Raw genomic sequence first — 72,089 nt, 5'->3', positions numbered from 1 at the left:
CTAGGTAAGGATCTTATCTTCTTATTGATGCTATTGAACTAGTTCTTGCATGGTTCATGCTTCATTGTAGAACTAAGTCATGATTTGGTTCATTAATGATGGATTGAAGATCATTTCTTGCATGCATGTTAGTATTGTTGCATTTTGAGGTTGATTACATGGACATTAGTGCATGCATGCTCATATTGTTGTTATAGACCATGTTTTCATCTTGTTTTGAAAAGAATGAGCTCATTTGATCAAGCTTTGAAGCTTTGATTTGGTTTAAATCCTTGCATGTTGCATGTTCCTCATATTCTTGAAAATGGGTTTGAATGTGGTTTTAATTGACTCACCTTTGGGGCTTGAATTCACAAATTGAGCTTTGAAACTTGTTATACATTGAATTTAATGATGTTTTCCAGAATTTGGGCCCAAGAGGTCGAGTTTGGAGTGGTTGAATGCTTGGTTTGAGCTTGGAAGGCAGATCTGGAAATTCCAGATTTGGCTTCCTCGCTCGAGCGAAGGATTCCCCGCTCGAGCGAGCACCTTTGTCCAGGGCTCCGCTCGAGCGACCATCGAGCGACGATCGCGCGTAAAATCACAGCATCCAGTATTTTTACTGTTTTTGCAGACCGCTCGAGCGAAGGATTCCTCGCTCGAGCGAAGCCTTTGATTTTGGACTTACGCTCGAGCGGAGAAAGTCTCGCTCGAGCGAGGCTCCTATTTTCAGCAAACTTTGCGAAATATTTTCTAAGTGTATTTTTGCATCCTCATCCCATCCTAGGCATTCTTAGGCCTAGTTTAAGGCATCTTGATGAGGATATCATTGTAGAACACACCAAGGCAAATTAGGGATTAAGTTATGAGATTTCCCAACTGTGTAGCTTAGTGTGTTCAATCTGTTAACTGTGTAGGGTTGGCAACTGGGGAGTCACGCTCTAGCTTACTGTAGCCCGAACTCTGTGAGTAACAATTGTGTAAAGATATGTTCAACTGATTATCTTTCGAATACTGAACTGAACTGTTTACTGAACTGGTATTATTTACTGAATGAATGTATGTCCTTTATTTCTGAACTGTACTGTGGCATCCTTAGTACTTACTGTTTACTGTTACTGTTACTGCGACAGAATTCTCTGTCGGTTCCCTCGTGGAACCACTACTGTTTACTGACTGATGGCCATCATTACTGTTCGGTCTTTCAAGACCTACTGTTACTGTTAGGCTAATGGATGTACCACATATGACTGTTTACTGTACTGAACGACTGAAATACTGATTGAATTGAACTGTTTTCACTACTGTAAGGACATTCATTCTAAACCCCTTTACGCTTTATGTTATTCACTGGGCTTTAGCTCACTGCTCATATATATATGTAGGTGTACAGGCACCAGATCGGAGCTAGGAGCGTCAGGGTAACTCCAGTTTTGTCAAGCCAGCCTTTGCGCCTCACTGTGAGGTTCCGAGTTGCCATGCTATGGCTTTGGGGTGTTTTGTTTGTTTTCCCCCGTCTGTCTCCATACTGTTTGGACTACTGTACTGTTATAAAGAGATTAGGTCCCTGTACTGTGTGACTGTAAATTTTGTATAGACCGTACTGTTTTGTACAGACGGAATGTTTTCTGTACTGTTATGTAGGGTTGAGTCCCTAGTTTGAATGGATGTGAATATTGTTCATACTGTTCTGCACTGTTTATGTATGAATGCATGAAAAATCTTTTGCATACAGACTGTCACAGCTCGTTGGGCATTGTTTAATTACTGTATTGGCTTCCGCCAGGCCCTGTACTCTGTTTTACTGTATTACTGTTAAGCAGGCCTTCGGTAATCTCGGATTACTGGCCAGTTACGGTGCTAAACCCATAGGGCCGGGTTTGGGTCGTGACACAATATTACAATGAGTCATAACAAAAAAATTACAAAGCTCATAACTAAAGCATATAGTATACACCTTTTTTTAGGTGGTTATTATAGAATTTTCTCTAATTAAAATTAATATGTACGTGAATAAATATAAGCAAATTAAATGTGTAGACATCAATCTAATAAATATTAAGGATCCTTTTTCCCTAAATCTTTCTGTTTTAAAACGGTTGCAATCATTAATAATCTTGAAACATGACACAATGGATGCGAGCGCTATAAAATAAAGAGATACAGGGATACAAAGATTTGGAGACAGATGATTCCATATCAATAATCTTATATAACAAATTATAGACATCAATACTGTACGGACCCTGAATTTCTCCATACGTGAACATCTCGTGATCGAACTCAGATCTTTGTGAACAACACCATTTAATCTACAAAACGGAGATCAAATGACTACCGGCGGGTGTGTGTCAAAAAAACCCCTTTGATGCCTAAGTTAGCTTTAAGATCAATATCAAGGAAAGCGCTAAGAGTTTGAGTGTTTAAAGTTTCATTACCCTATTGTTGATGAACTCTGTGACTTTTATATGTTTCCAACTTAGTAGAGTCCTAGTAGGTTTGTAATTTCCATTCATAACACAAACCATTAGGAGCCTACCTCGTAAGGATAAATCATATCCTTAAGCACCCTAACCTTGTAGGTCTACACAGATGAAGCCTATCCAATTCTCAAACCACAACTGGGCCAAGCTAACCCATTCATCCCGGTTGTCCCTGGAAAAATGCTTGGAAGCACTAAAAGGGGATCACTAAAGGGAGCACTAATGATGTGGCAGTGAGCCCTGCCCACTTTCTATGCCTTGTTTTTATTTTTTTATTATTTTTTTTGTCATTTCCAATATATTAGTGCTATTAGTGATGTATTTTTAAGTGGTCTAAATCATTGTTGGTTGCCCCTGTATTCGTTTACACTCAGCCATTCCTTACTTATCTCAAGCCAAAGGCAACCGAGTTATGGACTAAGCATCTGAGCTAAGCTAGATGCTTTCTAGCCTTGTAAACTTCCTTCCCAACCCAAAGTCCTCACCGATCACGCATTGCCCTGCTCGACCCATCACTTGTGCTTTGGTCCAAGTGCGTGAGATTCCCTCACATTACTAGGTCCTAAGCTTTGGGCCTTATTGGGCTCTGGCCGGCCCACTATTCCGATGGAAATCTCCCTCTCAAATCCTTAAGCTTCCACAAACAAACTCTTTAAACCAATCCTTTCTTGAGAAAGATCCGTGAGGGATATCAACCAAACAAACTGAGAAGGACCTAGAGAGCCCATCAAGCTCATCGACCCTTGATCAAAATTCTGTGCATAAGTGTTCTCATCATAAGAGACTTGCATATGCACTGTACAGTCAAACATTTTCCTCTTGTCCTTCAAGAACCGATCTCCACAACAGCTTCCACATCGACCTCCACATTCGTATTTAGTTACACTTTATATGATATTTAATTATTATTATTTTTTAAAATTATGATTGAAAAAAAAAATTAATTATGGCATTTGTATTAATCAACACTATAAATAATATAACTTATATATGCTACACCCTACTAAAAAAAAAAATTTGTGTAATAAGATGACCCTAAAGTTTTAAACTTTTTATGTACACCCTTTTGTACTATACTGATTTACAATGATTGTTATTTATCTCTAAGAGCATCTCCAACGGTTCATCAAAATTTTCATGAAATCTGAGTAAAAAAGTGACTTTTTTCTCATTCTGATACGGAGGGCTCCAATGGTTCATCAAATCTGCGCCGGGACAACCGGTTGGTTGACCGGTGAAGGCAAATTTTTTTTTTTTTGAATTGTTTGAACCTTTTTAGTGAACTGTCTGAACCTTTTTCCGAGACGACCGGTTGGTCGACCGGTAAGGCAAAAAAAAATATGTTTTTTTTAACTGTTTGAACTTTTTTTTTGAACTATTTGAACCCTTTAGTGGTCGACCGGTTGGTCAACCGGCTGGTCGACCGGTTGGTTTCCCCCAACGGTCAGGAACAGTGATTTGGTGAAATGTTGCGCCTGTTCTCATTTTGGTGAAAAGTTTGGTGAATTCTCGGTTTGATATCGATTTGGTGAAACCGTTGGAGCTCAAAAAAGTGATTTTTTTACCAAATTTTAAATTTAATGCCAGGTTTAGTGAAGCGTTGCAGATGGTCTAAGGGTGATTATACTTTGGATTGGTTCAGTTTAGCCATAAATCAAAACCAATCCATTATTTATGGTTTTATCAAATTCAGAACCTAACCAATCCATAAAACCAATCCGAGCTGAACCAATAAACCACGGTTCAGTTCCATTTGGAATCATGAATTTTAAAAATATTATCATTATTCACAAAATTTTATTCCCAACTTAAAAATTGTTTGCATGATTATTTAATATTAGTTCTACCACTATACAAAAATATACTTATAACAGCAGAGAGTTATAATTTATATATATATTTGATACTAATAAAATATTTTAGTATTTACATTCGACAACAAATTATATATAGTCTAAACGGTCTGGTTTGGTTCTAACTGAATTCGTCACTATAAAACTATAGACTGAACCGTGAAGTACAGTTCGCCTAATTTAAAAATTAGAACTAAATCATATATTAAGAAAACCAAATCAAACTGTCCGATTTAATCTAAAACGAATCAATTTACGATTTTTTCTATTTTTATGCTTAGCCCTATTTGTCTCATATTTCTCCTAAAATTTTCGATGCTTAAATTATTTTTAGCATTGCTTTTGGACAGAAATTCGGTCCATTACTGTGGTAGCATTACATGACGCAATGATTTGCTCAACTTTTTCACAATCCAACAACCATCCAAAAGGTTGTCACTTTGGGCCTAACATTCAGCCCATTAACAACTTTCTTCTTCTGCCCTTAAAGATTCATTTTAGGGGAATTTTTTTAACGTCCTGATATTAAGATTTTATAGTATATAAAAAATATCTAATATTTTTATAATAATTAGAGTCTCCCAACATTTTTTTAGAGAAATTTTGATCTAGAAAAAATTCAACCTAAAGAAATTTCAAAACACAAACAAATTTCAAACAAATTTTTCTGTGTTTTGAAATTTCTCTATGATTTGCTCATAATTTTCTCTGTGTTTTGACTAATTTTCTCTAATTTGCTCATAATTTTCTCTGTATTTTAATCAAACCAGGGAAAATTGTCTCTTTTCACAGAGCAATTTCAAGCACCTTCAACAACACATACACAAAAACAGATTGAGAATTGAAAATGCTCCAACTCAAATGTATGCTTGAATTTGAGTTAGTCCATTTAGTCAAATGGAGGCCTTGTTTAGGAACAAACTTTTTTAGTAATTTTGTGATTTTTTAGTTAAAATATAATGTAAAAAAAAAACTAATATATTTGGGATAACTTTTTGATTTTTTACTGCGCCAATCGTCATGCCAAAAATCCTGATCGACATCGGCAAAGCCGAGCATAGGATCGTGTTCTTTGATCGAGCGTCTAGCAATGAGAGCTGAGTGATGAGTGATACCAACTTAGCGTCGTTTGAAGGGCCGGTTCGATGCCTGATGTGTCGCATCTAAGGTGGGACCAGTAGTACACACGTTGAGAGAGCTTGAGGCGACTACCAATGGTAGTAGAGAAAGAGAGAGAAATTACTGTTGTGGAGAGATCTGGAACCCTAGAGAGAGAAAGGAGAGAAATGAGAGAATGAGAGTGTAGGTGTGATATAAAGGTATGGAGGTGAAGGACCTTAGGCTACAATATATATATATATATATATTGTGGACTTCTCCCATTACTAAAAATTAGAGAAGGATGGTAGACTAATTTTTCTTTCATTTTAAAATATAAATACGATTAGTTAGATAATTTTGATAATATAATTTAATACTTAAAACTGAATGTATTAAGTGAAAATTAATTAAACCTGTTTAATAACCATAAATAACATCACTTAAAATTTTAAGTAACTCTTAAAATGCAAACTAAAACTTAAGAATATTTTAAGTGATTGAAAACTTACTGAATGCTAACTGAATTTATAAATATTTATGCGTAAGTGTTGACATACATCGTTATAACTTCATTACCACCGTTACCACCACCACTATCACTGCCACTGCCACTACCACTGCCACTACTACCACCATCATCATGCCACCACTGCAATTACTACCGCCTCCATCACTACTACAGCTACCATCACTTCTATCATTATTGCTATTGTCGTAATAAGCACCAACATCGCCACAATCGCCATTACTACTACCCCACCTTTTACCACGGCTTCAACAATTATAACAACCCTTCTTTTCCACAACTGTTGCTATAACCATCACCATCATTCCATCACCATCATCACTATCACCTCCTCATTTTACCTCCACTACATTAACTTTCCACCATTACTAACCACTATTCTTCTACCTCCACCACCGTTGCCATTAGCGTCATAGCCACCACTGTCGTTGCCATCGCCACCTCCGCGCAGGGCCGACCCTGGGTTAAGGCTGGTGAGGCTTGTGCCTAGGGTCCCAAAAATTAGATCAAAAAAAAGGCCCCCAAATTTATTCATGCACTATATTAAAATTTTAAAATGGCCTATTCTGTTTAATTAATTTAGGCCATTTTAAATGGGGCCTCAAAAAATTTATTTGGCCAAATTGATAAAAGGCCCAATTATAAAATATTTATAGTTTTTAGTTGTTAGTCCAATTAAAAAAATAAAATATAAAATATATGCACATATATTAGTCGTTAGCTTAATTTTGTGTGGCCTATTTTTTTTCTCTTTATGGCCCAATTATGTGTTTTTTTAGTATTTTTTTTAAAATATTTTACACAATATTTATTTATTTATTTTGTAGATGCATCTAATTTAGGTACGCTTAAAAACTATAATATTTATATTTTTTTTTTTAAAAATGTTACCAAATACAAATATATAAAAAAATACGAATTACAAACTTAGACAATTATTTTTGAAAACTTTGAACCAAACAAAGTGATTTTAATTTTAATTTTTTTATAAATATCTAAAAAGGCCTCGAAAAATTAGTTCGCCGTAGGCCTCCGGAAACTCAAGGCCGGCCCTGCCTCCGCAACCTATACTACCACCACCACCATCACTATCTCACCGTTGTAATATAGAAATTGAAAGATATAGTTTAAAAATGATAAATTTTAAATTTGATCTTGCGTATATCAAATAATTTGTTTTAGTTCAACACTAAAAAATTTATCAAACAACTTTTCAGCTTAAAAAAATTTAATATTTAGTTTTCAGTACTTAATTTTAAACTTTCAATTTTTAATTTTTAGTTTTATCAAACACTATCTTAATATGTCTATCATTGTCTAATTAAATCATTTTTTTATATATTTTTTTTCTCTTCGAGACTTAAAAATAAACGATTTAGATCACTTTTGTGGGTTTTTTGAACCCATAAAATAAAGGGATTCGGCGATCCTGCCGTGACTAAAGTCACAACAAGGATATGTGGTGTTTCGGTGGGGAGTTTTTCTGAGTTTTTTTTATAATCTAAACCGTCATATTGTAAGGTTTTTTGGGTATATTATTTATACAAAAAATTAAGTTAATCAGAAATCCTCAACCCTATGATCCAATTCAAATTGTTTTACAAAAATTATCAAGATCATGTTAACAGTTTATTTTTTAAAAAATAAATGTGTTCTTGTTATAAAGTTATAGATTTCCAATCAATTTAATTTTTTTCATGAAAGATTTATTTAACAAATCTTATAATATGAACAGTTTAGATTATCGAAAAAGACTTAATAAAAGCCTCCACTGAAACACCACAAATCATTGTTGTGACTTAATTACAGCAGGATCCCTTAGTCCAAAATAAAGTATTGAAAAAAATATAAAAATGATGTAATTGAACTGCTTCCATAGAAAACGGTTCAAATTTGGCTTATGGTAGTGCTTACTTTTTGAGGTTCAATCAAATCCACATGCTAATTTTAGCAATTGCCTTATATAAAATTAGCATATTGCCCGTGCTATGTACGAATTGTGTTTATAATTATCTATACATATAAATTATGATTTTTAATTTTTTTTTTAATGTCTTCTTTTTTTATATTATATTAAAGTTTAATATTTTGATAATAATCATATGTATTGGATTTTTCACGAAATTTTTTTTTTTATATTTGTTCTTAATGCATTAAAGTGTTATTATGAGGGATAATAATCATATGTGTTGGGACTTTTCAAGGAATTCATGTATTGGATTTCAAAGAATTCTTTTTATGCTTGTTCTTAATGCATTAAAGTGTTATTATGAAGAATAATAATCATATGTGTTGGGACTTTTCAAGGAATTCATGTATTGGATTTCAAAGAATTCTTTTTATGCTTGTTCTTAATGCATTAAAGTGTTATTATGAGGGTAAGACTAGGGAGTTGAGAGAAGTTAATAAATATTAAGATTTTTTTAAAAAAAAAAATCAAAAAATCAGAAAATTTAGATTGAAAGATTAGAGCTCTCACAAGGTTTGGGATTAAAAAACTCCTCTTACTTAATATATAATATAGATGACAAAGTTGACATAATTTGGCAGTCGAGGAAATGCAAATCACTTGATGAAAGTATAGGGACAATGGTTGGATGACACTCCTTTTCTTTATTAATGTTTGGACACTTTTCCTGGAAAAGTCAAGGCGAAACAACAATCTAGCGTAAATTTGAAAGGGAAAAAAAAGGAAAATGCCTTGGACCAGTGGGGTGATTCCCACCACCCCACTAATTTTTGATTGTCTGAAAAAAAAAAATTTCACCTTACTCTCACAGCCCCCCACATGGAGGTGGGGGTGCTGGGGTTCCCAACAGTGCTCGAAAAAAAAATTCAAATCAATGATAAAATTTATGATATTTAATTATTAAAGTATTAAAGTATTAAATTTTTCTATCACCTTGTAATAATAATAATAACAACAATACTTTGTTTAGTTTGAAATTTTAAAAAATGAAAATTTCAATTTCCAATTCGTATTTTTGTATTTTTAATAATTTTTTCAATTTTTTAATTAATTTTTTATTTTTACTTTTTAGATCCACTTAATCGTGATATATTGAAAAGTATAAATTTTGTACAAAAATCTTTAAAAAATTCATTGAATACAACAAATTACGAAAATGTACTAATTTTTTCTATTATTTTATATATTTTTTGTATTTGTTGAATTTTTTTTTTTAAAAATCACAAATATTATAGATTATGTATATTTAAAAAATAAAAAAAATTATGTAAAATATTTAAAGATTTCATTAAAAAAACTCAATTTTTAGAGAAACTGTGTAAACCAAACAAGGTGAATTAGAAAATTCTCTAAAACTTTGCATATATGTATTCTTTTGTATTTATTAAATTTTTAAAATAATTTTTATAAATATTTTATTTTTTAAATACATCTAAAAAGTATAAAATTTATTAAAATAAACAAAAAAATAAAAAATAAAAAACTTGTAATGATCAAAAAAACTACTCTAAACCAAATAATCTATATGTCTTAAGTGATGAATCTTCTGACTGCTCAACCACCCGTACAATATTGACTGGCTTGCTAGATTTGAAGTACGATTACACAAATTAAGAAAAAGATTTACTTATTGAAAAAAATTACAAAAATTATAAATTTATAGTAATATTTTTCATTGAAAAAAATGTATTTAATACAGTTCCCAATTGATGTAGCTATCGAAAATTCTTAGGTGGGTTGTCATTTGTCTAGGTCTACGTAACATTAAATATTGCTCTCCCCATATTGTTTTAGTATTAAATTAGCAAAATTATTGATGCGTCCAAAGAATTATTAAATATTTTATCAAATATTTATGTGTGGAGAGACTTATATGGGTCTATGTGAATATTGTGTACAACAATTGTAATTCATTTAAAATTTTAGCATTGCTCTTCAATTAGACATGACAGAAGAAATATTAGATTTATCAATACTGCTACATCAACCGAATTTATGCCCATCCAAATTGCCTGAATGAGGTAGAAAGTCTTACTCTTTTGTTTGCCCCAACTGCCTAAAAAACGTGTGGGCTTCACGTGCTAAGAAAAGAAAAGACATTGAATCAGAAAATCAAATCTGTTTCTCTCTCACGGACGACCACCATCCACCACCGACGACGACCACCTACCACCTCCAGGGCTGATCCTGAGATTTAGGAAGCCCAATTGCAACTTCAAAAATGGAGTCCTCTTACATTAAAAAAAAAAAAAAAATCATACATAAAACGATAAGTTACAACTTTTTTACTTGTTTGTAGCCACAAAAAAATTTTCTTACACATATAATCATTAAAATTATAAATAAAAATTTACTTTCATATATTAAGTTAGGAAGCAATCATTACAAATACTTAAAAAAATAAAAATCTAATCTTGTTGCTTTTTTTGGAGCCCCATGTTCAATTGGGCCTATAGGCCCCGTTTGTTTGGGGTTATAGGGAGGGGATTGGGTTTAATAGTGAGGAGGGGATTGAGAATGTGGTGTTTGTTTTGAGAGATAGGGAGGGGACTAGTAATCCCTTGGGACTAGTAAGGAGGAGAAAAGGGGATTGGTAAGGAAGAGGTAGAGATGGAATTAGTAAAATAGTGAGAGGATAAGAAATTTTTTTATTTTTTTATTTTTTATATATTGTGAATTTTTTTAAAAATATTAATGTTTAATTTTTATATTTTTTATTTGTTTTATTATTTTATATAAAAATAATTTAACGAGCAAGGATCTTCTAGAGTTTTTTTTTTCTAAAGTTTCCTAAAGTGGTGTGTTGTATGGTTGAGATTTAATGACAAGTCACATCAATTTTTTAGCATTAAATCTCACCCATACAACACACCACTTTAGGAAACTTTAGGAAAAAAAAAACTCTAGAGGATCCTTGGTGATAGTATTTAGGCCTTTTTTTTATATCTAAAACACAAAATTATATTTGAGGCCCCTATTTTCAGTCCAAATTTGGGGGCCAAGACGCATGCCTCTCTTGCTTGCCCCTCAAGACCGGCCCTGACCACCTCTCTCTCTCTCTCTCTCTCTCTCTCTACACAAATCGCTCTTCTTCAAGAATTTCTTTGAGGATCTCTTGTCTCTCAATCCCCTTTACCTCCATTTTCCTTTGATCTCAATGTGAGCAAGAGCCAAGAGATTAATAAAAGAACTAGAAAATAGAGAGGTGTGGATCAAACCATCAAAATTTTGGATAGAAATATTTCTTTAAATTTAAATTAATTTAAATTGTAAAATTCTTATTTTATAGGCAACACAACCCATCCATGTTTTCTTGCTAACACTCCTTTTGTTTTGGCAGAAAATATTTTTTAATAAAAATTATTTTTTACAAAAAAATAAAAAATAAAAAATATTATTTATCGTGCTTTTTTCGATCTGGAACCCACATAATGGGTTTCTTATCCAAAGATTTGAAACACAAAGTGAAAAAATATTAAAATAATGAAATGAAAAATTCAACATATTAGATGAAGTGTTTGTTTTTAAAGATGTTAAATTGACACTTCTGTCCAAAAATAAAAAAATAAAAATAAATAAATAACATCTTCAAATTTAAAGATTTAATTAGAAATGCTCCAAAGCGGTGCGGATGGTTATCAAAATTTCCATCTGGGGGTTCTACAGCGCCAGTTGGGTAACGATGTAAATTGCACTAAAATTTTGTAAGATTTTAAAGTCACTACATCCTAATCATAAAATTGTTTACGCACAAGAATCCTCATTCTACTCAATCGCAGTCCTATCAACTCTTTTTTTTTTCTTATTATTTATTTTTTATATATCTACATATATGTGTATCTATATAAAATAATTTGACTATAAACTTCTCCGAACGTCTCCTTTAATATATGTTAACATACAAAATGTATTGCACTAAATTTATTTGAGAAAATTGTTGAAAAGTTTAATTTAAGGAGGGTATAAGGTATTAGATTTAATAAATATTTTTTATTAATAAGAGGTTCACCATTTGTGAAATAGTTTAGTAAGAAATCTTTTTATTTATTTTAAAGGATATTTTGTTTCCAATTTTACCTCTTAATTTATCTACTGACTTTTTTTTATCTGTTTAATTTTTTTGACTATCTATTCAAATTTATATCTCTCCATTTAAATTTATATCAATCCGTTTAAATTTATATTTGTCTATGCAAATTTTTTGACTATCTATCCAATTTTTATTCTTATCTGTTCAAATTTCATTATCTATTTAATTTTTTTAACTATCTATTAATTTTTTCTTTTATGTATTCAAATATTTGTTCAAATGTATTATCTGTTTAAATCTATCTGCCCAAGTTTTATTATCTGTTCAATTTTATTATATGTTAAAATACACCAAACCATTATCTATTGCAATCTTTCTCTCTTCCTCTCTCTTATTTTTATACCTATCTATTGAAATTAATAGAGTACATACACATAGATAAGTATATTTGTTCATTTTTTTATTTTTATCTGTTCATTCACCACTACCTGTTGCAATATGTTTCTTCATTATCATCATCATCATCATCATCAACAACAACAACAACAATTAACAACTAAAAAAAAAAAAAAAAGAGTTGAATCTATGTTGCTCAGAAACTTGAAGAAGAAGAAAATCGATCTGTCTCTTACTCTAACAGATATATTTCACAGCCACACATACCCGCAAAGAGATTGAACCGAAAATCTTCAAAAGCCTGAAAGATTGTGAATTAGAAATGAAAGGTGGTGTTGTTATTGAAGATGGATTCATATACGAAGAAAAAACCCATCTCACCGTTTTCAAAACCTTTGTTTTCTTTGCCGACGATGGCTTCGTAGTCTACGATTGCAAATGAGAGCTCGTCTTCCAAGTCAACTTGTACCGATCTGATATTTGCGAAATGGGCGTACTCGTTCTCATGGACGTTTCTCGCAGGTTCTGACATTCGTCTCTAGAGTCCCAACTGCGAGAAGCATTGAAATATGGCAGATCCATCGCATATCAGACCTCTCGGTGGTGTTTAGGAGAGAAAGAGAGAGAGAGAGGCGGCGGCGATCTAAGGCGATGACCTCATATCTGAGGTTATGATCTCATATCTAAAGCGATCTGATGAGCTGCGATGAACATGCCTATGATATGTATGGCATCGCTCAGATCTGAAATTGTCTACTACGAAAGACCAAAACGACGACAAGAGATCATCACCGGAACTGCCCCCGATCCATACTAGGAGTGTAAAAGAGAGAAAGAGAAACAGATAGATAGGTATGGGGGGTAGACGGCGACGATCGGCAGCAAGGGAAAGCAGAGAGAGAAAGAGAGAGAGAAGGGGGGACGATTTGTAATAGAGGATGTTAGGGTTTGGTTTAGGTATGGAGCATATATATACATGGGGGTATTTTAGTCATTTTATCTAAACTTGTATATATGGACAAAATATTTGAGCACCTAGACATCTGGCAAACAAAATTCAAAATTAAATTTATGAACCCAATGCCCAATATATTATTATTTTTAAAGATTTTAAAATTATTTAACATACATTATTATTAATAATTTTGCATTAAAAGTAAATCTTGCCATTTTCAATCAATCGGATTCTATGATTCAATTCTCTGATTCAATTCACAAGTCTCTCTCAATAATTCCATATAAAATCCCGATTTTAACAGTCTTCTTGTTGAAGCATCTCAACTTTGCGGTCAATAAAGTAAAAAAAACTGAGAACAATTGGATCACTCACATCTCATCATAGAATTTCTCACATATGGCTGCAATTTTTCTAGATTTAGTTTTTCATATTGGTCAAAATACTTATTTCTCTTGTCAAATTCTACAAACAACAACAATTGTAATGAGGTACTCAAAGAAAAGAAAAGAAAAGAAAGGGTACATTCCAGTGAATGTAGGCCTACCAATGATTCGACAAACTTAGCTTGGCTCGATTCATTAAGTAAATAAATAAATTCAAATTAAATTGTTAGACTTATTTAATAAAAGGAGCCGAATTTAAACTCGAATAAGAGTTCATTTATGTTTTTATTTAAATAATGTAAAATTGTGTGTACATAATATTTTAAATATATAATTTATATATTAAATAACATAAATAAAAATAATAAAAATAAAAATTCATTTTCTAGCTTCAAACTGAGCTCAAACTTGATTAGTAACCAAAGCTAGATTAATTTTTGAGCCGAGCTCGAGTTAAATTTTCAAGCACAGCAAAACAAACAGCCCAAGCTCGAGTCCTACAAAGCTCGGCTCAACTGTGTGCTGCTCTAGGTGAATGGAGCTGCTTTAGGTGAATGGGGTGTTTCTTTACCAGACATTATGGGGGTATTCCTCCTCCCTCCCTCCCTCTACACAAACCACCCAACTCTTCATTGCAACCATCATAGAGAATGAGGAAGAGGAACCAGTTCAAGAGAGTTGAATACTAAACCAAAGAAAAAGAAGAAACATGAGGAAGAAAGAGAGAAGAACATGGGACCATTGACAAGAAAAAAAAATATATATATATATATATAATATTTTAGCTAAAGTTATCTAATTAAAACTAATTTGTACATGAACTATAAGCAAACGAAATGGATGGACATCAATCTAACAAATGCTAAGGATTTTCTGTCCCCACATCTCTCTATTTCTAAACACTCACTATTTCTAAACACTCACAATTATTAGATCATAAAAAATAAAAGATAAAAAATTGAGGTGCAAAAATCTCAAAGACATGATCCAATGAATATGGATGTTTCAGAACGGAAAGACAAAGAGATTTATGTTATGTTTAGTTGAGGAATTTGGAAAGGAAAACGGAAACGGAAATGAAAAAGGTAGGTAAAATATGAATAAAACATATCTATATTTCATTTAATTTCATACACCTTTTTCTTTTCCCTTTTCAATTCCTTTCAAACCCTCTAACCAAACACAGCGTTAGTGATAGAGAATCCTATACACCTAATCATATATCAAAATTTATGGAAATCAAAACTAAGCTTCCACAAACAAACATCAAAACAAACTCTTTACACCATTCTTTTCTTGAGAAGGATCCTAGAGGGATCAGCAAAACGAGCAGAGAAGGACCTAGAGAGCCCATCAGTCTCATCCCATATCAACCCTTGATCAAAATTCTGTGCATAAGTGTCTTCATCATAAGGGACTTGCATATGCACTGAACAGTCAAACATCTTCCTCTTCTCCTTCAAGAACCTTCTCCACAGCACCTTCCACATCGGCCTCCGTGATCTTACAGGGACCGACAAGTTTGCCGGCTCAAGCTCGGCATAGCGCCGTCCTAGCCGGATGCTTCTGGTGCCTGAGTTGCACCAGTGTCTGATGTCCATTTACTTTGCGACGACAAAAAGTCGACGCAAAAAACCCTTTCTCTACTAGTGAAGCTTAGAACAAAGGTTTTTCCTTCTGGAGAGAATATGTGATATGCAACTCAAGAACTTTAGGTATGTATGTGTTATGTACACATAAGTAAATATGAGCATGTGGTCCAATGCAAGTGGTTGGGCAGCTTTAGAGGACTAAAATAGTCATAAGTAAAATGGTCCACATTGGCTAGCTGGGTATATGGTTGATCATTGGTATGGTTATGTTTGGCACGTTTATTTGAGTTAAAATAGTCATATAATATTAGATTGGCTATTTTATTTTATTTGTTTGAGTCGATTGGCTATTTTATTTAAATAGAATAAAATGTTACATTTAAATTATAATTATTTTATTTTTTTTTGACAAAAATTAAAAATATTTATTTCAAATAAGATATTTTAATCTTAAATTAAAATAATTAAAAAATCAACTCACATTCCAAATGAAAGTTAAATAGACTCGTTAAGTGCAGATATGTCAAAATGTTAGATTTTTCTAAATGGGATATGATAACTTGTGGGATATTTTGATATAAAAATCCTAAATTATTACTAATGTACTTGAAATTAAATAAAATTAAGTGAAAGAGATTTTGACTCTTGTCCACATCACAATTTTTTTACTGCTTTTTGTTCTTCAAAAATTATATTAAAAAAAATAGAGAATTTAAGCATCTAATTTAGAAATTCTTTGAAATGATTTAAATAAATGTACTTTTTTATTTTTTACAAAAAAAATGTGTAAAAAAATAATAAAAAAAATTATATAACCTAAAAAAAATAAAAAGATAAATAAATAAACTTTTTTTAATTCATGCCAAACAACTCTTAGATACAAATACGTCACATCTTTACAAATATTCAATTGAGACAGGTACAACTGGAAAAATAGAACAATCAATGTACCACTGGTTGATCAAGGATTAGGGTTGGCTTGGCACAGTTTTGACCCAGTAAATGATGCACCTAAATCGTTGACAACTTTATACAAATTTGGATTTTTTATAAACAAATATACATATATATATATATATGTATGTGTGTGAGACAGAGGTACCCATGTTATAATTATGGGCAAATTACACTTACACCCTTAAGATTTGAGTTTAATATATATCACCCACTCATGTTTGACTTTAATACATATTACTCCCTAATGTTTGAAAAATTACACTGACTCCCTGTCATTGTAATTATTTAAACGAAATTAACGTTAGTATAAAAAAGACATTGAATTTATACGCTCTCTCTTTTATTGCTTTGTTTTTCTTCTTATGCTTTTTTTTTCTTTTGCTTTACTTTTTTTTTTTTTAATATAATTTCTTCTATTTTTCTACCAAAAAGAGTGAGAATGTAATTTCTCAAGCGTCAAAAAATGATATGTAAATCCAAATTTAGGGAGTGTCTGTAATTTACCCTATAATTATTATATGTATCTCATGGCATTCCATATTCTAATAGGAGCATATGACGCGGATTACATTCCAAGTGGGTATATATCTAAAGGCGTCGACTGGATGAGACTAGAAGGATCTTGTATGAACAATTCCAGTTGTCTGTAGTTCCACCCAAGAAAGAGTAGTCTGTCAAAAAAATGGCATTTAGCAATGCTATTTGTGCCAAGAGAGTTTTTATTCAATCATTTGGATGTGAACCATTAAATAGATAGAAATATGCAATGTTTTGGATCTGTCAAGATGACATTTGCACCATTAAAACAATATTGTTAAAACATCTATGCTAGGGAACCTTTCATTGGCCAGTTTTTTTTTTTTTTTACAGTCGCCCACCCCACATGGGGCTGGGGGTCACTGGGAGTGGGGAAGTACAAGCGGTCTGGGGCATTCATCATTGTTAAAATATGATTTTGACACTGTAACAAACCAAATTTGTTAGTATTCGGCAAGTTGAAGCAATTTCAGTGGTCATTGTCAAAAAGGTAATGCCAAAATTATAAGTGTAGGCTCATATTAAGCGAGTACTCTAGATATTTTCCCAGGCAATCGGTCCCCCCACAGAGAGAGAGAGGTTGTCTGAGCAGGAAGCAATCACCAACACAACAGAGAAACAGAACATTTGCTTCAGTATATCAATCCTGCTTGAACAGTTTTAGCACTTCAAATTTCTCTCATGTCCTCCCCAAGTTATATTTTGGTTGAATCCAAGGCTAAATCTACGCTACAAAAATCCCAGACCGCAATCGAGCTGTTTATACGAGTCAGTTTAATGACAACCCATACTGTTTTTAAGATGCAAATAATGTTAAATAGTTAGAATCCCAATACACTTTCTCACATATTACGCAGTTACAGCATTTCCTTTTGTAAATGAAGTGTAAATTACACGAACTTCTTCCAACCAAGTAATGAATAAATCACAGGTAACTATAATTTTGACATAATTATTACATCATGCTCTTTTGAAGTATAAATTCCATAACAATTTGGCCCATACCTATTTTACGCTTGATTGTTCTTATATCCAAACATCGCATGCATCCAAACACTCATATTTCATGTTTGAATAACACACCTTGTGGAGAGGGTAATTAGATAAATTCATCAAGCAAAAGAGAGAATAGTTCTATCATTTGACTTCTGTATATATCTAACTACTAAATATCTGAGGATAATATAGTAATTGCATCACATCCATGAACATCGTTAAAATCAATATTGTAGATGAGGACTGATAAGTAAATTTTTCATTACTTGGGGAGGTCAATGTAATTTACCCATAAATAAATTGCTATGACAATTGATGTTTGGTGCTTAGAAAGGCCACATAACATTATCTTGGGGTGAAATTTTAGTGCAGCACCCACTCAGATTTATATATATATATATATATACTTGTATATATGTTGGTAATTGCACAAACAAAACATTTTTGTAATTTGACATGGCTCTATGGGGCTCTTTCTTCTGAGTTATAAACCAAACCCAAAAGAACACAAAATAAAAATAAAAAAGATCACTTTCCTTACATCTAGGGGAAAGTCCATAGACGTGTTGGCTTTTGAACTGCATCTTAGAGACCATTCTTCAAACTGGAGGCAAACAGGAAGAAGTAGGCCATTACACCGGGCACATTTTGAGCTCCTGTATATGTTCAACGTTTGAGCGACTCTACACTTCTGTAATCAGCTTTAGTAATCTATGCCCTCAAAATGGCAGTGATGGGTTTTTCCAGAAGCAGCCAACCTATGCATATTAAAATGGTCTATAAAAATCACAAGAATAATTTAAATGAAATTACAAAAAATATATAAGCCATTTTTCATTTGAAGTAAGATTGGTATAGATGCAGCACTTCAAGGTTGCAATCAAATATTGTCAACTCTGTTCTATGGAAACAGTAAATGCCAGTTTAGACGGGATGCCATGGGCTGTGCAAATCTGAGGTAACAGGTACAGCGAGACAAGATTTATTTGAAAGTCCAAAAATTCAAAAGGATGCACACTTCATGAATTTAATTCAGGCATATTCACTGTAATTGGTAATATACCAAATTTTTTAATGGTACAAAATATACATATGCTTAGATGGATGTGTGGTAGGAAAGATAAGATAAAAATGAGTATATTTGCAAAATAGGACGTAACACTAACTGAAGATAAGTTGATAGAGAGCCGGCTAAAATGTTTTGTTCATACACAATGAAAATCTGTAGATGCAACAGTTAATAAAAGTGATGTGATCAAAGGATATGAATTTATTGCCAACTCTGTTCTATGGAAACAGTAAATGCCAGTATAGACGGGATGCCATGGGCTGTGCAAATCTGAGGTAATGGGTATAGTGAGACAAGATTTATTTGAAAGTCCAAAAATTCAAAAGGATGCATACTTTGTGAATTTAATTCAGGCATATTCACTATAATTGGCAATATACCAAATTTTTTCATGGTACAAAATATACATAAGCTTAGATGGATGCGTGGTAGGAAAGATAAGACAAAAATGAGTATTTGCGAAATAGGAGGTAGCACTAATTGAAGATAAGTTGATAGAGAGCCAGCTAAAATGTTTTGTTCATGTACAGCGTAAATCTGTAGATGCGACAGTTAATAAAACTGATGTGATCAAAGGATATGAATTTATTTAGTTAAACAGCGCATATAACAGATATGGAACAAAAAGGAATTGGATGAAGATCAGAAATTATTTTTGAAGTTATTTTCTCATCAATAATTTAATACGTTTTATTTGATTATCTTATTTAGTCTTTAATTACTGTAATTTTTATTTTGGAAAATTTTAGTTATGGTTTTCTTGGATGCCTATAAATAGGTCATAATGTATTAGGCATAAATATTGAATTGAAAATATTGATATTTAGGATTTCTTTTTTCTTTTTTCTTTTTTTTTTCCTTGGGTGTGGTTTTCTGTTCTTTTTCTTTACATTTATTTTCTGGCTGTCCTCATCAATAACCTTTGATAGAGCAGAATGGCAAAAAATAATCCATGTACCAACCCCATCTGATTAGAATACAAGGCTTGCTTTGGTTTAGTTTTAAAAAAAATACAAATGGATCGCAAGCATGAAACTAGAATAAAAAGAAGTTGAGATTGCTTTAAACATGAAACAAACTTAGCATCAACCATTTATTTGACGTTGATAAAATTGTGATATAATGTAAGGTTTGATAAATAATAAATAATACATAAAACATTGGAATGAAGGGTAACATACCAGTTTCTTCAGTTCCTACACTTCAAGATACCGTTCTCCCATAGCAGATGGATGCAATATACAAATTCTTTGACCATTTATCCTGCCAAAGACAAAAGCAAGTGTCACTGCATGCTACAAATTTATTTTTTATTTTTCATTTTTATTTTTAAATTATTTTAAATAAGTGCCATGGAAATAAAACAAATCAATAAAATTATTATAAACTACACTAAAGAGCTATATGAAGCACTGACACCTCTCTGGAGATCACATACTGGCAGCACATTTCAGACATACTGGAGAAAGTTTCCTCCTTTTTTTTCCAGTTAGACAAGCTAGGGGTGTTAGATGGACACATTGGGGACACGCTTTCCTATTTTATTTTTCTATTTTTTATTTTTTATTTTTTCACTAGCGTAAAATATATATATAAGGTAAATTACATTGACGCCCCTTGAGGTTTGGTCCAATTACTACCCACCCCCTGACCATTTCGAAATTACATTTCCACTCCTGTGGTTAATAGTCTCATTTTACAAACTCTCTTGCTTATATGAAAGGTAACAACTCGTAGTAGAAAAACAGAAGAAATTACATTAAAAAAAAAAAGGAAAGGAAAGGAAAGAAAAAAAAAGAGAGAAAGTAAAGTAAAGCAAAAAAAGAGAATGTATGAGTTCAATGTCTTCATTCCGTCTAAATAATTACAATGACAGGGGGTTAATGTAATTTTCCAAACATCAGGGGTGATATGCATTAAACCCAAACCTCAGGGAGTGAAAGTGTAATTTACCCATATATATATATAATTAAATATTTTGCACGTGTGATACTCTTTTTTTTTGGTGAAAATGTCACACATCTTTGTATGTGCTTCATATAGAGAATTCTACCAAAACATTTGACTGCCCAACATAAATATCTATGCATGCACAGGTACAATTGTCAAAACGCTTGAATGCTTTTTTTTCTATTACAACATTACAGTCAATTCCCAACAAATTTTCACTTAGGCTGTGTTTGGATCATCGATCTAGGTAGGGATTTGGACAAAAGAAAGGCCCAAATTGATGATCCAAACACAACCTTAACGAACTACATAATGGATCTTCAGCCCATGTGATGCAACTGGTCCTCACTTTTAATTATTGAGAGGTATTTATGTAACCACCACATCTAGTTTTATTGAGGATCTATTCAGTTGAGTTTATGTCCGGTTTAGTAAAGCATATTTTTCAGAAGATTGGTAAACTGCCTTGGTCCTCTACCAACAGCAGCCCATGAACACCGAAACAATAAATGTTGCTCTTCGAAAATCACATATTATGCCTCTTTTCGCAAATCAAAATAATGGTGGAAAGATCCTTAACATGGGTGCTAGCTGTGTTAAATGGACTATTCTACTTCCCCTAGTGTACCCATATCCACTGGATATGACAAGTGTAAGGGTCTAGGATATATGTCTGACACATGTACCCAATTTAAAAAACTTGGATCATCTAATTTTATATGATGTTTGAAGAAGAAGGAGAAGAAGAAGAAGAAGATAATCACATTTGCTAGTAAAGAAACATTTCTAGCTTCTAAAACAAATGGGATATATAAATTCTACCATTTTTTTATGACCGAGAGCCCATCCTAGGCAGAGCCCTTTGGACCCATCTTCGAAAGGAACTCGAGGTTTAGAGACTACCCTCTAAATCTCATTTAATTTGATTTACATTTTTAATAATTTACATCTTATCTAAAACTATCATACAATATACAATGTATATGTGTTCAACATGTATCACCTTAGCCTATTTGTCAAAAAAAAAAAATGTATCACCTTACCCATACCCAACTTTTGAATGAATACGCAATATCTTAAGGTTTTAAGTTTAAGAAGATCTGATGCTTGGACATGCACCCGCACCGGATAATCACACCCAAGTCCATGTAACATAGGGTGCTAGAAGAATGAAACCATTTATATCCACAGTTCTAACTGCAAGGAGAATAAAATCATAAGAATTCAAAGGTACCTTAACATGGGTGCTAGGAAAGGCTGATGTCCGCAGAGTTTCTTGCGTTACATCTTCCAATTTCTTCTTGGATGTACTCAGTATGAATGCAGCTTGATCCGGAGTGGCAGCAGTTGATGTAATTCGATATCCATTTTCCCACCTTCTGTGAATTCCTTCACTTGGATAAAGGAAATCAAGTTCAACAACCTATAAAGAAAGTACAAACTATGTAAGTGTTTTTGACGCTAGGTGTAACAGAAAACAAAAATGGAGTACCTGATTAGAATAACCAGCAGCTCGGGACATTACGACACCCCATCTGCTACCCGCAGTGGACATGGAGGTAACAGAGAAGCCTTCTTTCCACTTCTTATTGATCCATTTGAAAGGAAATATATCACTAACTTTGTATGACTGTTGAGTATAACTTGTCCCTTCAACAAGAAAAAGAAAGCAATATCAGTGGGTTAATCATTTAAATCTTTCGACCTGAGGTTGAAGACAAACTTGCAATTTGATCATGGATTAAGAGAATGAATTGTGCAACTGTAACTACACTGAAATTTTTGTCTTTTACTTGTGACAAGCCATATTGTAAAGTTGAATTTATTTCCTGTCAGAAGCTTTACCTTTTATATACATGACTGAAACATTTAGGTTAAACCCATTCACCAATTTGTAGAATCAGATCATGATAATCCCAAAAATGCAATTTCAACACTGTTCCTACCATCCCATTGATCACATTCAAACACAATTCATCAAAAAATATTACCCAAAACGCAGACTATTTTGTGTGAACAGCAAATGGAACACAATATACAACATACATGCGAACAATATGGGTCTTGGTACTGGTACAAGGAATGGGAACTAGAAAAGGAACGCCGTATGTCACATGCTCTAAAATATGATATGATAGAGGTAAACTTCGTAATTTAACATCCAATATATTTAGTGTATCTTTTTCAAATTAATTGTTTTAACAACACATTTTTATGAGTATTATGATCTATTATTTTGCATTTTGTCAATCCAAAACTCCACTCCGTCTAGATTTAGTTCATTATATTTGACTTTGTCCCTATTAAGGAAAACTTTTAATAAAAAACTTAGAAAACATATAGGATCACCAGGCCAACCCCTTGGGATTTTCACAAGATCAAACTTTATCATCTTTGCAAGGTATAGTGATAACAAAGCCTGAAACAATAAAGACAAATTCTCTTTTACTCACCCTTAGACATTACCACCACGGCACTGCCATTGGACACACCAGCAAGGGATGTGATGTAATAATTCTTGTCCCAATGCTCCATTATCCATTCCTAATGACAAATTTAGAACGAATAGATTTTATGGGCCAATGGATATTTGATTAATTAAATCATCCAAAGTAACAAAAAGGACCGTAACACCTACCTTGTGCATGAAAATGGTTGAGAGTTCATAGACTTGGGATGTAAAACCTGTCCCTGCATCCATAATGACCGCCCACAAATTTCCTGAAGAAGCAACACAGCTAATGTACAAACCATCTTCCTTTCCTTTCTCCACGTGCTGGTAAAGTCTCGAATCTATTACATTGTAGTGATATCTGTTATCAAGAGTTCACATTACTTGTTGATTAAGACAGCATTAGTCCCACATATAGTAAATGTCAATAGAACATCTATACCCCATTTTGTTCCAATTATTTGTAGTTTATCTAGCTTAAGTTTTGAAATCACATGCTTAAGCAGTTGTACTTCAAAAAGGTAAGATGTTTTGTTCCTCTTTTCAGGTTTTCAGCTTGAAAAGCTAAAAATAAGCTCAAACAGGAAGAGGATACAATCTACGGGAATCCATACATGACAAAGCCAGAGCTTAATTTGAGCTTTTTAAGCTCCAAACAAAGCCTAAGGAAATTCATACATGACCAAGCGAGAGCTTCTTCAAACAGAGAGAGAATCGTGGTTCCCACCACAATGACCCTAGAAGCCCAGGTGTTCACATGGCGTAAATGTTCGAGTAACTTCAAAGTTCTTAACAGAAGAAGAAAATTAAGACAGCAAAAGTTAAATATTTATAATAAAAAACAAGGGTTGTGTTTGGTACAGCTTTCCAATTATAATTCTACCTCTTCACGTGAACAAAGTGTTTGGATGGGGTTTACAAAAATTAGTTCCACCACACATTTCAAAATACATTTCTATTTCACGTTTGGCAGAGCTCATTTCAAAACAAACGTCCAATGCAAAACTCTCACCTTCTCATACAGTTTTTGAATTTTTTGTGTCTACGAGACATCCCCCCAGACATCCCCCCGGATGTCCGGCCGGTTGAGCACTACAGTGTGCCTTTTTTCTTTTTTTTTTCTTTTTTTTTGGTAACTCTTTCATACATACGTATGTGCTATTGTAGACTAATTTTCTATTGAAAGTGAATAAAAAAATTTGAATAAAATTGAATTGTGTGTGGTAAACTGTGTAGATACTAACAAAATAATATTCTAATTTTTATTTGACTCCCACATAGATAATACCTGATAAATTTTTTAGCAATTTATTTGAAAATAACAATACAATAAATAGCAAATAATTTGTGACAGTAATTATTAAAAATATAAAAATATTTTAACTGAAAAACATTTAAAAAAATTCGAACCAAATATATAATCAAAAGTTATTTTAAATCAGTAATTGAATATTTATTTTGAAAAAAAAAAAAATTGCCTTTGTAATATTTTCAATTAAAAAAATTGATTAATGTTATTTTCTGTTAATAATTAATTTTTTTAATTGAATTTTAAAAAGAGTTTGCTTATTGAACAGAATTTTCAATAGAGTTTTGAGTAGTGTTTTTGGTTATGAGTTATAACAATTTGAATTAAGTTTTGAAAACTCTTTCCAAAACTCATAACCAAACAAATTTTCTTATTTCACATGTCACATCAAACATTAAAAACTCAATTCAACACTCAATTCAAAACTCTTTTCAAAATTCATAACCAAACAAATTTTCTACACTCAAATCATAATTCCAAAACTTACAAACTCAAAATACAACTCTATTCTCAAATCATATTTAGAAAATTCTACCAAACGCTACCAAGAATTTTCGAGATGTTTTTCCTAGAATAAATTTTCCTTTCCTTTTTTATTTTTTTATTTTGGAGGGGAGGTAAGAAACTTAGGTAGTCCATGATGCTTAATCCCAGTAATTACCTCTGTTTCATTGATGATCTGGAATTATAGACTGAGATCCACTGAGTAGCTGGAGCACCCAGTCGAGCTCTCTTGCAAGGTTGCCCACAATCTTCCAAATCCACAAGCAAGCTCCCCCTTTTTTGACCGACCTATAACACATGACAAGTTTAATCACAAACAATAGAAACAACTCATTTAACTTTAGATGATTGCTAAACAACAACCTTTAAGGCTCCATCTATTCTGATGGGTCGCAAGGATGCATTGGAATCTATGCCATCTTCAAAAAGTGAAATAAGCTTTGAGTAATTGGGTTCTTCATCGAATTTCATGTTGGTCACCATCTCAAGAAATTGTCGAAAAGGGGGAGGACATAGGAAACAAAGCATCTCAGAAGGAGTCCCCATCTTCTTTTTACAAACAAGGAATCCTTTATTGTCACCCTGCATACCAAGAATCCACCATTGATTGTAATCAAGCAGAAAAGAAAAAAAAACAAAGGTAGCATTTGGTTCATTGGAATGAAGGTGGAGTGAAATGGAATGATCATTCCTAGCCTCCTTATGAAATAATGACCATTCACTTACAATGGTGAATTCCAATTGCAACATGAGAATGGACATTCTAATGGAATGGTCATTCCATTCTACCTTCATTCCAACAAACCAAACACTACCTAAAGGAACAAAGTTGCAAATGGCAGTGCATGATAAAACTAAAAATGAACTTACAATGAAACCTTGCCAGGGAAGCTTCCCTCTAAGGAGGAATATTAAAGTATAAGCTAGTGACTCGAGGTCATCCCTTCTGCTTCCTGTCCTGCCCAAATGAGCATGTACGCTTGCATAACGCACTGTCCCCCTGTCAACATATAGAGTTCAGGGCCCACTTAATAGACAATATAGAGTTCAGGAAAATAAGAAAATGCCATTCTCAGACACGTGATTATATGGTACGAACCACTTTCTTGCTAACAGACTAAGTATAGCTTAACATGAACCTATGAGGCATTGTATGCAAGTCAATTCTGAAACTAATTGCCCACCAAAGCTGTCTAGAAAGTGGAATATATCTTTCATTTCTGAGAATTACTTGAATGAATCAATGTTTTTCTTGGGGGTTTCCAATGCCATTAAAAACGGGGGTACCAGTTTTGTGGAAGTGGAACCATCTCTAAAGCATGACTTTCCACGAAGAGAGAGAGAGAGAGAGAGAGAGAGAGAGAGAGAGAGTTACCTGAAAACATCAGGCTTTTGGTCATAATCAATATGGCAACCAGAAGATGAACTCCTCCATCTTGAAGCTGAGGTAGTAAGACCACTTAGATCTCCAGCTCCAAATTAGAAAACACAAAAACCATAAAAGCACGTGAAGAATTGAGCCTATCCAAACTTATTTCCCAGAAAGAAGACATACCCAAACCAAGATCTACTAAGTACAACTTTTTCTCATTAGGAGTTCTAGGCTGACCAAGCAAAAAGTTCTCTGGCTTTACATCTCCATGCACAAAACTGAAGAAAAAATTAACTATGAGCATGCTCAGAATACATGTGCATATATACATATGAGAGAGAGAGAGAGAGTGAGGTACCCCTTAAAGTGAAGCTGCTGTAAGATTGATATTGCCTCCACTGCTATACAAGAAACCATCTCTTCAGACAGCCTGTGCAAAAAGCTAACACAATAAGAAACGGAAACAAATATTAACATATGAACAATTAAAACGAAGGATACTATCTTCTTACATCTGGTTATTAGTATTCCAAACATCCCACAAACTTGGGCCTAGCATATCCATAACCTGGCTTTCACAAAACCCAATATAATGAGCACAATGATAGTAGGAATGATTTTCACAATGTCAGCAATGAAAATTAAAATAAAAAAGAACAAGAAACATTTTCAAAATGAAATCATACACTTGCGAAAGAAAATGAAGGAAAACTCACAAGAATATAATAGTTTCCTAGGCGACCTTTGTGATGGACCAAAGGAATTCCATAACAACCATTAAGAGTGCTTCATGAAGAAACCAGCAATAAAGAATAAGACTTCGAAACCAGTGATTTATAATTAGTAAGGGAAGCGAAATGGAGTTCAATCAACCTTTCCAATGAATTCTTGCATACCTGTAAACTTGCCACTCATAAGGCGGGTTATAACTGCATCCTTTATTATTTCGATGCTCAAATTTCAAAGCAACCTATTGACACCCCCCCCCCCCACCCCCAAAAAATAAATAAATAAATAAATAAGGGACACATTCATAACCATCGGAATAAATTTCAAAGAAATTTTACAGAGATCTAGTGGAGCCATGAGAACAAATTCACAAACTATATACCTCAACAGCATCAGGGCCAGTGTGCCCTGATCCACCGGTCACCCGTCTTCCAACATAAACTTGCCCAAAGCCCCCTTTGCCCAGCTTTCTATCTAACTTGTAAACAGGGGAACTGCCAAGCTGTACCTGAATGAAATTGAAACAATCAAAACAAAATAAGATAGTGAACCCTCTAAAATTTGATTACCAAAAGGCAACAGAAGTTGATGAAAACTAGTAAGTGACTGAACCCACTGGTTTAATCAGTTTTCTAAATCTTGTCTAAGTCATTTTTCAAAGAAGAAAAAATCATAATTAGTTAGATCTGTCATTGATGCAACCTAACCTCATGAGAATTTTATTGAAGAAACAGCAGGCAAATAGATATGCTGATCTCTTTCCATATAATATGAGGGAGAGGACTAAGAGAGAAAATAATCTTGAGGGCATACTTGGAGTGTTGAGAATCCTCAAAACAAATAAGAAATCCCATACTTTATATGATATCAGATTCCACCATCTTTGCTCTCAATAGCTCAATGAACCTAAATATACCCATGTCTTAAAAAATTTGTTGGGTAGGCTTCAACTTCAAGACTCTCAAGACAATTCTATTGAGTTCATCTGAACAATATTAATTAGACCTATCTTCATTGTTCTCATCTTCTCCACACATTTAGACAGATATTGCAATGTCCTACTAATTAAATTTTCACGAATTTTTGTCTAAAGAAACTGATTCTTTCATTCAAAACCAAGAACTGTTGCTTCAAATTTGATCATGGGGATAGAACAATTAAAATTATTCTTACTAACAGCATGCTATCAACGTAAAAAGGTCATTTCCTTGGTGCTGATCCCCATCAAATGAGGGCGTCAGGAGGGGTGAACTGAATCCCTAATCTTTGGCAATAGTTGTAAAAGATGACTTCACTCAGTCACCAACAGTGTTCTCATACTTGGTAGCCCAAGCTTTCACCTTTTATTGTCCCCTATGCCGTCAACATAAAATTAGAAAGAAATAATAAATAAATAAATTGTCACTTGGTAAAGCCAGTAGATAGTTTTTTCATGGTTTATTTGTTACACATCTTGCGTTGCTTATAAGCTCGTAAATTTTAATAAGTATAGAATTGATAAAAAAAGGGAAAAGAAAAACTAATGTTAGTTAGAAACGAAAAGAAATTTAACACCATAAAAAGTGTTGATGATAGCAAAGGCTGACTAAATCATACCCTTTGAGGAAGTGGACTTGTGCTTCCTTCCTCCTCAACAGCTGCCAATTTCTCTGCTGCCAATTCATTAGGAATAGCGGCCACTGCTCTCGCCTCCCCATTCAAATCAGTGGGCCTCTCATCACCACCACCAGTATCAAAAAGCTCAGCATTCTTATTTTGATTCATTGCTCTACGACCTCTGCCTCTACCAGCCAGCCTTGGCCTGGTATATGTATTCAGGACTGCGGCTTTGGAGCCATTACCTCTTCCAATGCCATGCCGAGTAGTTGGAACTAAAACAGCAGGATTCTCCTGGACATTGTTGACCCTCTTAGATCTACGAACTCCACCTCTTAAATCTGGCATCCTTTTCCCATACAAAAAGAGACCTTTTCTAACTTTCTCCTCCAATTATAAAGGAAAATGAATAATATAAACCTAGAATTTTCGACCTAAATAACAGGTAAGAAGATTGAGAATAAAAAATAAACAGACAATATCAAGCAAACCAACTAAATTAAAAAGTGTCCAAAACTGATATACCAATCAATGAGACCAGGATTTCCAAAAATTTTCCAATAATATATCTTCTATTGCTCCTAAAGATTAACATCATGATGATATAATTTTTTTGAGGCATCTCATCATTCATGAAGAAGAAAAGAAAAAGAAAAAGGATAAAATAGTGTTGGATTGCTGGACTACTATGGTCACCCACGGGCTGCTCCAGCTCCCAACTCATCTAGAGAGTGAATTAGGCCTCTTTGTTCATAGTCTCTACTAGTTGATTCAAGATCAGGGTAATTAACCCTATTTAGTGCCAATGTCGGTTGAATCCCAAATGACATATAATACAACTTCAAGAATAAATTTCACAAAGCAGTCACACAAAATTAATTTATACTTGCAAATCTTTCTGTGATTTTTTGTACTTCAAATAGGATAGATGAAGATATGCCAAAGAGCCATCAACTCATGGAACTTTGGATGAGCTATTTCAGGATGAAACAGCACCTCATGTTCAATCATGAATTCATTACCTGATTAAAATCCCATAAAAGGGAAAATACAAATAGATATATGATATGCATTAAAACAGCAGCATATTAATGAAAGCTTCCCTTCTTTGGGCCTCGAAATTTTTTAAAATTAGTAGTATCGTACCCTCATTCATTCTTTCCATCCCAATAAAAATTCATCCAAAAAAAAAAAAAAGAACGCAATAACATATATATGCAAATATAATAATGATGCAGACAAGTGGATATAGGATAGGACAAGCAATAATGGCAATTGATATATTTGAGTTGTTAAGAAATATAAGGTGTCTTTGAAATAATCTTGTTATTTTTTCATTTATTATGAGTTTTAGATGCTTAAGTGATAGAATTTTTGTAATATTAGGTATATGACTAGTTTTCGTGGATATTTATGTATTTTTAAGGTTTTATGAAAACTGTATATAGGCCTTATTGTCGTAAAACAAAAGCAAATTCAGAGAATGAATAGAAGTTGAAAATTCGAAATAGCTTTGGCTATCTTTGTTATATATCTTTTCTCTCTAATCTCTTATTTTTATCTATTTGCTCTTTTTGTCTTTCATTACTTCACATCTTTGATCTCCCTCTCCTACCTTCTTTCTTTATTTATTTCACCATTCTCCTTTCTAACAACATTGTCTTTCTACTAGCTTCTCGCAAGTTCAACTGTATCCCTATATTCTAATCAGATGATCGTAGAACACATAAAGACAATTTCATTCCCTATAGTTGCTACGCAAAATAGACCAAACCAAACTAAGCATTGTGTCCCAATCAAGTGGTGTCGGCTACATGGAAAAAATTCGCCATTCTGCACTATCAGGGCTATATGCTCAGTTAAATAAAATCATATTTTAATGCGTCATCTCATATCAGTTTAGGTCTTCCCCTTCCCTCAACATGTCTATCAAAGACAAAAAAAAAGATCATGTGAACCAAAAAGTAAAACAAGCATTATCTCGTTGTATCCAGTCTAAACAACATATAAAATTCTATGCACAATTTTCATCCAGCAATCATAAGCAAAAAAAACCATCATTGACCTTCAATCCGCTAAATAACCAAACAAGCACTACTTCAAAGCCATCAGGAAATGTAGCTCAAGAAAAAAGATAATAATCTAACCTTGAAAAATATCTTCTTTAATCCAAATACCACCAATGATGCATAAATTTATCATTCACGATATTAATAGGGAAAAAATAAGACAAACAAAAACATTAAGTTCAAAACTTTTGCCTGAGAAAATCACTTTCTAATCATAATCTGCAACTAAAATAAATCGGAACAACATCATCTGGGCCGCACGGCACTAAGATGATCAGATGATCATCAAAAAAAAAAAAACTCATCAGACACATAAAAGACCAATACCCATTAGCAGATTCACACAAATCAACGTGTACCAACACAAACAATTAAACAACACATATAGATATTGACAGATAAAGATTGAAGGAGTGATGAAGAAGATACCTTTAGAGAAGAAATGTAAAATGAGGGGATTGATATGGATAAGATAGCATTTAGTACTAAAATTGAAGAGGATTGAATAGTGACCAAAAATGGATGGTCTGTGTTGTGGAGGAGACAAAGACTCTATAGATTGGAGAAATGGCGGTGCGTGGCTCGATTGGAGTCTCTGTGTGTGTGAGGTTAATGGGGGCGATCGTAAAGGAGGTTCCGAACCGGACCGGTCCGGTGTGAGTGAATTGCCATGTAGCCATGTAGTGATGATTTGTGTGGTGGGGTTTCGCGATTGTACTGCCAGGTCATTTGTTGGGGAGCTTCTATTTGGACACTATTTCCTCTCTTCCCACACGCTTAATAATATTTTTTTTATTACATTTTTATTCTAAAATAAAATTAACAAAATATCTCTTTCTTCTTCAACCAAAACCTTAACCCTAATCACCTCCTTCATTGCCTCCCCTACCCTCTCCGTTGCCTCTCCCACCAGCCCCTCTCTTCTCAAATCGAAGCCCCTCCTGACCCCATCATTCGTCGCTCACACTGTCCAGTCCATATTTTCTCTTGTCAAAGCCCCCTCTCTGTCATCTACAACTCTCTCTCTACGGCCACCAAGTGAATCAATGTCGCTTCCACTTTCTACCCTCTTCGAACCAAATACATTGATTCAAAAGTACAGTGTCGAACCAATGTGTTTTTTCGGATGTTGAAGATCGAACTAATGTGTTTTGTTAGGATGTTGATGGTCGAATCGATGTGCGATTTTTGACCCTGGTTTAACGAATAGCGGGTGTGTCGCGATGGTGGGTCGCTGCTGCGATAGTGGTAGTAGCAAGGACGATGAGTTGTCGGCAGAGAGGTTAGACGGGTATGTGGGCTGTGATGGTGGGTGGAGGGACCGGCGGGGTAATGACTAGAAGTAGCGACTGCGACCATGGTGTTGCCGACGGTGGCTGGTTTAGAGTTAGGGTTTGGAGAATGAAAGATGTAAGTGAAGGTAGGTGGATTGAGTGTATTGGAAAGCTGTGTGTATATGATTTAGATATGGGGGTATAATTGGAATAATAGTATGTGTAATGATTAAATTTATTTATTTATTTATTCTTTTTTTGTGTGTGTAAACTAAGAATGATGTGTATAAAGAGGAAGTGGTGTGTGCAAATAGAAGCTCCCCATTTGTTGGTATAATGTAAGGGCATCTCTAATTCTTTACCTAGGGATGGCAATATCAACCCGGCCCGACGGGGACCCGGACCGCCCTGTCCCGAAAAATAGGGTTTTCCCCGAAAATTATTCCCCATAGGGACGGGGCTGGTATTGAAAAATACATCCCTGATAATTTTGGGGCCGGGAACGGGAATAGGCTCCTTGGCCCCGGTCCCGCCCCAAAATTTCCCCGATGCAGCCCCACCTCTATGCCTCTTTAGTTGTATTATATAAATATTTGTTTTCATCTTATCTTCTCTCTCTCAACTCTCTCGCTGACTCTCTACTCTCTCACTCTTTCACTCTTATCTTCTCTTTCAACTCTCTCACTCTCTTCACTCTCTCGTTTTCAACTCTCTCTCAATACTCTCGTTCTTCTCTCTCTCTCATAGCTCTCTCACAGTGTCTGTTATAGCGACATCGCCACCACCACCGCTGGCCCGACCCCCCCTCTCTCTCTTCTCCTCGCCTCGGTTTCTCTTTCTCTCTCTCCACGTCGTCTCTCTCTATTCTTGAGTAGAAGGTCCGCCCCTCAGCACCACCGAACCCACCGCCACAGCCACAGCCACCGTCACCGTCGATCTCGCCATAAGAGCCTGGTCATTGGCGTCGATGAAAGTGTGCCAGATCTGTACTCAGATCTGCTAGATCTGTCTTCTCTCTCTCTTTGATCTGATGTTGTTGTTGTTGATCTGTACTCAGATCTGTGTTGTTCAGAATAATTTTTTTTTAATTTGTGTTAATTATATATTGATCTGTTATATATTGAACAAAATTGAACTGTTAGATCTATTATATATTGATCTATATTGTTTAGATTAATTTTTTTCAATGTGTTAATTATATTTAATCTGTGTTAATTGGATCTGATATATATTGATCTGTTAGATCTGTTATATATTGAACAAAATTGGTATGTTGATTTGTGATATATATTGATTAGTCAGTAGTTTGTTGAACAAAATTCGGAAAAAAAAAAAAAAAAAAAAAAAAAAAACTCAGGGATATTTCGGGGTCATGGAAACTCGATCTCCGTTAGGGAACGAGGACGGGAGGGTGATGGGCTCCCCCGCTGGGGATCGAGGGCGGGGGTGGGAATTTTGTAATCTTCGAGGATCGAGGACGGGGGGCAATCCCCGGCCCCCCCGGCCCGTTGCCATTTCTATCTTTACCTCTAATTTTTGGGTAATTACACTAATACCTAATGTTTCTATTTAATATAGATTCTTTTCACGTTTAAAAAATTACATTTATCTCCTATCAGATTAAAATGATATATTTGTCTTTTAGTTTTTATACAAATAAAATAATAAAACAATATTGATACTTTGTTCATGTCTTTTTAAAAAAAATAACAATCATCTTCTTTAGCTTAACTCATACAAAAACCTAAATTTCTTTATTTTTCATGTTTTTTTATTTTTACTAAATTTTTTTTAATATTTTAAGCAATTTTTTTGATTTTTAGATGCACCTAATCTAGATTTACTTCAGAAGTATAATATTTTGTGATTTTTTTTAAATTCACCAAATCCAAAAAAAAATACAAAAATTCAGTAATACTATAATAAATGCGAATGACGGCGTTTGGTAATACTGTAATAAATGTAGGTGAATAGACGAAAAAGAAAAATGATGATGGAAATAAAAAAGAAAAATTATATTTATATATAAAAATTTATACAAAAAAATTTCATAAAAATATAGTGATAGTGATATTATTGTAAATTAAATTATATTTATGAGTGCTTTGTTTTAAAGTGAAAGATCACCATTAAACTATATCACTGTGTTTGAAAATTTTACATGAAATTTATGTTTGTATATCCTCACTCAATAAAAATATGTTCAGGTAGAATTTAATGATAGAAAATTGTAGAATGTACTCATAATGGTGGTGTTTGGTAAAACTTATTTTCAACTTAAATCAGCTTTTGGCTTAAATTAAGCTATATTGGTATGTTTGGCACAACTTATGAGGATAGATTATGGCTTAATTTAAGCCAAATTTCGGCTTAAATGGAAAGTTGCTATTGGGGTGCTTATTTTTTCAACTTATACACAGTTGTTTTGGAAGGGGCAAAATGACTGAAATGCCCCTCCTAATCTCCATTATTTACGAAAATGCCATGATATATACCCATCTGAAAACACTGTTCACTCTCTCTCTCTCTCTCTCTCTCTCTCTCTCGATGAAGGCGATTTCCGGCCATCGTCGCGACCTCTCTTCTCTCTCTCTCTCTCGCGATTGTCATCTCAATCTTCCCCGTCCGAGGAAACCCTAACGCCATCGTCATCTCGATCTTCCCCGTCCGAGGAAACCCTAGCGCCATCGTCATCTCGATCTTCCCCATCGCGATCTGCTCTCGCGTGATCTGCTCTCGCGCAATCTGCTCTCGAAACCAGAGGAAACCCTAGAAGCTCTCTCTCTATCTCTCTCTCTCTCGCGCGATCTGCTCTTAATCTGCAATCTCACTCTCTCTCTCTCTGCGCATGGTCGGGTCGATCTCGTCTTTCTCTGTCGATCTGATCTGCAATCTCAATCGATCTCGTCTCTCTCTTCTCTGTTGCAGACCACCGGCGACGGGTCGATCTCGGCTAGAGTTGCGGCGTATGGATGGCACCCGGAAGGAAGAGAAGGAAAAAAAAATTAAATAAATTAAACAAAAATAGTAATTAAAAACAAAATAATAAAAATAATATTGAACAAAATAAATTAAACAAAATAAATTGAAATAAAAATTAAAAAAGTTAATTAATTAAAATAATAATAAAAATAATTTATTAATATTGAAATAAATTGTGCAATTCATATCCATTAAATAAATTACACAATTTAATTGTAATGAAAAAGAATAATAAATTAACAAAAGAATTATATTAACATTATAATAATTATATTAATATTAAAAGAATTATATTAACATTATAACAATTTAATTGTAATTAGTATTAAAAAGAATTATATTAAAAAATAATAATAATTAGTATCAAATAATATTAATATTATTTGATATTAATTACATTTTATCAAGTGTATCAATTTTTATATTAGTTGATACTAATTAATACTAATTATATTAACTTTTATTAATGAAATAATTTTTTTAAATTAAAATTGAAAAAAAAATTACAAAATTATCATTTTTATATCATATAAGGGCAAAAAAGTCATTTATACAGAAAAAGTTATTTTACAGCTTATTTACCAAACACTATTCTGCAACTTAAATCTATAATTCTACAGCTACACTAAACAGGTTACCAGCTTATGCTCACAGCTGTAAGTTATAATCTGTTAAGTTATAATCTATAATCATTTTCTTACAACTTTACCAAACGGGGCCATTAATGTATATGTGGCACTTATTAATATGTATGTAGAATTTATAACATTAATAATTGAGATCTAAAAGAAATTATGAGAATTTAAAAAAAAAAAAAAAAGAGAGAGAGAAATTTATTGTTGTTATTGTCAATGCAAGTTCTTGTGCTTGTCAGTTGGGACTTTGAACATGTTTGTTTCGCGAATGGGATGGGATTCAATGAAATAATTATTGTTTAATTCAAAAAATTTATACTGGACGAATAGTTTATTTCGACTATTAATCTATCCATATTATATATATAATCAAATGTAGTTGTTAAGTCAAAAAGTTTTAAAATTTGAATTTTAAATTCTCATAATTTTGAAAGAAAAAAAATATTATATGGCACTGTCTTTTACCTCTCTTTTTACTCTTCAAGACTTTTCACTCTTTCTCTCCCTATATAAAATATAAAATATGAAAATATTCATCCATGTCCATCAGTCATATCCATCATCCATATCCATCACCAACAATAATATTTATTCCCAAATAATAAAATATTCATCCATATCCATCACCTACAATAATATCTATCTCACTCTCAATCTCAATTTAATAAATAAATAAATAAATAAAAAAAACTCGAAACTCCTATAACTTTCACACACACACATTTCTATTCAATTTATTCCAATCAAATTCAATCATTTTCTCATCTATCTATCTTTTATTTCTCAGAATAACTCATGTTCTCCATTGTTACAGTTTACAAGTTTGATGATTTGGAAAAATCATTACAAGGTCAGTGTAATATTATTTCTTATTTTATATGTATTTTTTTAGTGTTTGTTACTTTGTGTGTGTATATTTCTCTTTCTTAATATTTTTCAATTCATCTACACATCTTTTCATATTCTCCATTTTTATGCTCCTAATATTATTTCTCATTTTATATGCATTTTTGTAGTATTTATTACTTTTGTATGTATACATATATATATATATATATATTGCCAATATTTTTCAGCTTATCTACATATTTTTTCATCTTCTCCATTATTACATTCAATCATTCTCTCATCTACCTATCTTTTTTCAAAATATCTCATCTTCTCGATTGTTATATTTTGCAAGTTTGATGATCTGTGAAAATCATTACAAGGTCAGTATAATATTATTTTTTACTTTATATGTATTTTTTTAGTGTCTGTTACTTTGTGTGCATATATATTTTTTCTAATATTTTTCAATTCATCTACACATCTTTTCATTTTCTCTATTTTTATGATCCTAATATTATTTCCTATTTTATATGTATTTTTCCAATGTCTATTACTTTTATGTGTGTATATTTTTTTCCTAATATTTTTCAATTCATTTACACATCTTTTCATCATCTTCATTATTACATTTTGCATGATTTGGGCTTGCTTTTTTTTAAAAAAAATAAAAATTATGAATTGCGTTTGTTCTTCAATTTAATCAAATTTGAAACTCATCAAATCTTGAATTTAATTTATTTATTTTTATTTTATCTCATATCTATCACACCATCACACCCATTAATAGTTTCGAGTAAACTCTCGAAATCAAGTTAATCTCACATTTGCTCCTTCAAGCTCTCTCAATCATCTACAACCAATATACATCCAGTTAAATACACACACAAAAAACAGCTTCAAAACCTTAAACACAATTTCTCAATTTTAAAATTTTTAAAAATAAAAAATATATTTGGCTTAAAGTGATAGGTACATCTAACAATATTTAATTTTAAAATTTTAAAATGTTTAAACTCTATCTAAACATACCTAATTTAAATTTTTGAATTTTTTTAAATAATATTAAAAAAAATGGTTCAAATCTATGAGTGTATTATCTAAATTTTGAATTAACCCACATGGCAGAATCTTACTAGATTTAACATTTAAATTTTAAAATTAACTAAAATGTCTAATTATATGATTAGAGGAATTCCAATACTTTATTTTGAATTTTAATTTTTTTTTTAATTTTTGCAAAATTTAATGCTAAGTGTTGATTTTTTATTGTCTATCATGATTTTATCCAAAGTTCTTTTTGTAGGCTATAATGATAACAATTGACTACCATCAATATTAAAATTTTCTATCAATGCTTTTTTTTTCTGTTTTTTTTTTTTTTAAAAAAATCATCATCAAGCATGCAATTTAAAAATTAAATATATTTTATTCTATTACAACTTTATTAAAAAATTAAATTTATTTTGCTACTATTCAATAAAATATATATGCCTTTATTTTGATATAACAAACAAAATTAAATTATCTTTTACTCATACGTAATCTCTCATAAATATTTTATCTTTTTAAAATTTTGATTATCAACAACCGAATTCCCACATTTCTCTATTTTTTTTTTGTAGGATGTTTATTTTACTTTTATCTTTACTTTTCAAATTAGATTTGATATCTATCTTTTTACCTATGTATATATCTATGCTATATATATAAGCAAATATAGTGTGTTCTCTAAAATTTTTAAAGTCTTTATACTCAATTCTTAAGCAGAGTTAAGATTCTATTTTTTACATGTTGCTCTCTCAAAGTTATGTTTTTAATTTTTCATCCTTATTTTTCTCCAATAAGAAATATTTTTTTCTCTTACTATTGTTTTTATTTTAAATTTTTAACTTTTAAAATCTTTTTATTATCGAAGACTCCTTATCTCTTTTTATTGATTTTTTATTTATCTTATTCTTCTCCAATATTTTCATTTTTCTTTATTTCTTATTTCTTCCTTTTTAATTTTTTTTTGTATCCCCAATCCTATCATTATCTCCAACTTTATTTTTATTATATTTTTCATATGATCCTTTTTTTAATTTATTTTAATCTCTAATCTAATAATTATCTTCAAATTCATTTTTATCTTATTTTTCAAATGCTTCACACTTTAGCTATATATTTTAACATGCCATCGAGTTATTTTAGTGTTTGCATATTGGGTATAAAGTTTTGTTCAAACTCTGCGTTTAAGATTCGAGTTACATTCAACCATCGACAACGTTATAATTGGTTAGGCAATTGTAGGATTTTAGGGTGTTGATGAATTTTATTCTCTTTGTATACCTATATGTATATGTAGTGGGGGCATTTTTTTTGTTGTTTTCTTTGAAGGGGCCTTTGAACATTTTTACATTATTTGTAGTAGTATTCATTTTTACATTTTTATATTATTTGTAATGGTATCCACTTTTGCATTATTTGTTTTTAAAGCTAGAATAATGTTTGATAGAAATATAGTTCATGCTGCTAAATGACCTACTTGGACTAAGATAATTTTATAATCAATGTTTCAAATGACAAATTGATGGAAAAAATGAATGTATGAACTTAAGTATTAGATAGTTATCATATTCAAAATATTTGTTAGTTATAACTCCCTATTATATTTTAAATTTATAAGAATTTTATATTTTATAATACAAAAATGAGTATAATAAATTATTTAACTTATACATTCCCGATTTCTGTGCATAGCACGGGTTACCGCTAGTTCTAAATATATTAGATTGTTTTATCTGATGGAGATAGTAGGGGTGAATATGGTTCAGATTTATTTGGATTGGGATAAAATCAAGACCAATTCGTTATTTACGGCTCCTGAAAAAGTAGAACTAATCTAATCCGTTTAAATTGTGGAACCAACTTGAAGAATTGAATTAGTTTAGAACCACGGATTCACATAATTAAATAACAAAAAAAATATAGAACATTTTAATTTCATAAAAACATAAACATAGCATCAAACAAAAGTAACAAACAAAATCAATAAAACTGGATATACATTATACAAAGTAAAGTTCTCTTTTGTATTAAAAATAATCATAGTATCAAACAAAAGCAATAAGAAAACTGGTTTTAAAGAAACAAAAGCAACAAAACTTCATGAACAGAAGTAACAAATAAACAAAAGTATAGCAGCACAACAACAACATGAAATAAGGGTTTAGCTTTTATATAGAATAATAAATAATATTATGTGGAAGGGTCTATAGTATAAATATAGACTATTTGTATACGGTTTGGATTGATTCCAATCCGGAACTGATCCGTGGCCTACGGATTTTAAAATTTTCAATCCGGAACCAAACCACGGATTCAAAAAATCAATCCAAACCTATTGGATTGGATTGGACCGAACCGGATCGAATTACGAATTATATGGATTTCTTACTCAGTCCTAGAAGGTAGGACATAAATTTTAGGATAACTCATCCCATATGATTAGATAGTAAAATTATATTTTGTTCCTCCAACATTTAATATCTTTTTAAAAATAAAATTTATTTATTACATTATTTATACTAAGTATAAATAATTATTTATTTTAATAATGATTTATTTTCTTTTAATAATCATATGGTATTAATTATGCTTAGTAAAGTAGAATAAAATTTAAAATTCTCAACTACAAATTAAAATAAATTTATATAATTTGTACTAATATTCTATTTATTTAATTTTTTAAGGTCTAGTAAAAAAATTAAATAAAAATTATAACTCATATTTAATATTCCTATTATTTAGTAAACAATTCAAAATGACAAAATAGTCTTTTGAGCATTTATCATTATCTATAATATCCCAAACAAGCATAGGATTTAATAGAATAGTTCAATCCAGACATCTAATTCCATAACTAAGCAAATATAGGATACAAATCCAATCCAACCAAATAGTTGGGGGATAATATATCCTAGGACTAATAGTTCGATGAATTACAATCCTCCCTTATCCAGGTCGTTCAAATAAACACACTCTTTGATTATAGCTTTGGTTTTCTGGTCAAATAATGCAAAGTGTGAGTGAATGAATGAAAATTGAGAATTCAAGATATTGTTAGCAAAAAATTTCAGTTAAGCCCAATCGATAGTGATTGATTGACAGACTTAAACAGATTTTAAATAAACATAAAATATCAGACTTTGTAACTGAGTTCTATGCCTTAAACAAATTAATGGCTTCCTGGAGGTAATTAAGTTAAGAAGGAATGAAACATAACAGAATATGCATTTATTTGATTAAATTGTCACTTGTTATTAGTTACAAGAACTTAAACAAAAACAAAGAAATGAAAAATATAGCAATTGACAGAAAGAAAAGAAATGGGGTTGGAAAAAGCTATCACTTGATCTATTCCTAAAATGACTAATTTAAACTACTCTTAAATAATTCTTCAGGACTTGTGAATGGTTGTTGATGATGATTGATGACTTTCTTTATATCTCTCTTGACCTATTTATAAGTTCAACCACATGAGAGAGTGAGATAATCTAAGCCAACGATTTTATCAACAAGCCCATGGTTTTCTCTGTTGGAACAATCTTCTGTGTACAAAAATAAATTGAAACAAAAATCAAACAAGTAAAATAAATAACATACTTAAATTATTTTATCAAACCGAAAGAAAAATAAAAGATCAAGTCGAGTGTATGACACTCTGTTTTTAAGACAGATTCACCCCGCTACGATGCTTACGGTTAAATGGCGTCTATCTCCTAAGATACAATGATCTTCACAAATTTGTTGTAACACTCCAAACAAATTTGTCCGGCGAACTGAAATCTTGTGTTCTATACTCTTTTTAATTTTCTCTAAAACTAAAATGAAGAATAAATAATGCAAAGGAACAAAAGAGGACAGTAAAAAGAAAATTTCAGACTAATTTTCGGATGTGTCAACACTGCTGGAATGATCTGAATTTATAGGCAACACAAATAGCCCGAACATGTATGAAATCAACTTGAACAAGTGTGAAATTGAATTGAACAGGTGCTGGATTCAAACTGCAACAGATCTAGCAGTTTTTTGGACATATAACTGCTCAACAGTTTGAATTTGTTTAGGTACAAGAAACAATTTTAATCTGTTATGGAATAAAAGGAAGAGACACAACTTTTGGACAATAATTTGAATTCAAATTCAAATTACAAAATTTAAATTAATTTTTCCGACAAGAAATTTAGGAAAAATTCAGATAAATTTTGTCTAAAAAATTAATATTAGAACCAACCTGACTCGTCCCCGATCGGACAGATAGGTGGCGACGGTGCGCGCGCGTATGTAGTGCTTTGGGCCAAGGTTCCATTTGTCCATAACTCCTCCCTTCTACAAACTTGGGGTGCCCTTTAGGGCCCAACCCAAGTGTTGTACTCTAGAGCTTATATACATACACAAGCTCTCTTAAAGTTTCAATGTAGGACAACCCATTTTAAGGAAACCCATATTTAATCTTTTAAATGTCCAATTCCACGAACCCGAAAATGACGTCAAGTTCCCATTCACTCATAAATGGTTTTGATGAATCGTCTTCACCGCGTGACAAGAAACACGTTATCTCTTCGAACCCATTCCAAAAGACGTTTGGGACCCACTCAATTTTGGACTCAAAGTTGGCCCAAAATAAGCCTTATAAAACCAATCTTTCCCAACAATCCCCCACATGAATGTAATTTGACAGAGAGAAAATGCAACAACATGATCTAATTACAGAGAGTACAGAAATTGAAAATATTCTGTAAAGGATAGGTAACTTTTGGCTTTGAACCTTCCCTTGTAGGACACTATCGGATTTACTAGTTAACCAGTAAACATGATGTCTTGAACTGTTCAGCCGTTTGTGTAAACTAAGACAATAGAACTCACATAGTATATCTCTAGACATAGTTTAGTTCTCACTATTATGTTCATTTTGGCCCTGAAACAACCTGGTCTTTTATGAGTGCTCTAAAGACTTGTAGTCCTTCACAAACCTTATGGAATTGGCCCAGTTCACACTTACATAGGTGATTCTTATAAAGAATATCCTACCATACTCCACTAGGTTTACCTAGATATAAGAATCATTAAAATTTTACTTAATTTAAAACACTGCAGACATCACTATTTCATCTTAGAAATAGGTAGGAGTTGGACTCCCCAGTGATCCTTCTAAGTCATACACAACTCGGTTGTCCCGATGAATGGCAATAGGTCGGGTCGGTGCGGGGCTGGGTATCACACTCCTCGTCCCCGATCCCCGATGGTAGGAATTTCCCCGTTCCCGGCCCCAATCCCCGATGGGGAGTCTGTCATCGCCCCCACCCCTATCCCCTAACAGGGATCGGGTTTCCTCGACCCCGAAAATTCCCCGACCAAAATAAAAAAAAAAAACAACAACACACACATATTCAATAACAGAGATTCAGCATATATATCAACAACAACAACAATCATATCTCTTCATCATCATCAACAACAGAACTCGGAGCTATATTCAACAGATTTGAGCCACCGCTGACTCTACCGCTACCACCTCCACCTTCTGCCAATCACTAGCCACCGCCGAGACCTTTTAATGTTTTTGCGGAAAAATTTTCAAAGCCGTCAAATTCTAAAACCCTAGACCTCCGATTACCCAATCTCTCTCTCTCTCTCTCTCTCACTTTCTCAGTAGAGAAAACAAATTCTCTTTCCTTCTCTCTGTCCTCATTTTCTTGGAAACCAAACAGTGACACAAATGGCTACCTTTCAACTTACAAACCTAGCTGAGTTAATAATGTGTTCTTCGTCTTCCTCCTCAATTTTTAGTGGGTTTAACCACAAAACCTTCTCTCTATTCGTCGCAAGAACATGTTTCTCCTTCCAGGCTCGTCGTCGAAGTCCCTCGAAGCATTACTGTACTTGTAGTAGCTCATTACTTCAATGGACGTGGCCAAGATCAAGGTCGTTGGAGTAGGTGAAGGTGGCAACAATACCGTTAATTGCATGATTGGTAGTGGATTACATGTGGGTTTTTCTTGCATTTTGATGGTTTAGATCCAAATTTGACCCCTATTGCATATAATAATACATATATATACATTCTTGCTGGTTCTGATTATAGAACTGGGTTTTATACATAATTATTGTTTTCAATGGCAATATGAGTTTTGCTTTCTATCTAGTTCGTTGTGCATTGAGTAAAATAATAAAATTTGAAATTAATTGGTATATATATTGAGAGAGGACATGGAATGAGATGCTTTGGTGTGTGAAAATAAAATAAATCCACAAAAGATAAAAAGGCACGTTCATAATAGATAATAGCAACATTCCATCATCAACAAAAACATAGTCACCACTACCGCTTTACTGCATAATAAACAACCAGCATATGAAAAGAAAGCTTGGGGCTGATCCCAAAAAACACACAAAGGGCATGACATAGAAAAAGGAGAGAAAAAAAAACACAAACACTCGGGGTATTAAATTCAGTAGCAGATTGGATAAGAGGCGATGAATTCTCAAGCGATCTTGACCTCGATTGTCTTGGGCTTCTTGGGCTGAGGAGGAGGCAACTTCTCTACAATCACAGTCAGCACACCGTCCTGACAAACAGCAGAGATCTCATCAGTATTAGCATTCTCAGGCAACACAAACTTCCTCATCAACTTCCCAACCCTCCTCTCCATCCTCACATACTTAACCCCCTCTTTCTCCTCCTCTCGCTTCCTCTCTCCGCTGATCACAAGCACATTGTCGTCCTCCACCTGTACCTTAATGTCCCCTGACTTCAGCCCAGGCATGTCGATTATGAACACATACGAGTTCGGGTACTCCTTCACGTCCGCAGGTGTCGCCGCCATGGCCTTGGCATCGCGGACGTAGTTGCGCGACGGTGCGTTCACGGACTTGTCGGTGGCAGCTGCGTCGGAGACTTCGGCTGCGGCAGCGACGTCCATCATGTGCTGGAGAGTGTGGAAGATTGGGGAGTCCAAACCTACTAGCCTCAAATCCATTTTTTGACGAATCGGAATCGGAATCGGAATTGTTTCGAATTTTGCTTGGTGTCTTGCGTTGGATTGGTTGAATTATGGAGTGTGATATATATATATATATATATATTAGGGAAGGGAGGTGAAGGATTTGAAGTTTCTAGAGGGACTGAGAAGGGAATGGGCACAAGTTCCGGAAAGTTCTGTAATTTTTAGCTGAAATTTCCGGAGAAATGAGGAAGGTAATGGGACACGTTCCAGAAGGTTTTGTTAAAGTTCTGGGCTGGGCTTCTCTAGTGGATTAGACTGGCCTAGTCTGGGCCATGGGTTTACAACATCCCAGCCCAACAATCTAACCAACAAACTAGACTGGCTCAGTCTCGACCCGTTGTCTGCGACAATACCTTGTTTCACCCTTTTTTAAAGGACTGTTGGGCTTGTTTAGTGAACTAGATAAGTTTATTATGGGCTTATGGACTTGTTGTCTATCACATATCCTAGTTTGACATTTAAATTGTTGATATTTTAGAACTCAGTGCAAATCATATACAAAAAAAAAAAAAAAAAAAAAAAAAAAAATTCAAACTGATCAGGTAATTATAGCAGTATGATTCAATAATATTTATTTTTAAAATATAAACGACAAATATGATTAACAGATCTGTTTACCATTTATTTATTTTAAAACAAATACAATTAAATTATTTGGCTATGATTACAAATCAATTTAATTTTATTTATGAATGAGTTACATTTATAATTTTTTCATCCAATTCAATACCTAAAAAGAATTAAAAGAAAATTATGTATTGGATCTATTATTGTAGGTAAGTGAAATAAGAAACAAATAAATCAAACATATATATTGGCTATAATATTAGTTATCAAAGTCAATTTGGGAATAGACTCAATTCATGAGATTTGTAAGCTTCCCTAAGTATAACATCAATTTAATCATTGCATATTTAGTTCATCTTTTCTTTTCTCCAAACTAGAATTGTAGCAACAAGTAAATAATATGGGGAAAAATTATATCTCAACCAATGCACCAACTTTTTCATGAATGGAGTCACAATGACTGAGACCAATTTTCTTACTAGCATTTGCAAGCAAACAATAGCATGGTAGTTTTAAAAACAAATACAATACAATGATAAATACTGTTGCATCACCTACATATACAAAACTGAAGCCTTGGGACACAGAACCTTGTCAATACATTTTGCATAGAAACTCTTTATTCAAGTAGGGCTATTTTTATTTTTAATGAAATCCGCACCAAGAGCATGAAAGATCAAATGTTGAGCTGGATTTCTTGAACTAAATTTGGACGTGCTCTTGGTTGTCCACTGTGTGGTATGCCAAAGTTGAAGATCCTTTCCATGGCTTTATTTCTACACCGTCGCTCTCCGAGCATTTTTATTATCAAGTGAACTGTGTGCACTAACAGAAGAAGTGCCATCACACTGCACCACACTATGACTGCAACTACAATTGTGGTATTAAGTGGCTTTTTGTCTTCCTCTGGTGTAACCACGACAATAGAAAATGCATAAGTAAATGCCATGGATGAGATCGTCAACCACATGATCATTACCAGAGCCAACATAAACAACCTTTTCCTGAATGGCAATCCGCTAATAAGCAATAAGATTATGCTTAAAGACGAGACGAGCCCTATCGTATTAGCACGGAGGAAGTATGGGTATAAGACTGGAGTCATTACAGCTTTCCCAGCTCTGTGTCCATCTGAATCGTCCTGTCGAACACCACCCGGAGGGCTCACCCCAGCTTGGAATGCCATTGTTGCGATAAGTGATGCCACAATCATTAATGCTTCTCTTTTCTTTGATATCCACTCACCCTGTACGAGATCCTTGGCTCTTTTAGCCTTAGAGTTTCGAAGGAAATCTTCAATGTTAACGTGCAAGCCTTCCGAATCTGCTCCATTTTGTGCTAGAAATAGAATGTCCATTGCCGTGTGGCCATAAGCATTTGTTGCATTTACATCTATTTTGGTATTCTGGAGCACATGTTTCACAATCTGCAATATTTATAGTTGTTCTCACCATTACATAAAAGAAATTGGGAAGAGATTAAAGCAATATTCAGTTGATTATTTGGCCCATATGACTGATGTGTAGATTGGTTTCACTATAGAATGTGTTTGCAATCCACTTGAAGGAATATGGGTTCTACGCAAGAAGGTTGTCAAAATATTGATTGTATGTGTTAGGCTAACATATTATAAAAGTAATCCTGGATCTTAAAATGATGTATATTATATTTAAGTAATTAAGCAAGATCAATAGAAACTTAAACTACATATAGGAGGTACAACCTTAAAGGCGTTACACACCCTAACACTTCCCAAAAAGTAATAAACAAGAAACACCGCCTCCATGGTGTGTCAATGGATCAGGATGAATAAAAGTTGACAGAGTCAACAAAATAATTAAAATAAATAAATGAGGCCAACCACCGATTACCTTCAAATTTTGAGCAATTAAGATATGAACTCAAAAATTTATATCAACCTTCATACATATGGGTATGAACATGGTTGGTTTTTATTAGAGTGGTGTCGATTTTGTGCAATTAATAAACCTCTAATACTGTGTGTTGATTGAGAAATTTAAAAAAAAAAAAAAAATCTAATTTTTTTAAAAATAAAAATATACTTTACTTATTTTATCTATTATTATTATTATTATTATTTTCAAATTCATTCCAAAATCTCGCACAAACACAGCGTAAACAGAGAGAGAAAATAGAAATGAAAAAAAACTTACCTCAAATTGTTGACCCGAAACAGCTACGTGTAAAATAGTGTTACCATCATTATCCTTGGCAAACTCTGGATCTGGAATCCTGTGTAGCAGGAGGCTCAAAGTGTTTAACTGCTGGTGCTTGACACATAAATGTATAATGGTCTCGCCTGAGTCCAGCCTTACTCGAGCTGCGTGGGGAATGGTCCCAACCAACACTTCCAAGATTCCCCCATGGCCTTCCATGGCGGCGATATGAAGAGGATTTTTACCGTCTCGATCACGAGCTAGGCACATCTGACGACCCTCTCTTACTCTTACTAAAGCTTGCACAATATCAAAGTGGCCCTTAGTGGTTGCCAAGTGAAGGGCAGACCGGTATCTCGTATCTAAAACTTGAACAAGCTCTGGTTTGAGATGCAGAAGGTGTTGCACAAACTGTGTGCGGCCAAGTGTAGTAGCCACATGGAATGGATTTGGATTGATGCATCCTACCACTACTTTATCCAGTATAAGCTTGTCTGCTCCAATTATTTCATCCAATGGTTCTACATTTCCATCAATTGCTGCTTCGCAGAGCCTCTGTTCCATCTCTCTTTTTTTTCCTCTCAGCTCAACTCGATGCTATGTTTTTGTACCAAATTCCAAGTATTTATGAAGACTTATTTATGAAGACTTTTAAACAGTGTGAACTAACAGTTTTTTTAAGTACTAAAAAAGATGGAGGTTTATCTATACTATATATTATGTAAAAAGGGATTTTTAACTCAAGTCTGGTAGGAGTTTCAATCTCTTAATCTAAATTTTTAATTTTTTGATTTAAAAAAAAACAAATCTTAGTATTTATTAACTTGGGCAAATTACAAACACCCCCTCAAGGCTTGGTAAAAATACAGATTCCCCCTTGAGGTTTGAGAAATTATAAATTACCCCCTGAGGGTCAAATTTTCATGACAAATTAAGAGAAATTAGGAGAGAATCTGTATGAAAATAAAAACTTCAGAGGGCAATTTGTTATGGAAATATAAACCTCAGGGGGTGGGATGTAATTTCTCAAATCTCAGGGGGAATCTGTATTTTCACCAAACATCGAGGGGTGTTTGTAATTTGCCCTATTAACTTCTCTCAACTCCCAAGTCTTACCCTCATAATAACACTTTAATGCATTAAGAATAAGTAAAAAAAAAAAAAATTCTTTGAAATCTAACACATATGAATTCCTTGAAAAGTCCCAACACATATGATTATTATCTCTCATAATAACACTTTAATGCATTAAGAATAAGTATAAAAATTTTTTTTTGAAAAGTCCAACACATATGATTATTATGAAAATATTAAACTTTAATATAATATAATAAAAAAAAAGACATTTTATTCCTTGAAAAGTCCAACACATATAATTATTATCAAAATATTAAACTTTAATATAATATAAAAAAACAAAAAAAAGAAGACATCTAAAAAAAAAAATATTTAAAAATCACAACTCACATATAGATAATTGTAAACACAATCTGTACATAACACGAGTGATATGTTACTCCCTCCGTCCCAAAATATTAGTCTCTTATTTTATTTTTTATTGTCCCAAAATATTAGTCCCTCTTTAAAAATCAAGTACAAAAATAATATAAATTTCTTATTTTGCCCTTCTTTTAAATTAATAAACAATACAAAAAGTACAATTATAATATTGATATTCTCAAAAAACATACTATCAAAAGGATAATTTTAAAATATTAACTTTTTTCAAATATAATAATTATACTATTAAAAAAATTAAATTCTCCAAGAATCATTATTTTGAAACGGAGGGAGTGGTATACATGATAACAAAAATGCTTGGACCACTAGTCATGTGCCACTGCCAGTGCTATTTTTTTTTTTTTTTTTTTCACCTCATTAGGTGTGTTTAAAATTTCTACATTAAAGATCTCTAGTATCACTGATATGACAATGAGTTGTTGATAAATATGTATGAGGAAATGATATCCGAGGAAGGCATCTTCTTTTCCTCTCTCTTTCTCAATTATTTATTTATTGTTTTTTTTAATCACTTTCTGATGCTATTTGATATAATTTATTATAAGTTAAAAATTAATAATTAAAAAATAAAAATAAAAAACATTCTTTCTTAACTTTTAAATCATTAATTATTCTTAACTTATTTAAGTTATTTTTACTTAAAAAACTATAAACAGAAACTATACCAAATAATCTAGCACAAATTTCTAAATTAAAATAAATCATGATCACCCTCATAATTCATACCAAGCATCATTTCCCACTGAGAGGCTTGGTTTGGAAATTGTTTTTTTTTATAAGTTGTCGCCTTATTTTTTTTTTCAAAAAAAATTATATTTTTTTAATAAAAAATTAAAAAATATTAAAATAATATGCCCTCAAATAAGGCCTGGGTCCATGCATATATTTTTCGGCACATATTAGAATATTGTTATTCAAGATCAAAAATTAAATTAAATTAAATTTTCTAATTCAATGATGTGATAATCAATTACAATATCAAAGGTAATATTTTTCTTTCATATTTTTTTTAATACCAATCAATTATATCAATTACATGTCATTAGGTTTAAAAATATATTTTTTATCATTTTCTTTATACATATTATAAATGATATATCACATATATAAATTTGTGCAAGGAAAAGTACTAATTATCATTATTAAATAAAAACTAGAAAGAGACCAAGTCAGAATGAGTGTGTGGATTTTTGTTAGTTAGCAAACGTAAACGTCAATTAGCCTTGGCTGGATTTTCATCTTTGACTATATAATCATAAAAAGACAAAAAAAAAAAAAAAAAAAAAAAAATTATAAAATCATAAAAAGACCAAAAAGTTACAAAATATCAAACTACTTTTTGGATTTTTTTTGATTTTTTTCACTAAAAGATAATTTCTTTGCGAGACCAAAGAAAACAAATTCAAATAAAATATCACATCCAACCCCATAATCATTTTACTTTTTCTTTCATAAATATCACATCCAACTATAAAAAAACCCAACTATCTTCCCAAACATAAAAAAAAAAAATTCCCACTAATATCCTACAACTAAAAATATCTACATAAAAATCTACTTCCCAAACACCCACTTTATATACAAACAAAAAGTCAAAAAAGTATCATTCTATACTAAGGGCAATTTTGTCATTCCAAAGTCAAAAAGTCAAAAAATCCAAACAAATAAAAAAGTCATGGGTTAAAAAAGTCAAAAAAATCAAAAAGTCAATTAAAAAAGTCATTGCCAAACGACCCCTAAGTATTGGTTTATGATGTTAGTTGATTTTTGTATTTTTTAATTATTTTAACTTGGAATTAAAAAGCCTAGTTTGGAATAAATTTTTTTTATTTTTTTATCTTTTGTGAGAAAAAAATAAAATGATTATAGTTTGAATGTGACATTTTACTTATTAGGTTAAAAAATTTATTTTATTTTTTTTATGACTATTTTAATCAAAAAAATCTCATTTTAATTTATGCCAAACAAAAATTTAAGAATTGTATAACAAGTTTTCACATATTATGATGCAAGTTGATAATAATTGAAGACATATACAGATTATGGTAACAAGTTGATAGTTGATAGTGGATAAGTGGGATATTTAGAATGACATCTCTTGTCAAATTAAAAATAGGGGTCATAATAAATCTATCTACATCAAACAAAAGAAATGTTATTTATCATTGTGTTTATTTTATTTTTTAATTTCAATTTTTATATGTGTTCATATAATAAACGTCATGTATATATGTGAGGTCAATTATATTTAGAAAATGAAATCTATAGGTCATTGAAAATGAAGATTTTGATAAAATATTTAAGTAATATATAAACAGTACACAAAAAACAACTCCTATATATTGTTAAGAAAATATAAATTGTTAGACATCTTCACCTTAACTTCAGTTTTTTATTTATTGTACAGAACAATTTTGTCTTGTTTGTCTTTGAAAAATTCATTTTTTTTTACATTTTCTGAGCCATTTCTTTATAAAAGATATCAATATTGCGTCTGAGTCATGATATATTGAGTTCATACTCAAATGTTTTGTAGTTAATTGAAGTACAAAGTATATATATACATTTTTATAATGATTCTTCATTTAAAATGCATAATGGCAATTTTCATTCCAAATGTCCAATGCAAGAAAATGAATTCCTAGAGATTATTCTAGAAATTATTCTGTTTTTTTATTTTTTAATTTGAATTTAAAATTTGGTGCAACATTTTTACAATGTAACCTTTTAACAAATTTATCCCATGAATATTCAATAAGAACAAAATAATGATTCATTTTATTAATTTTTTTTTTTTGTTTTTTTTTGTTTTTTGTCAATTGGTACAAAATGGATAATATATATCAATCCTCTATACTCAAAAGCATTACGCGAAAGGACTTTTTTTAGGTGTGCCTTACATATGGTATGCAAGGCATTCACACCCTTTTTATTTTGCATTTACACATTTTATGTATTTTTGAAAGTTCACACATTGGTGACCTGCTAAACGGGTCACTTTGCAGGTAAATTAATTAAATAATATAATATAATAATAATTTCATAAAAGGTTATAAAAGGTGTAAAATGTAAAAATATTTTCAGAAATGGGTGTAAACTTTCAGAAAATGGTGTAAGTGTTTTGACGAAAAAAATAACATCAGCTATCTAAGGGGTAATTTGTAATGAGATTACAAATCTCGGAGAATGAAATATAATTTTTCAAACATGAGGGGAGAATCTATATTAAACAAAAGTCTCAAGGGATGTGAGTGTAATTTACCAAGTAATTCTTTTATTAAATATTTATTAAAAAGAAAATTGTTATAAAATCCAATCTAAGTCTGATAAATATTTTTTGTTGGTGAAAGATCTACTATTTGTAAAATAGTTTGGTGAGAGATCCTTTTGTTAGTTTCGGAGGATATTTTGCTTCTAATTTTATCTCATGATTTATCTGTTGACTTTCATTGAATATTTGTTCAAAATTTTTCCTATCTATTCAAATTTTTTCCCCCTTATATGTTCAAATATTTGTCCAAATTTTATTATATGTTTAATTTTTTCACTTATCTATTCAATTTATTATCTGTTTAAATTTTTTTTTATCTATTTAACTTTTTTATCTGTTCAAATGTTTAACATATTTTATTATTATATGTTCAAATTTTTATTCTCTCTCTCTCTCTCTCATCCTTATCTGTTCAACACAAAAATAAAATAAAAACAAAAAATTATATGTTCAATTTTGATCATCGTAGTTATATCCATAATCATCATCAATAACAATAACACAACCACAACCACAACCACGACCATGACCACGACCTTAACCACCATATCTGTTGCAATACCAAGCCAATCCAAACCCTACTTATTCAATTTCTCTCTCTCTCTCTCTCTCTCTCTCTCTTTCTCTCTCTCTCTCTTCATATGTGTTACAATCTATTTTATCATCATCTTCATCAATAACTACACACAAGAAAAAAAAATAATTGAAGTTTTGTTTAATGGTATTACAAATTTGTTTCATCATCACTAACAACATCTATCAACAACAACAATAACAAAAGATCAACAACTATTAAAAAAAATCTATAAATAAAGAGAGAGAGCAAAAGAGAGAAAAAAATAATTGAAGTTTTGTTTAATGGTATTACAAATTTGTTTCATCATCACTAACAACATCTATCAACAACAACAATAACAAAAGATCAACAACTATTAAAAAAAATCTATAAATAAAGAGAGAGAGAGAGAGAGAGAGAGAGAGAGAGAGAGAGAGAGAGAGAGAGATACACATGAACATATCAACTACCCAAAAAAAATTGTAAATAAAAAGAGAGAGACAGTGTTTAAAGGCTCACAAGCAACCCAAGAGCCCAATAATGGCTTCACTCGGCTTTTTACTGACTTCTTCACTTTCTCTTAGTATTCAACACATCTGACCACTGAACTAACAATTTGGCAACAAATATAGCCAACGAGCCAACGGAGGAGAGCCAGTCAGCAACGTTAGCCGAGATAGAGGTGAGCGTAAAAATAAGCATGAAAATACTGTCAAAGCTCGAATGTAGATCTACGAAATAGAAATGTAGATCTAAAGGCGTCGTTCTAAGCGAAGTTAAGGCTGACGATCCGGTGCCGAGACGCCGACAACGGTTGCGGAGCTAGAGAAGGCACAGAGGACAGCGAAGAAAGATGTCTTTGGTGCTTGTGGTGGTCGTTGAAGCCATCATTGTTAGCCACAATGTTACGACTCAACTCTTGGCCTAAGGGATTAGAGACGTGACCAATCAGTAATCTGAGATTACTAAAGGCCTGCTTAATAGTAATACAGTAATAGGGGCTGGCAGAAACCTATACATATTAAAATATAACATCCAATGAGCTATGAAGACTTAAATGAACAAAAGACACCTTTATATATACATACACATATGTATACCAATCTATGTCATTTTTGCTAGAGATAAATGGGTTTCCCAATTTCCTTGAAAGTCTAGCACACACATACATGACATATCCACCAGAGTTTGTATTGTCCCTTTTGACTGGCCATCTATCTGTGGATAATATGCAATGCTCAATCTCAATTCTGTCCCCAACGCCTTTTGCAAACTTTACCAGAACCTCGAAGTGAACTTTGGATCCCTATTAAAAACAATTGACACAAGCACTCCATGTAATCTCACAATCTCATTAATATAGATTGTAGCCAACTTATCCACATTATAAAAAGTTTTGACAGGTAAGAAATGAGCAGATTTAGTCAATCGATCAACAATAACCCAAATCGAATCCATACCTCTATTGGACCGAGGTAGTCCAACAATGAAATCCATTGTGATATGCTCATATTTCCACTCCGGTATTGGCAGTGGCTAGAGTAATCTCGCAAGTCGTTAATGTTCAGCTTTGACTTGTTGGCATTGTAGACACTTAGACACAAATTCAGCAATCTCTCTCTTCATTCCTGGCCATCAGAAATTTTTCTTCAAGTCTTGATACATCTTGGTGTTTCCCGGATGGATAACAAACTTTGAACTATGGGTTTCTTGCATAACCCGCTTCTTCAATTCAATATCATTCGGTACACATAACCTTCCTTGGAATTTTAACACATCATTTTCAAAAAACGAAACCCAGTCTCGACTTAGAATCCCTTTTATCCACAACTTTCTTCAGAAATTCATCTTGTAACTATTTTTCTTTGATCTTTTCAAGTATTGCCTGTCTTACCGTTATAACAACTAAAATCCCGCATTGTTCTCGGAAAACAACTTTTACTTCAAATTTCTCTAGGTCATGTAGTAATGCTCTTTGCCCTGTAAGTAAACAAGCTACGTTCTCAATTGATTTCCGACTAAGTGCATCAGCAACGGTATTAGCTTTCCCCGGATGATACAGGATTTGCAAATCATAATCTTTAATCAGCTACAACCATCTATGTTGTCTCATGTTTAACTCTTTCTGGGTAAAGAAATATTTTAAACTCTTATGATCCATATACACTTCGCACGTTGCCCCATACAGGTAGTGACACCAAATTTTCAATGCAAATACCACTGCTGTAAGGTCCAAATCGTGGGTTGGATAATTCTTTTTGTGTGGTCTCAGTTGTCGGGAAACATATGCTATCACTTTGCCATTCTATATCAATAAACACCCCAAACCTGCATCACTGAAAATAGTAAAACCATTCGTACCTGAGGGTAAGGTGGGAATCGGTGTAGTTACAAGCTGAGTCTTTAATTCTTGAAAAGCTGACTCTCTCTAATCAGTACATTCAAATGGTACCCTTTTCTGTGTCAACTGAGTAAGCGGCAAAACAATTTTTGAAAAGTCTTTCACAAATCTACAGTAGTAATCGGCTAAACCTAAGAAACTTCGTACTTCGGTAACACTGGTCAGTCTAGGCCAATTTATAATTGCCCTTATCTTTTGCTGATCGACTGAGATGTCATCCTTACTTATTATATGCCTCCAAAACATAACATGATCAAATCAGAACTCACACTTTGCTAGTTTAACATATAACTTCTTCTCTCTTAAGGCTTGCAAAACAATTCTCAAGTGATGTTCATGTTCTTCTTTCTTTTGGAATAGATCAAAATATCATCTATAAAAACAATAACAAACTCATCGAGGAATGACTTGAAAATTCTATTCATAAGATCCATAAAAGCAACTAGCGCATTAGTTACTCCGAAAAGCATAACAAAAAATTCATAGTATCCGTACCTTGTTCGAAAAGCAATCTTTTTTCTACATTCTCAGCTTTAACTTTTAGTTGGTGGTCTCCAGATCTAAGATCAATTTTGGAAAATACTTGGGGCACCTTGTAATTGATCGAATAAGTCATCAATGCGAGGCAACAGATACTTGTTGTAACGCCCTAAATTTCTAGCCCAAATGATAAGACAACAATCATGGCTCTTTCAAGGAAAATCGAATATAAATCTCCAAACTTACATTACATGATACAATAGTTCTTCATACAACAATACATTAATCCAACAACAAGTAAATAACCCCAAGGGTTTACAAGTTTCCAACGCTTGAGCTTAGTTACACAAAATGGTTATTCAAACCCAAACAAACACAGCCCTTGGCTTACACACAGAGTCATAGCAAAATGAGAGCATTGTACTCCCAACACATATACTTCCACGCCCCTAGTTGGATGGGATCATCACATCTTTTCCTGCACAAAAATCCCGTAGGGTGAGCATAAAGCCCAGTAGGAAATTCTTAACAAAGTATATACATTTTATACAAGTCTCAAGTGATGAAATGCACATGTCATGCTATGCCATTTTTGAAGATAAATCACATTTTTATCATTTGAAAACCATCATGCTCAATGATATCATGCAATTTCAGTTGTTCAAAAACTTACCAATTTATTTCAAGAGCGATAAATACGACTCTGGTAATCCCTAGGTCGGTGTCTGCAAGTAGACTATACAAGTACTACCAAATTGTTATTTTTACTGGTATTAACTAGAAGGCTCGACACTTATCCGCGCGAGTTTTCGGTCTTTCACTTCAGACTCTCAGGCCAACTTATTCAATATCATCTACACCACCTATCAAGACTTACGAACGTATTTACCCAAAAACCATTTCATGAAAACTTGTTTCTCAACATTCTTTTCTCAATGCAAATTTTCAAATAAGCTTTCAAAGTTTAATGTAATCAAATGAATTGATATGCCAATTTCACAATTTGAATACAAATAGTTTTATTCCAATTCATCATCCAAGGAATAACACAATTTCCTCTTCTCAAGTATCCTCGACAATTAATTATTTCAAGACTATTTCAACGTTTTGAACAACAATTTCCAAGATGAACAATAATTCTCATATTTCCTGAAATTCATCATTTATATAAGTACAAATAAGAAATTTTTCAAACATCCATTTATTTTGACACACAAAATAAATATAACAATATCATTCATGGATTTTCAGTCTTCTTAATTTTTTTTTTTCAAATTCTAGGTTTTCTCACAAAAACTATACAACTCAAATCTTTTGAAAGAAAACTTTCTAAAATCATCTTTTCTTCAATCAATGAAGATCAAAACACATAAGATCATTTTAAAAGAACAAGAGACAAACCCACTTTCAAAATCGCTCAACTTCTTGTATCAACAATCAATTTTCAAAGCTATCGAAAGATGATTTCGAAAATCATATAGATCTTGCAAAAATATATATATAACTCTAAGAAAATCCCTACCTCAAGTTTTAAAGAAGAAATGAGATGAAACCCTCAAAATCAACGGTGTCGAAACTCAATCTTCACCGCACACAACGAATCACTCGAGAAGTTAACCAACTTTGATGAAGAACTTATGGCAAAACTCTAATGGATCTTGAGAAATCAAGGTTTTGATCCAATTTGGCGTACGGAAATGTAGAGAGAAAGTAGAGGAAAAGGTTTTTTTAGAGAGAGAAAGATATACAAAAGTGATATGAAATATCAGATTCACGAGCTGATATAACATGGTCCGCTCGAGCGTCAAATACACTTTTCCAGTACTTTTGCAGACAGGTCAAACTTTTGGAACCAAACATTCTCCGCTCGAGCGCATAAACGGCTGTTCGAGCGGACAAGCAACTTCTAATGCATTTTGCATTTTTGCTTCGAGGGTGTTGCCCTTCAACCCTGCCAGAGCGCTGCCCTAGGACCCGCCAAGGGACACTGCCTCTTAGACCCTAGCGAGTTGACCGGGCAGCTCGATCCCCGCCAGGGCGCTGCCCTTGGACTCGCCAAGGGGCGCTGCCCCTTGGATCCCCGCGAGCTGATCGGGCAGCTCGATCCCCGACATACTCAACGAAGTGGCAAAACTTGGATTGCTACAACCTTCCCCCCTTAAAGAATTTCGTCCCCGAAATTTCAAATCAAACTACCCAACACAAAGGGTTTCTAGCGATCAAAACCACGCTATTTCATTTTCAAATCACAATACTAACTCTCAACCAAATTCCACCAATTCCACCATGATTATCTCATTAACAATAACCTCTTAAATACGTATAAATATGAAATTTCCCAAAAAGTAATGGCAACTCTAAACAACCTAATGCTTAAAACAACATTGCACATATCAACATATGGTTAACAACTTTAAATATGTTTCCCTCAACACTAGGGAATATTACAAAGAAAAGCAACTTAAGCATTTTCAAATAAATCCAGATATTTGGAGCAGACTTCCGCCTCCCGTTCCCATGTCGCTTCTTCAATCCCATGGTGTCTCCACAACACCTTTATCAACGGTATAGTTTTGCCCCGTAGCACTTGCTCCTGGGTATCTAATATTTGAACCGGTCGTTCTTCGTAAGAGGCATCCTCATCTATCTCCAAGTTAGCCCAATCAAGCACATGAGAAGGGTCGGGTTCATATTTCCTAAGCATAGCTACATGAAATATGTTGTGAACTCCCGAAAGTTGTGGCGGTAAAGCTAACCAGTATGCCACTTCCCTAATTCGCTCTAAGATCTCAAAAGGCCCAATGAACCTTGGAGATAATTTACCACTCTTACCAAATCTCATCAAAACCTTGGTGAGATTTTTAGAAACACATGGTCACCAACTTCAAAAGATAAAAGTCGTCTCCTCTTATCGGTATAACTCTTTTGTCGGCTTTTGGCTGTAGCTAACCTCTTCCAAATGAGAATAACTTTCTCGGTTGTCTCTCTAACAATTTTCAGACCCAGTAACGGTGCATCACCCACTTCGGCCCAACAAACTGGTGATTTACAAGGTCAGCCATACAAGGCCTCAAATGGTGCCATCCCAATACTAGCTTGGTAACTATTGTTATAAGCAAACTCAATCAATGGTAAGTCCCTCTCCCAAGGCCCCTTAAAATTAAGGACATAAGCTCTAAGCATCTCTTTCAAAATCTGAATGGTATGTTCCAACTGTCCATCAGTTTAAGGATGATAAGCGGTGCTAAGAGTCAATTTAGTTCCCAATGCTTCTTGAAGCCTTTGCCATAACCGGGCAGTAAAACGAGGATCCCTATCCGACATAATAATCACAGGGACTCTATGAAGTCGAACTATCTCTTTAATGTACAACTCTGCCAAGTGTTCAACTAAGTCACTGGTGCACATCGGAATGAAATGGGTAGACTTAGTCAACCTATCAACAATCACCCAAACGGCGTGATTGCCTCGTTGTATTCTAGGAAGCCCAACTACAAAATCCATGATAACACGCTCCCATTTCCACTCGGCTATCGGTAAGGGTTGTAACAAACCCGCTGGCCTTTGGTGTTCGACTTTCACTTGTTAACAAGTAAGGCACTTCGATACAAATAAAGCGACATCCCGTTTCATACCCCTCTACCAAAACTGACAACTAAGATCATGATACATTTTAGTGCCTCCCGGGTGCACTGTAAGGTGTGAGTGATGGAGCTCCCGAAGTACTTCATCTCTACAAGATTCAGGTACAAACAAACGGTCTAGGTAACGTACACTCAGATCCGAGTGAACGTTCAAACCTTTCTCTTCCTTTCCATTGGAAATCTTAACACGAATTGATTCCACATCACGGTCTCCTCGTTGTGCCTCTATGACCTTACTAACCAAGGTAGGTTGAGCATTCCAAGTAAACAAGGTAGCACTCTCTTCGGACTCACCCAAGTGCATATCAAACTTGCCAATAACATCTAGCATATCCCATTCCCGAATGGCCACACTTGCTAAACTACTCACAGATTTTTGACTCAAAGCATCGGCCACTACATTGGCCTTCCCTGGATGATAGTGTAACTCAAAGTCATAATCTTCCATAAATTCCATCCACCTCCGTTGTCGTAAATTCAAGTCTTTTTGAGAAAACAAATACTTTAGACTCTTATGATCAGAGAAGATTTCAAACTTCTCACCGTACAAGTAATGCCTCCAAATTTTCAAAGCAAAAATCACCGCTGCTAATTCTAGATCATGGGTGAGGTAATTTTTCTCATGAGTTTTCAATTGTCGTGAACCGTAGGCCACAACTTTTCCCTCTTGCATCAAGACACAACCAAGTCTATCCCCGGACGCATCACCATAGACAGTGTAATTCAAACCCCTTTCCAGAATTATCAAAACCGGTGCGGTAGTCAATCTAGTCTTAAGCTCTTGGAATGACTTTGCACAAGCTTCACTCTACACAAATTTGATACCCTTTCTAGTCAACCTAGTCAAAGGTGCAGCTAGTCTAGAGAAGCTCCTTACAAAACGTTGATAATACCCCACTAATCTCAAGAAACTCTGAATTTCAAAAACATTCTTGGGTTGTTCCCAATCCTGTATGCCATCTATCTTTGAGGAGTCCACAGTCACTCCCTCTAGACACTACATGCCCCAAAAACTTCACCTATGTTAACCAAAACTCACATTTTTCAAATTTGGCATACAATTGGTGCTCACTAAGTAAACCAAGTACTACCGACAAGTGAGTCTCGTGTTCCTCTTCAGAGGTTGAATAAATTAAGATGTCGTCCACAAAGACGACCACAAAACGGTCCAAGTATTCTCGAAAAATTTTGATCATCAAATCCATAAAAGAAGTCGGTGCATTGGTCAACCTAAAAAACATTACAAGGAATTCATAGTGGCCATGACGAGTACGAAAGGCCGTCTTCTGAATGTCCTCCTCCCGGACTCTCAACTGATGGTACCCCGACCTCAAATATATTTTTGAGAAGCAACGAGACCCTCTAAGTTGGTCAAACAAATCATTTATTTTGGATAAAGGATACTTGTTCTTAACTGTAATTCTATTCAACTTGCGATAATCAATACACAACCGCAATGACCCATCCTTTTTCTTTGCAAAGAGAGCCGGCGCTCCCCAAGGCGATGTACTATGGAGAATGAAGCCCTTGTCTAAAAGTTCTTGGAGTTGAATCTTTAACTCATGCAATTCGGCGAGTGCAAATCTATACGGTGACATAGAAATCGGTGCCGTGCCAAGCACTAATTCAATAGAGATGTCGATCTCCCGGTGAGGTGGTAAACTAATAAGATCTTTTGGAAAGACATCCGGGTAAACTACCCTTGGTAACTCAACACGAGCCCCGTCACTCTCACTATCCAAGAGAGTTGCAAGAAGGCCACTAAGCTTGCTCCTACTATGAGGGTCAACAACTGGCGACAAGCCTCTATCAACTCGATTCCCTAGAAAATAGAAACAATCACCACCCGGAGTGCACACTGTAACTCTCTGACGGTAACAATTAATCACAGCTTGATAAGAACACAACCAGTCCATGCCTAAAATGACATCAAAACTCAGCATATCTAGCAACACAAAAGCAAATGGAAGTCGACGCTCGGCAACTTCTATTTCACAATCACGACAACCCCAGTCTAAATCAATTGTACCCCTAACAGGTGACTCTACTCTGAGTGGAGGCACTAACTGTGTTACCTCTAACTCCAATGCAGAAACAAATGCAGTAGATATAAATAAATGAGACGCACCCGTGTCTATCAATACATTAGCCAAAGAATTACACACAACAAAAATACCTCTCACAACTGAGGATTCTGGCAACTATTCTGGCACGGTAACAGCATACACGCGCCCCTGTGGCCCCTGATTGACTTGCTCCCCTCTCGGAGCATAGGCCTGTTGTACTGATTGAGCCGAAGCGGCCCCCTGATTAACTTGCGAAACTTGGACTGATTGTGCCTGCTGGTGGCTCTAAATCTGCCTCGACCCTGATGCGCCAGATGCGCCTCCCAACTGTGGGCAAGTTCTCTTCATATGCCCCAGCTAACCACGCTGATAATAATTAAACCCTTGACCTATATTCTGAGACTGAGACTGATTTTGAGATCGGTTAGGTGGTGGTACTATTAATTGCCTTCCTCCCTTCTGTGGACATGAGAAGGCTTTGTGACCTGGTTGGCCACACTTGAAACATGAGAAGCTACTCGATGTACTTTTTCTCAGACCCACACTAAGCAAAGGAAAAGTGGATCTAGACTGCTGTAGTTGGGATTGGGATGGATAGGTGTTCCTGCTCTTCTTGTTCTGTCTATAGTCTCCTTGACACTCTTGGCCCCTAGACCTCGAACTTCGAAGCCTCTCCTCCTCGGCTTGTATGGAAATTTCTACGTGTGTCGCCGTCTCCACAAGACAGTCATATTCCCGAATCATATTTCCGACAAGCTTGAACATAATTTTTGTTTTCAATTTCTTTTCAAATTCAATGCAACGATACTTTTCCGTTGCCACCAACTCTGGTGCAAATCTAGACAAACTAGAGAAAACCGCCTCAAACTCGACCACGGGCATGTCGAGTTGTTTAAGGTCTTTAAACTCTTGCCTCAATCTCTCCCTAGCAGTGGGAGGTATGTACTTATCTTGGAAAGTAACGGCAAAGGCTTCCCATGTTGGCTCCACTCTATCATTGGCATATTTCCACCATTGACCCGCGTCTCCCTTTAGGTAGTAACTTCCTAGAGTCACTTTTAGTTCACTATCTTCGATGTGAAGCATCTCAAATGTCTTCACAGTTTGTTCGAGCCACTCATCCGCTTTCTTAGGCTTGGGACCACCATGGAACTCATTCGGTTTGGCCCGCAAGAACTTTCTAGTAAGGAAACTTGCCCTTGACTCCACGGTGTTCTCTCGGGCTTGATTCTCCACCCTCAACAAGTTCATAGAGTCTCTTAAAGCCCTTACCATTTCTCGAGCTAGGACCCCCATTGCGGTTTGACTCGCTTGTCCCGGGATTCCCACCTGCCCTACTTGTTCGGCTACATGAGCTTGGTCAGACTTTTCCTCTTGCACCGGAACCTCATGGACCGGTACCTCATGCACACCTCGACGAGCCCTACCACGCCTCCCGCCTCTACCACCACAGGTTTGACCTCTTCCTGACATCCTATAAATGACAATAGTATTAATTTAGCATACTAACCCACACGTGCCCGCAACTTGCCTTACACGTTTGATCACAATAATGCTATTTATTCCTCTACCATATAACAATTAAATTTCACCCCACATAAGCACTTAGTCATGTAAACACATACGGATTATACTCTTATGATGAGATTTGTCTTATGAAAAACCAAGAATTCTTAGTAGAATGAGTATTGATCAAGTACCCTTCTAATAAGACCTTAAGGAATTTAACAGGCGCAAACAACATCCCAAAAGTCTAATCCCATACCCATTTAGTCACATAAAATAGTCACAAAATGCATAACACTTCCTAAGCATGCTAAATGAACCCATTGTGGTTAAACAACCACTTCCCACGAGCTCCAAGTATTCAAACCCGGTAGCTCTGATACCAAGTTATAACGCTCCAAATTTCTAGACCAAATGCTAAGACAACAATCATGGCTCTTTCAAGGAAAGCCGAATATAAATCTCTAAATTTAGATTACATGATACAATAGTTCTTCATGCAACAATACATTAATCCAACAACAAGTAAATAAACAAATAAATAACCCCAAGGGTTTACAAGTTTCCAAGGCTTAAACCTGGTTACACAAAATGGTTAATCAAACCCACATAAACACAGCCCTTGAATTACACACAGAGTCACAGCAAAATGAGAGCATTGTACTCCCAACATACATATTTCCACGCCCTTGGTTGGGTGGGATCACCACATCTTTTCCTGCACAAAAATCCCGTAAGGTGAGCATAAAGCCCGCTAGGAAATTCTTAACAAAGTATATACATTTTATACAAGTCTCAAGAGATGAAATGCACATGTCATGCTATGCCCTTTTTGAAGATAAATCACATTTTCATCTCGAAAACCACCATGCTCAATGATATCATGCAATTTCAATTGTTCAAAAACTTAACAATTTATTTCAAGGGCGGTAAATACGACTCTGGTAATCCCTAGGTCAATGTTTGCAAATAGACTATACAAGTACTAAAAAATTATCATTTTTACTGGTATTAACTAGAAGGCTCGATACCTATCCGCACGGGTTTTCGGTCTTTCACCCCGGACTCTCAGGCCAACTTATTCAATATCATCTGTAACGCCCTCGAAAATAAACCCATTAAATATATATAACATCAACATACAATGTTAAAAAGAAAATAGTTCATTATAATATTCATCAGAGTCTTACTAAACAAAAGCATTACCTGTAACATCAAGTTAAATGCCCTACAGGCTTACATCTTTCCAAGCCAACACTTGGACACAAAAGTATGAGTTCTAACTCAAATACAAATAAAGCCCTAGGCTTGTGTGTTTACATGTACTATCAAATGAAAGCAAATAACTGAAAATAGTCTTCAAAATCTAAGTCCTTCCAAACTAAGTCCTTGGAAGTAGCTTATCACCTGAACCTGAAAATGATGTTCCCATATAGGGTAAGCCACAGCCCAGTAGAAATATACTAAACCAAATATAAGCATTGAATAAAGCAATAGCATTCAACAGATGGTTAACCAAGATAATCAATTACATCTTTATCCAATCTCATGACACTATTGTCAACGACACGTTTCACTTTCCAACATTATCAATATGGCTCAGAACCTGGCCAAACTTACAACAATGAATTATATATATCATATTCACATTCTTCCAATGTCAACAAAAAAATGAGACTCAAGCTCAAATCAAAACACTTCATACTTCCAGATTGATACACATTTTAGTGCTGTATCAATAAAAACACTTCTATATAATTAAGCACACATAAAAGTGATGCTAATGGAGTCCATCCCCTATCTCCTCCCAAACAAAATCCGGTTTAGAGGTTCATCCCCTATCTTCCCCTAAACCGTGGAGTACATCCCCTATCTCCTCCCACACAAAACAATGTATGCAAATGCAATGCTCAATCAATACTCGTATTTTCTGTATTAATGCAATAGTCAAAATTAATGACTTAACCACTGTGATTAGTTTTGAGTTATTCCCAATCCACATGCAATGTCTACAACAATCACGACTATCCTCCACCGATAGCCCAAAACAGTGATTTCTAGACTGGAAATAAATATAACAACAATTCAATAGGCGAGTGGTTTAAATTATCCCACTACACCATTTAATCAATGAATTCCTCAATTTCATGAATTTAACCAAATTTCCAAATTCCCTTAAACTGATTATACAAATTAATTTATCAATACAACTAGGGTTTTTCCCAAAATTACCAAAGTATCCCCAACATATCAAAATACCAAAACTTAGAACAAAACTTATAGAATGGAGTAGGAAATCCCTACCTCGAAGAAATAGCCCCAAAAGAGAAGATGGAGATGAAGACCCAAACTCCAAAGTGCTCCAAACTACCAATAATTCATATTAAAACGATGCCCTCGACTCACACACTCTTTTTAATGAAGGATCTAGAGTAGGAACACACCCTAAGTGGATCAAATCTAAGAGAGAAGGTGAGCAGGGTGAGAGAGAAGTCGGACCTTAGGGTTTGGAATCTAAAAAGAGGATGAAAAACTGATTAAAAACCCGCTGCTGTCTAATTAAACTGGACAGGCTCGCTCGAGCGAAGACTTGGTCGCTCGAGCGACAAGACACAAGAAATACTCGCTCGAGCGAAGAAAATCTCGCTCGAGCCAAGAATGCAATACTTCCGGTCTATACTAGACGCAAACTCTCGCTCGAGCGACCAAACCCCGGCTCGAGCGAATAACCAAAAACAACAGCTCGCTCAAGCGACCAACTCCTCGCTCGAGCGAAGATCCAAAATTCTGGACAGCAACACTTGGTTTCTAAACCCAACCAACCTGAAACAAACCTGCCCAACACATCCTATAACTCCAAATAAGAAAATAAAGAATGACAACAACAATTATACAATGACAGAATCTACGGAACCTAAGTCCGGATACAATAATCAAATGGGAAAAGACCGGGGTCGCTATATCATCTACACCACCTATCAAGACTTATGAACGTATTTACCCAAAAATCATTTCATGAAAACTTGTTTCTCAACATTCTTTTCTCAATGCAAGTTTTCAAATCAACTTTCAAAGTTTAATGTAATCAAACGAATTGATATGCCAATTTCACAAGATGAATACAAATAGTTTTATTTCAATTCATCATCCAAGGAATAACACAATTCCCTCTTCTCAAGTATCCTCAACAATTAGTTATTTCAAGACTATTTCAATGTTTTGAATAATAATTTCCAAAATAAGCAATAATTCTCATATTTCCTGAAATTCATCATTTTTATAAGTACAATTAAGAAATTTTCCAAACATCTATTTATTTTGACACACAAAATAAATATAACAATATCATTCATGAATTTTCAGTCTCCTTAAAAAAAAATCCTCAAATTCCACGTTTTCTCCCCAAAACTATACAACTCAAATCTTTTGAAAGAAAATTGTTATCCCAGTTAGGCAACCCAAGAGGGGGGGTGAATTGGGTTATTAAAAATTTCACAATATTAAAAATAACACAATATTCAGAATTTGAATAAATAAAAACAAACAGAATAATAATTATCAATATAAAAGTAGGAGAGATAGGGAGAGAAAATCAAACATTGCGATTTATAGTGGTTCGGCACGCCAGGCCTACGTCCACTCCCCAAGGAACCTCCTTGAGAATTTCGTTACTATCAATTGAATAAATACACCACCAAGCTTGTGGATTTGGCACAGGACTTACTCTTATCTATTGAGCCTTACTCAACAATAAATGCCTTACCCTTACAAAATCTCTCACAAAAATAAGGAATAAGAATAAGTGGTACTTGAACCCACTTTTACAATAATTCTCTCACAAAGAGTAGATATGAAAGTGTAAGATCAAAAGCTAGACTTAGATCTGAAAGTTAAAGAGCAGAATACTCAGAATTTTGGAGCTCACAGAAATATTTTCTCTTCAAGTTCTTGATTTTTCTCCACATCCAACACTTCTATTTATACACAAAAATATACCCGTTGGACGCTCCTTGCTGACGTCATGGCTTACATAAGCACGCTCCTGACGTCATGGCTTATATAAGCACGCTCCTGGTGTCATGACTTACATAAGCACACTCTTGATGTCATCGCTTATATAAGCACACTCCTTGATTTTGAATAGTCAGCAAAAGATAAAAAATAAGACTGATTTTTTCTTTGTGTTTTTTCAAACATGGAGCCACCATTTTTGTAGACAATTTAATACAAAGTTCACAACTTTCAAACAAACAAATAATTTTCTCCATCTAGTTTATGATATATATATATATATATATACACACACATATATATAACTCCATCTTTTTCTTCTTGTTTGATTGTAATGTAAAAAATTTAATAGCTCACGTGATGTATTCTATTTATATTATATGCAATATATATATAATATTCTAATCAAATATTTGTATACAGAAAAATCTCTTTAAATGATATTTATGATGGATCTGAAAATGTATGTCATCTTTAAAATATTGTATATGTTGTAGAGATTTTAAACTAAATATATTCTACCACTACACATTTGGATATATCACTTTTGTCAAAAGAAGACAACTCATTAATATCATATTTGTCAAGATAATACAACCAATCAATCATTTTAATCAATTTTAATTTTGTCAAAAAGTGAATAGTGATCAGCCTAAATTTTCAAAAAGTGAATAGTAAAGTTTTCAAAAATATTTTTATTTTGTCAAAAAGTGAATAGTGATCAACCTAAATTTTCAAAAAGTGAATAGTAAAGTTTTCAAAAATATTTTTATTATAATATTTAACAAATATATATATTTTTAAAAAGATAATATTTTGTGTCAAATAATATGTATATTAAAAAAATCCAAATTGTTACAAATAATATTTTAGACATCATCAAAATTAAATAATATGATTAACAAAAATTTTTCAAAATCATTTTTTTTTCAATCAATGAAAATCAAAATCCATAAGATCATTTTAAAAGAATAAGAGGCAAACCCACTTTCAAAATCGTTCAACTTCTTGAATCAGCAATCAATTTTCAAAGCTATCAAAAGATGATTTTGAAAATCATATAGATCTTGCAAAAATATATATATAACTCTAAGAAGATCCCTACCTCAAGTTTTGAAGAAGAAATGAGATGAAACCCCCAAAATCAACGGTGTTGAAACTCGACCTTCACCATACACAACGAAGCCCTCGAGAAGTTAACCAACTTTGATGAACTTATGGCAGAACTCTGATGCATCTTGAGAAATTAAGGTTTTGATCCAATTTGGCATAGGAAAATGTAGAGAGAAGGGAGAGGAAAATGTTTTTTAGAGAGAGAGAGAGATATACAAAAGTGATCTGAAATATCAGATTTACGAATTGATATAACATGGTCCGCTCGAGCGTGGAAAGTCCCACTTGAGCGTCAAATACACTTTCCCAGTACTTTTACGGACATGTCAAACTTCTGGAACCAAGCATTCTTCGCTCGAGCGGACAAACAACTTCTAATGCATTTTGTATTTTTGCTTCGGGGGTGCTGCCCTTCAACCCCGCCAGGGAGTTGCCCTAGGACCCGCCAAGGGACATTGCCCCTAGACCCCAGCGAGTTGACCGGGCTGCTCAATCCCCGCCAAGGCACTACCCTTGGACCCGCCAAGGGGTGCTGCCCCCCGGACCCCCGCGAGCTGACCGGGCAGCTCGATCCCCAACATACTCAGCGAAGTGGCAAAACTGGGATCGCTACACTTGTTCTTCACGGTCACCTTGTTCAATTCACGGTAATCAATGCAATGCCTTAATGAACCATCATTCTTTTTCACAAATAAGACTGGAGCGCTCCACTGTGAAGTGCTAGGTCTGATAAACTTTTTATCCAGTAACTCTTGTAATTAAATCTTCAGTTCTTTCAATTCAGTAGTTGACATTTTGTACGGAGTTTTGGAAATCGGTTGTGTACCCGGTATTACCTCAACAGTGAATTCAATTTCCCTGTCAATCAAATTCTCTGGCAAATCATCTGGAAAACATCTGGGAACTCTCTGGCGATAGGAATACCGTCCACATTAGATTTATCAACAGCAAGCACATTCAATACACAACACAAATATCCCTTACAGCCTTTGTTAATCAACTTGTAAGCTTTCATAGATGAAATCAATTATAGAGGAGGCACTACACCAAGTCCGTTAAACGTAAATTCAGGTAATTCAGGTGGACGGAAAATAACTTATTTAGCTACACAGTCAATATTAGCATGGTATTTCGATAACCAATATATTCCTAAGATTACGTCAAAATGATCAATATGTAGAGGCAACAAGTCAACATATAAAATCATATCTCCAACAGTAATCTCACATACATGATACATATATGCACAAGTCATGGTCTCCGCAATTGGTGAAGACACCGCTAACAAATAGTTCATCAGTTCTGAGGGTCTAGTTAATTTTTGAGAAAAAGCATATGATACAAAAGAATGAGTAGACCTTGCGTCAGTCAAAACATAAGCACTCTGGGCACAGATAAGGAGTATACCTAACACTATTGCCTCAGTATTCTGCACATCACCAGGTACAAGCGCAAACACCCAGCCTTGCCTTAGAGTTTCTTTCCTTATAGTAGCTTTCGGATTGGATTTCAGTGTTGAGGTTGATGCCGCTAAACTTGGTAAGGGTTTGTTAGTGCCTTGGGGTACAAGAGGATAATCTTTAACCATGTGGCCCATTTTGCCACACCGAAAACATGCTCCGGAAAGCTTGTAGCAAATATCTTTATGGCTTTTACCATATTCGGGACAATATAGTGTATTATTCCCTTAGCTAGAACTATTCGATGACCCCGTATTATGTTTCTTGTTCTGTGAATTATTCCAGCCCTTCTTAAAGTCAAACCCTTGCCTTTTACCCTTCCACTCAGTCACCGGTGTCTTAGCCTACTTTAAAGCTGCAATATTTGCCTCAGCTATAGGAGCTCTATCAAGAACATCCACATAGTTTGTCAACTTTAGCACATTTACCTTACCAAGGACTTCAACATTGAGTCCACTTTCAAATTTCCTTGCTTTCTTATAGTCAGAATCGACCATGTGTGGCACATACCGAGCAAGATCCGTGAATTTAGCTTCATATTCAACCACAGACATAGTACCTTTCTTTAGCTACTCAAATTCAAACACTTTGTGGTCCCGGACACATTGAGAAAAATATTTTTCATAGAATTCCTCTATGAATTGAGCCCAAGTCATAGAACCGTTAGTATCACAAATGAGCATCCACCACCGTCTCACTTCCTCTTGTAAAGTGAAGGTTGCCTATAGCACTTTTTGTGGCGTGGTGCATGGAAAAGACCTCAAACAAGTTTTCAGTCTCCAAGATCCACATTTTAGCTTTCAGTGGCTCAAGACCTCCTTGGAATGTTGGTGGCTTCATTTTATTGAACTTTTAGGTTAGAGCTATGGTGTCATCATTATTGATCGGTTCAACTTGGATAGGCAGTGGAGGAGGAGGTAGAAATCGTTGTTTCTGTTGTTGTTGCCTTAGTGATTCAGCCAATAATTCAACCATTCTTTCCAATTGGTCTATTCTTGCCTCTGATGATTCGATTTCGTCTATATGTCTTGCGTTCTCCATTGGTTTATATGTAAACAGAGTAATAATAAAGATAGGAAATACAGTTCCCACATTCACATTTACATTACGTATGCACATCACAAGTCCACATACTTACACATGTTTATGCAATGTCCTAATTTCTTTTCTAGGACATCCTACTCATTTGGATACGTGTGTGTGGTATAACTAGTGCTTTGATACCACTCTGTCAACCCCCGTCCCAAGGGATTAGAGATGTGACCAGCTAGTAATCCGAGATTACCAAAGGCTTGCTTAATAGTACTATAGTAATAGGGGCTAATGGAAGCCTATAAATATTAAAATATAACATCCAATAAGCTATGAAGACTTAAATGAACAAAACAAACCTTTATATATACATATACCTATGCACACCAGTCCATGCCATTTTTAAGTACAAGACGTAAGCCAAAACTTAGGGATTTAACCCTAATAACAAAAATCAGACTCATCAACAGTCAAAATCACATGTGACACTTGATCATAACACAAAAGGGCAAATTCTAGGCCACCCATGAAGCCTTGGAGCTTGACCAATAAGAACCTCACGGTGAGGCACAAAAGTTGGCTTGACAAAATAGAGACTAAGTCGACGCCATTAAGTCCAATCTTGAGCTGGATCACCTACATACATATATAAATGGTGAGCTAAAGCCCAATAAATAACAACAGTGCAAAGGGGTTATGAATGATATCCTTACAGTATTTAAAACGGTCAATTATCATTAGTGAATCAGTTTCTCATTTCATAATCATATTGTAATCATGGCAATTATACGTGGTACATCCATTAGCAGAACAGTACAGTAGGTCTTAAAAGACCAAACAGTCATATATGATGGCCATCAATATAGTAAACAGAAGTTCCAAGAATTGGAACTGACAAAGATCTCTGTATCAGTAGTAGTAGCAGTAACAGTAACAGATGCTATGGATGCCATAGATGCCACGAATACATTTCACAAAGTAGGACAATCATTCATTCAATAAATAGTACCATTTCAGAGACAAAGCAATTTATCAATCAGAAAATAATTATAATTTGAACATAGCTTTACAATGTTGTTACTCATAGTTGGTTCCCTAAAGCAAGTGACTAGAATACAGCGTCTGACCTACACAAACATATATCAAGCACAACATCTTAATACACATGCAATTCATTTAGTCAGTTCTTAAACCTATTCGGCTCACTTGCTACTTGTTCATTTGGTTAGTTTGATTTGTTCTCTAATTTGTCCCATGCTCATGATATGCGTATGAATGTGAAAAATATGTGAAAACCATGCAAATGGAGGTCAGGGAGTTCGCAAAATAGAAAGAAAACAGAACAGAGCCTACCCTGAAAACTGCACATGCGAGAGCACTGGCTGCACGTGTGGAACTTCCACCGCATGTGCGCCCGCACGTGCAATTAAATCAGAATGCTCGACTTGCTATGCTCTGTGTTTTACACGTACAGAGTTCCCTACTTGAAAACAACTTTTGCCAACACCAACTTCATTTTCATGCATTTCATCACCAAAAACTTCTTGAAAACGACTTTAACTTGGATTTTCAAGATCAAATACTACTCATAATGTGAATCAAAACTCAATTAAAGAGCAAGATCTTGAAACCAAAGGGGAAAATCACCAAGATATGCATATATGAGTTCCAATTCAAAATCTACCTTCAAAATTGTAAAACCAA

General features: G+C 33.8%; 3 protein-coding genes and 1 long non-coding RNA gene across 13 annotated transcripts; all 4 read right to left on the bottom strand.

The window, feature by feature from the left end:
- Positions 1–12,430: 12,430 nt before the first annotated feature.
- Positions 12,431–13,277, bottom strand: LOC145806368 (uncharacterized). Its single transcript, XR_014349390.1, has 2 exons — positions 12,719–13,277; positions 12,431–12,638 (listed from the first exon to the last, which is right to left on the bottom strand). It is a non-coding gene; the product is annotated as an uncharacterized LOC145806368 (long non-coding RNA).
- Positions 13,278–17,993: 4,716 nt separating this feature from the next.
- Positions 17,994–31,510, bottom strand: LOC114273483 (casein kinase 1-like protein HD16). 10 transcript variants are annotated; one of them, XM_082903123.1, is made up of 19 exons: positions 31,240–31,495; positions 30,889–31,075; positions 28,742–29,035; positions 27,528–27,653; positions 27,313–27,386; positions 27,133–27,202; positions 26,929–26,984; positions 26,775–26,846; positions 26,600–26,694; positions 26,420–26,486; positions 25,915–26,044; positions 25,408–25,626; positions 25,202–25,332; positions 23,418–23,592; positions 23,233–23,323; positions 22,272–22,429; positions 22,014–22,202; positions 20,011–20,092; positions 17,994–18,518 (listed from the first exon to the last, which is right to left on the bottom strand). In XM_082903123.1, exons 3-18 carry the CDS (start codon positions 28,907–28,909, stop codon positions 20,033–20,035), a joined length of 1,881 nt encoding a protein of 626 aa, XP_082759249.1. In that variant the 5' UTR covers positions 28,910–29,035; positions 30,889–31,075; positions 31,240–31,495; the 3' UTR covers positions 17,994–18,518; positions 20,011–20,032. The 10 variants fall into 10 exon arrangements, 7 of the variants coding, with proteins under 7 accessions (XP_082759249.1, XP_082759246.1, XP_082759247.1 ...); XM_082903120.1 differs by having other exon boundaries at positions 28,742–29,090; positions 31,240–31,394; XM_082903121.1 differs by having other exon boundaries at positions 28,742–29,090; positions 31,003–31,075; positions 31,240–31,394.
- A 12,320-nt stretch (positions 31,511–43,830) lies between these two features.
- Positions 43,831–44,767, bottom strand: LOC114265387 (17.3 kDa class II heat shock protein). The gene has a single exon (XM_028206213.2). It carries the CDS (start codon positions 44,551–44,553, stop codon positions 44,059–44,061), a length of 495 nt encoding a protein of 164 aa, XP_028062014.2. The 5' UTR covers positions 44,554–44,767; the 3' UTR covers positions 43,831–44,058.
- Positions 44,768–45,569: 802 nt separating this feature from the next.
- Positions 45,570–47,984, bottom strand: LOC145806367 (uncharacterized). The gene is made up of 2 exons (XM_082903117.1): positions 47,322–47,984; positions 45,570–46,573 (listed from the first exon to the last, which is right to left on the bottom strand). Exons 1-2 carry the CDS (start codon positions 47,886–47,888, stop codon positions 45,824–45,826), a joined length of 1,317 nt encoding a protein of 438 aa, XP_082759243.1. The 5' UTR covers positions 47,889–47,984; the 3' UTR covers positions 45,570–45,823.
- Between the last annotated feature and the right edge of the window lie 24,105 nt (positions 47,985–72,089).

This window comes from Camellia sinensis, chromosome 13, assembly GCF_055761805.1.
Source record: "Camellia sinensis isolate YWXY chromosome 13, ASM5576180v1, whole genome shotgun sequence".
Lineage (NCBI taxonomy): Eukaryota > Viridiplantae > Streptophyta > Magnoliopsida > Ericales > Theaceae > Camellia > Camellia sinensis.
This window is presented reverse-complemented; position numbering and strand designations above follow the sequence as displayed.

Bases quoted from the DNA above. Each gene is read 5' to 3' on its own strand.
- LOC114273483 (XM_028215273.2), bottom strand. From the start codon at position 29,089: ATGCCAGATTTAAGAGGTGGAGTTCGTAGATCTAAGAGGGTCAACAAT. The intron at 27,203-27,312 runs GTATGCAAGAAT...TTCTTCATGAAG, and splicing joins TATGAGTGGCAAGTTTACAG to CACTCTTAATGGTTGTTATG. The intron at 26,985-27,132 runs GTGAGTTTTCCT...TGTGAAAGCCAG, and splicing joins TAGGAAACTATTATATTCTT to GTTATGGATATGCTAGGCCC.
- LOC114265387 (XM_028206213.2), bottom strand. From the start codon at position 44,553: ATGGATTTGAGGCTAGTAGGTTTGGACTCCCCAATCTTCCACACTCTC.
- LOC145806367 (XM_082903117.1), bottom strand. From the start codon at position 47,888: ATGGAACAGAGGCTCTGCGAAGCAGCAATTGATGGAAATGTAGAACCA. The intron at 46,574-47,321 runs GTAAGTTTTTTT...TAAATATTGCAG, and splicing joins TTTCGGGTCAACAATTTGAG to ATTGTGAAACATGTGCTCCA.